The sequence below is a fragment of the Argopecten irradians genome, chromosome 13, assembly GCF_041381155.1.
Source record: "Argopecten irradians isolate NY chromosome 13, Ai_NY, whole genome shotgun sequence".
Lineage (NCBI taxonomy): Eukaryota > Metazoa > Mollusca > Bivalvia > Pectinida > Pectinidae > Argopecten > Argopecten irradians.
The window spans coordinates 17518008-17590096 of record NC_091146.1 but is presented as its reverse complement, the minus strand read 5'-3'; the positions used below and the strand labels follow the sequence as shown (position 1 = coordinate 17590096).

The window sequence follows — 72089 nt, the reverse complement described above, 5'->3', positions numbered from 1 at the left end:
GCGGTCCAAAGAACTGTAAAAATAAACTGTTAAAATGTGTTGTTGGATCGGACTGACGTCACACCTACAATTCGTGACGTCAATACATTGGTTTGAGACCATGGGTATAAAAAAATAGTTATCAACTAGGTTTACGGGCAATAGATGATTTGTTGGACCGAACCTCAAACAAACTGTTGCCCACGGCCTTCGGCAACAGCTTGTCTTTGGGTCCAACAAATCATTTGTTGCCCTCAAACCAAATCAACAACTGTATATTGCTATTAACAAAAGACATAAACATATGCAGACTTGCAGCTATAAAATCTTTACTCCTGTGTAAATATTTTAAGCAATTATTTTGACTATCTGGTCCTAATAGTGCATCAAAAACGACTGACAACGATTTATTCTTGTAAAAAGGAAATCACAGAGACTACAAATATTAAATATATACTCGGGTTATGATAAAATTTGCTGAAAATAGGGTTATGATAAAATTTGCTGAAAATAGAGAATGGCTACACCTTTACTTGAGAACATGTAACGAGGTCAATTTCACAATAGTGCGATCAAATGACATAAACTATTCAAATCTTCCTTTCAGTTGGATTTCAGATCAAATTGATCTGGTATTAACTAAATTCCTCACTTGTAACTTCTGTCACTAGCGAATCGCCAGTTGTCAATCAAAATGCACGTGACCTTTGTTTTATTGTGAATGCTACGATGTTTGCTCTGACCTTGAATGGGTACACATACGTGAGTTTATGAGCACGAGGCATGGCTTTGTTACACCTGGCGGACGGTCAATTTATATCATTGTTAAACTGAAATAAAACTAAAACATATTTTTTGCAAAATTTAGCATTTTTGCTCTTTTCAGATAAAACAGACTTGGATAAAATGAAGGCATTTTATATTCTTTATATCAATATATTCTCTAGTTCTGGTCAGTGGGATCTTCCAGTACTACAGTGTCTGTGTGTGAATTATGTGACACATTGAATAATGTGCAGTTTTCAGTTGCTCTGAGGTACGAGTTTGACTATCAACCTGTCACTGCACCTGTCCGGAAGTGATGTGTGTATTATACTAAGGACAGCTGGATAATTAACTGGTCTCGCTTCGCCTTGGCTTATGCACATTTTTATCATTAATGATCAAATCGAACGTTATCGAGACCTTGGTGTCTGTCTCATTGGATCCTAACGAGGCACGTGATATCTGACACGTTTATCATATCTTGTCAATCAGGGTAATATCATGGATCTCAGTACTACTCCCAATCTAACACATACTTTACGTGATTTTTAAATAACCTTTATTCATTTTACATCAATTTCGAAACAGGTCTTATAATTTATACACATCAGCTTTCTATGGCCCAATTATAAGCGCGCAATGGGTCTTACTTTGTCTGGAAACTCTCACTTGATCATTGAACATTTTATGTCCGAGCTTGAGATCGAAACATGGGCTTATTTGTAATGCGAATAAATTAACCACTACACCATCCGGCCACGTGACATATCTTTAGAAAATTTGATATCATGTGTTGTTTTATCAACATGCTAATGAGTTGTAAATAATTGTGGGAATCCAATATTAGGGTTTCAATCTCTTCCCTTAAATGTTATCTCGTTCATATCAGACAGATTGTAAATGTTTAAATACTCAATAATTACAGATGCTACACCGGTGATAAATGATGTTTTTTTCTCTATCAAAAACGAAAGTAGAGGAATAACTACTTTTCTCAGTTACAAACCCTACTTACTTTACACCATTACCATCATTGAAAAAGTTTGAACTTTTATTTTTTTCAAGATAAGGATATTGTCTAGATACATGGATAGGGGCATTTCAGCTAACATTTTATGGCTGTGTGGAGTAGGAGTCGGTACTATTATCAACCGTGAGCGTGGCCCTCTCTTGGATGGGTGACAGCTCCGTCGGTTCAGGCCCCGGCCTCGGCGCTTTACATTTGGTGTCTGGAGACAGGCCCGGCATCCTGTGGGACACCCAAGGACAACACGAGAAACAAAATGTTCCTGGTACTGGATGGGTTCTAGTCAATAGGCGATAAAATCATAACAACAGTAGGAATTGTTGTGTGAGGTGAGGTTGTCAGGTTGAGCCCAAGAAAGCTTCCTGAATCTTGTCGTTCAAGCAGGGAGGGGGGGGGGGGGGGGTACTGTGACGATGTACGGATATGGATATGGGCGATATTCATCCGCACAGCCTCACAACTAGCTGATTGAATATTCGGGGTACTATGTAGCATAGTCTTGGATGGGTGACCTCTCCGTTGTTTTGGCCTCGCTCTCAGCACGTTGCAGTATTGGAATAATTATTTGAGTCACGGAAAAAAATCACGACACTATGCCCTGTATGAACGAAATACTGATTGCAAATTTACTAAAAGAAAAATAAATTATCTTCTATGTATTTTCTGCTAATTAGACACATATACACTGATTAAAACTTCAGTTATCATTGAAATAAGAGGTATCGTTTATGTTCTGTTGACGGTTGAGCATCTTACATCTTCAAAGAATTTTCCCCATGAATGAAAAAATGTTGTTAGAAGATGGGAAAATGATTCATACTTTCAATTCATAAACTAAATAACCATTCCAAATCACTATGACAATGATAAATTACACATGGATGCAAACAGCGATAGGGTATCATAACAAAATTCATCGCAACGTCATCAGAATTACAGAACACGGAATTCATCGCAACGTCATCAGAATTACAGAACACGGAAACAGCATTTAGCAAGAACAAATTAAAGGCTTGACGTGGTAGGAAGGGAGAATACTGGTGATGTTAGCGTGGTTAGAAACATAGAAAATATCTTTAAGCATTTTTGTCTCTAAAGAAGAAGTGAAACTTAGTTTTATAATAGTTCATGTTTACTGGAGATGAAGTGTATATAAGATACGTAGATAGGTACGTTGACTTTTGTCACTTTCCCATTAACATATGATAATATGATATTCGGAAATTGAAATAAAAATCATTAAAATATTGTTTGCTAATGGTTAAAACTATTCTTGTAATTGGAATGATGGACATGACAAATTTACATTTCTATACAAAATAATGTAATATTTTCAAAAGGAGTAAACTTAGATAATGTAAATTAATAGAGTAAAACTTAGTGACCATAGTAATTTTATAAAGAATATTGCAAAAACTGCCTACCTCTCCCACATGGCGACATTGTATGAAGTAAACGAGACTCAAAATCACAATAGAAATTAAAACAAAGTTCCTCATCCTGTGCTGTTTGAGTCTTCGCCACACAAAGTGGTGTTGTCAGCAGCAATGTCCCTTATAGTGTGTTGATCTTTGTCGGGTGTGGTCCACCTTAATAAAATCGATTGATAAAATGTCCTGAAAATCCGTCCACTGCATATATTTCTGCTTCTGAAAAGTCCAGATTCCAGTTTGGGTAAAATGTCCTGTTCGTGCATCAAATTGCCAACCGTTCACTGGGAGAGAATCACCAAAACGTACCCTGTCCGGTTATTATCAAGTGAAAATTAGATGCTACTGCAAGCGTCTTAGTCTAAAAAATGTTAACGCATAGGCACTCAGTGAGGCCCTTGTAGATTGATATTTTATGTGAGTGTAGGCCTGTTTGAGTAATGAGGGATTATACCTCTCGGTGTGGTGATCAGGTATGGGACACATATGTCCGATTTGTCTTTATGATCTCTGTGACAGAAGTACAATGACGTGGTGTTCAGAAACATGACAGAATTACTAGCTATTTATCGTCGGTACTGATCATTATTCGCTGTACGGAACTAAAGCTTACGAAATTACTGCTTGACCTAAAAGGGTCAATAGACAAGCTATGTCATTAGGGAATGTTTTATGCAAGATCGCTTTTAAAACAGTTATGTGTCTCAGAATTGTGTTTCATTTAGATCCAATTATCTGGTTTGAGGTTCCTATGGCCGTTTTATTATTTAAAAAAAGCTTGGACCAACTAATTATTTGTATTTACCTTTCAAGCATACAAAGTATTTATTTGGTATTAAGGCCTATGAGTTGAATGATATTTAGACCATCTTGACATTTTGTTGTTGAAGTTCATTTTATATAAGCGAGAATGTGTAATATATTATAAACTTCTGAAGTTAAAAATAAATAACGTCTGTCATTGTGTTTCTCTCAGCATTATTTGTGTAAATATCCAACCTTTGTTCAATGTATAGTGACATTTGAGATGGTAAGATATAGCTTTATTTATAACCGACATATCTTGACTATATAGCTATAGCTATGTTAATTGTAAACTGGTTTCGTATTTCTATAATTTGGATGCATTTACATGCTTTGCAAGAATGTTTATTAAAATCTTTTGATGTTTATCCTGTTTTTACATTTTATTGGAAACATTATTGTTAATTTTCAAAAATGATAAATGAAACACTAAAAAGAATGTTAATTCATATAACAGTGTCTATGCATTGGAATGTTACCTTATGCGTTATTGTGTATATTGTGTACATTCCTCCGATCTATTTATAGCTATTGTATTGTTTACACTGAGGTGTTTGTTGTTGTGTGGTATATATTTACTATGCACTTTTCGGTTGACTGATTACTTCCAGGACATTTAACATTACAATGGTCTCATCATAACATAATATGAGATGCGTTTTTCATATCCTAAATCCACCAACGCGAATAATTCAGGTTATTTTAAGGGGTATTCATAAGTTCAATAGCCTTCTATGACGGGTGTAAATTATGTCTACAAGGAAATAACTAAATCATGTTTTGTAACGAACATTTTCATTGGTTGAAACACATTACGTCATTAACCGATCATGGAAAAAAATATGTCGCCAATTATAACGACGCTTCTGATTCTCTAGAGCCAGAATAATCAGAATGGTTTTTAGGTTTCGAAATAATATCAACCTAAATTGTTTTATAACAAGAAAGGTACTCTTAGTGTTTACTTAAATAGCAATGAGATATACGACGATAAGCATTCTGTACACAGTGTTTAAATTCAATGATATTTCGTTTTCCAGCGTTACATCTTGAAAGTATTTTTGATGAGAAAGATAAAATAATTCCACTTGTTCTTTGTACATGTGTTGATAAAACACCCAGACATTACTTGTACATTTTATATTATATATATAATACTTTTTTAATGTTTTGAGATAGGTGATTGCATTGCCATACTCCAAGTGCAACAAAATAACGATATTTAATATATTGATAAGGATTTCATTTATTATTGGATTAGGAGATAGTTACATATAATTAGTTAAACATCGCCTCCGGAATGCAGATAAAACAGTGTTGGATTAGGATTAACTTTCTACTGAAACGTTTTGGTCTTTAAATCTTGACAATATAATTTATAGAAATGAAATAACTTCCTATTAGCACTCATTTTAATGTCGACCTTTGCATTGCGCTGTGTTTGAATTTCTGTATGTTTTGGGAGACTTAAGATATTCGTGTTGTATCTCTTAGTTGGACTCTTGCCTTTTCTATAGTCTATTTCACAGAAGCATGCAGTGAAATACCGAACAAAACACCGAACCACTCGTCCCACTCCCACAAAGCAGAAACTAGTCTACCACTTCAGTTCCCGGTAATAGTAGAGAGGCATAGGGAAAAAAATCATGCATTGTTTGATACAAGCATGAAATTTCATTAAATTTGGCATGTGAGTAGCCTTGATTATCAAAACAATATTTAAAAATGTACCTACTTCCAATTTTTTTCAAGATGGCCTCCATTTTGTGGGTAAATTTAACAAAGTAATGAAATAGAATGTCACACATTAGTAATATTTATTAGTAATAAAACTAAAAAAATAACTTTAAAAATAAAATTGGGGGCCATCGCAGATCGCCCTTACTTCCGGTTCTTTCCAGATGGCCGCCATTTTTGTAAAATAATAGACTGAACGTTTTGATAACAACATAAAACATGACGTGTGAGTATCCAAGATATTCAACATAAGATTTAAACCGGGAGCCATTGAAAAAAATCCTACTTCCGGTAATTCAAAGGTAGCAGCCTTATTAATACTTAAACAGTACAGTAGTCATTACAAAAACACATATTTTTTGTGTATTACGGTACTTTCATAAAAATCATATGTATAGTTTCTATCAGAGACACAACTTACATATATGGGTAAAATATATTCATTATTTTATTCTATTTCCGGTATTTTCAAAATGGCGTCTATGTGAAAGTCGAAAATGGATACCAGAAAATGTTGAAGTGTTGATATGATTATATTATTTGAATTTTTATTCGCATTTTTTTCAAACATCAATAGTAAATTACATATAATTGAGAACAAAGAATAGATTAATAGATAACTGACATCCATTTCCGGTCGCTTCCTTACAGCACTTGGTGGTAATATCGAAAGGTCAGAGTACATTATAATATGCAAAATGTGTTTCATTGAAGAGGTTGGACAGAACTTAAACAACTTTGAAGGAGTGTGATGGTTATTAAGCAAACTTTCGTGTTCAATATTAGTTATTGTGTGAGCACAGTTCACGTCGTTTTCTCCGAAAAAGTATTATGTAACGCTCGCAAACACTTGACATCACAACCAATACCTACCCAAAAGGACATATAATTCTGTTATAGAATAGAAACCAAAATCTAACAATGAAAATAACAACAATTTTTATATAACAGAAGTGTTTTTAGTAGCTTAATTATTTTTGGTCAAGCTATGTGTGTGGTTTCATAGTGCTTTATGTATAGTCCTTCCTTGTTAAACTAAGTCAGTTAGACACTAAGTTTTGCTTCAGTGTAGATCATGGTGTAAATACAGTTTGTTATTAATTATTCATATTGCAAAACCGCAAGTGAGGGTTTTTTTGGGGTTTTTTTTAAATTAAAGATATTTTTTGATATATTTACTTCTTTCAATACCATTTTAACATGTAGCTTCATGACAAATTGCGAATGATGTTTGTCATATATGTGTACAATATGTTTCAAATTCCCATCGAAACATCAATCATCTTTTAAAACAATATCCCCAATAACAATATATTTACATTTAGTTTCACTTTCATGACACTTTTACTGACCATGATAGCAGCCATATTACAAAATACCGGAAGTAGGTAATTTTTTCAATGGCTCTCGCTTCACAACTTATTTTGATTGTCTTTAGCTACTTTCATACCAATTTTTTATTCTATTACCAAAAACTGCAGTTTGCTATTTCATACCTTCTCCGATTATTGTCTACGAGAATACCAGCTTGTTTTCGCTTTGAAAATGAAAGCTATTTTGAATAATACCGGAAGTAGGTACTATTTTCAGTGGCTCCCGGCTTTTATCTTATTTTGATGGTCTTGACTACTCACATGCCATTTCTTGTGCTTTTATTTTTAAAATTGCAATCTGTTTTTTTCATAACTTCTTGTGTTACTTACGAAATGCTAGCTAGTTCTGCCTACGAAAATGAATGAATAATACCGGAAGTAGATATTTTTTTGTGATTAAATCTTATTTTGATTGTCCTGGCTACTCACATGTCAATTTTTATGTTTGTTTTTTTTGTCCAAACGTGCAGCGTGTTATTTCGTTATTTCTCTTTCTAAGTTTCGCATAAAAAAATAGCGGCCATCTTGAAATATACCGGAAATTGATACCCTTTTCAATGGCTTCCTGTTAAATTCCTATTTTTGGTTGTCTTAGCTAATCACATGCCAAGTTTCATGCTTTTATCAAACGATGCAGCTTGTTTTTTACATTAGTTTTCTTAGTTTCACCACGAAAATGCGACCATCTTGGAAAAAAAAGGAAGTAGGGACTTTTTTTGCGATGACTCCCGCCTTGATTCTTTTAAGTATTGCCATAACTACTAGCATTGCATACCAAGTTTTGTGCTTGTATCATAAAAATGTACGATTTTCCCATATTTTGGCTATATGCCGCTTTACTATAAACATTCGGCATAAAAAAGGGTTGGTGTTATTGGTTTCATAGAAAAAAAAAACATAAAGGATGAATTTCTACATATTTTGTACTGAATTTGAGTTTTCCATGTATTATCTCATGTTTGGTATTTTTGTACAAATTGTGGGATTTTTAATACCATCTTTGTAACGTATCTTCTATAACCGTTAACTTTAAAACTACTTTATGTTCTCGCATATTTTATTTCCTGTCGTAATTTCAACATGCCATGTATTCGCTAAGAGATCAATGCACAATCAAGAAATATCAATCTAAAATATGTTTACATTTTGCAATTACGTTTCATACATTTCTAAACACGTGGAAATAAAATGTTTGCAGTATATATTCCATACCAGATAGGCATACTGTATTGTTTCACTTATCTGTAGCTAATAATGTTTAACTTAACTTATACCTTTCTATACAGTTCTAAATTAATAAAGTTCATGGAAATAATGAATAGATCGAATAAAGTCTAACTTCATGAATGACCGAGCAAATAATATATGCCTGTTTCCAGATCTGGTGGATATTAGATCGAACATTGTTAGTCCAGAGTGTAGCTTGGTATAGTGATAAGACTTCTGGATTTTTAAACCAGGTTTGGCCTCCTCCTGTTGCAATTTTAACAAGCTTGGGATCTCCTTTGTAGAGCACTGGGTGTATCTTAGATGGATCATGAAGGATATACGAAATTGTAAGCTGTTTTGAGAAAAGAGGGAGAAGTATAGCAAAAATGGACTTGATCGATAATAGGTTTGCAAATTATGTACTTGAATTTTGTTGAACAAAATTATTTCTGGAAAACAGGTAATACTATTGTGCGGAGGAAGCGCGTGTTACCTTTCCTGTAACAAAAGTAAAACCTAGCGAAGAAGGTAAACAATTAGGGCGTGTTACTTAGATTATTGGGTATATGTGTCAGTCAGATATTTATATAAGTGTTAGCATGTCACATATACATTTGTACAAGTGTATGGAAAGGGAGCAAACTCCTGTTGTCATTCATTCAGTTTCTATATCTTAATACAAACATGAAGACATGGTTATTTTCCTCTTGATAGAGCAGTTATTAGCAATAATTCTTTAAATAACAAAAAAGACAAAGAAAAAATACCGTCAGTAGAAATTTCAAAAACTGCTTCTCGATTATATAACATAGATTTGAATTATCTGTAGTAATATTTTCAGTTTTACATTTCAGAGAAATAAAAAAAAAACCAGTACGTCACTTTGAATTATTTCTTATCAAATGCTTTATGTTAGTGAAATGAATAATTCAGTGCATAATACAAGTACATATTATATAATGTCTACTGTACCCCGGTGCTTAGAATAAAATAAGTAAAAAACAATGACTGGGCTATTTATATTACCGGGGCCGCGGTGGCCGAGTGGTTACGATGTTCTAACATTTTTACCACTAGACCTCCACCTTTAGGATGCGGGTTTAAATCCAAAGTTGGACAGTTGCCAGGTACTGACCGCTGGTCGATGTTTTTTTCCGGTTACTACGGCTTTCCTCCATCAACAAACCTAGCACGTCTGTACATGACTTTTAATAGGACGTCAAATAATAAAAACAAAAATATATGTATTGATATTTAAGGAATGATTTTTATTGCTTATTGTTTACTGGTGTGTAAACTGCATTTATGTACAGATACTTTAAATGACGCGTTAGCGCGTCATATTGTAAATATCCGTACAGAAAAAAATGCAGTTTACACACCAGTAAACAACAAACAATAAAAACCATTCCTTATATTTACATTTCGACCGACCATCTCATTAAAATTAAGTGTTCTAATAAAGTTAAACTTTGTTTTTTCATTGTTATACGATTGTTGGAACAGCTGGTCAATTGATGGAATCCCGTTGGAACAGCTGGTCAATTGATGGAATCCCGGAACAGCTGGCTTCAATTTGGCGAGATATGTTGTCAAATTCAGATAGCATTCAAAATATAGTTCCACATTAACTTTATTTATTTTCATCCCATTTGCTGATATATATTCTAAGATTTACATTACATTCATACATGCAATATATTGAAATTTTTTTCATACAGATGCAATAGGCCTAATCGGATGCGCATTCACTCTACTTGCGGAAGTCAGTGTTCAGGTGTATGTATTCTTGAGCGGCAACCACTGCGTTTAAGCAAGTGTAAACGATTTCGCAGTTGGTAAGGTTATATAGCAATGAGAAAACGGAAATGTAAATATAACCTGATAATTCACAGAGATATAGAAGGTTTAGATACTGATAATGATTATTATCTAATATAAATAACTAAACGATGTACTATTTAGGCATTCATTTTCTTACTTTTACTTATGTTTACATTAAAACAAAGTCGAATGTGACGTATTGATATGTTATTAGTCCATATTTGTGTTGGGACTGTGATTGTTCAAGTATGGCGTCCTGATACTATAAATGCAGTTTGTTCAGTCTATGCAAAAATAACCTCAAATTTCTAATCAATATGTAATGTAACGTAATATACATGAATTTAATATATAAGATTACATGTAAATAAGGAGAAATGATGTTAAATTTGTTTACCCATTCAATAATGGAAAACATCAATATTTCAAAATCGTGCCTGTTAAAATGAAGACATTAAACTTTCAAAGACAAAAGAAAAAAATTCTTTCAATTTTTTCCCAGTTAAACATAATTTCACACAACCCTAAATTAAGCAGATTTGATACAATGTGTATTTCTGTAAGAGTTAACTCCCTTTCAAAAACGTATGGTAAACGTTGGGCGATTTTCAATATATGGAAATTAGCGGCACCAATATCATTCAACATTTTTTTTTATATAAGTTTAATTATACGGTTGGTTGGGATGGTGGGATGTCTAACTATATTTATTAGAAAACTCCAGCTTGTCTCTGAACACCATGGAAAGACTTCTCAAATTTTCAGTGCACGGTGAATGAAATGTCTGGAGTTTTTACATTTCCTAATATCGGATATCTCCAGCTTAGCTCGATACAGCCGTGGTACAGAAGTGCTGGTCAGATACATCTGTAACACCCTGGAAAGACTTCTCAGGTTTTCACTGCACGGTCAATTAAATGTCAGGATTTTTTTTACATATTCCTATTATCCTATTATCAAATATATATATATTTAATTAAGTGTTTATCAATTTATTAAAGGTAGACACTAGAACATTTGAAGGCATCACTAACCAAGACTTATTTGACAATATGTATGGTATATATAAGGTGTATTCATTTGGTTGCAAATATTTCTCTGAGACTGCCTGCAAATATTTCGCTGACTGATATTAATATTGCATTCGAACAATATATAGTTCTGCTATAAGATCGATGTACAGCATTGGTTTGCCTTTCGATTCCGTTTTCAATACCTGAATTAGCGTTACTCGTCTTGTGTACGGCGTAATCGATGGAAATAAGATCGATTACGGATTATAGCAGGGTAGATATATGTAGTCTATGCAAGTTGGATTTGTAAAATGATTTTTTTTAATTAAAAACAGAATGATTTGAATCCGGAGCTATCCGAATACCAGCCTGATGTTTTGTAACAATTCACAATTGTCTACGTTCCCAAAGAGACCAGTTCTTGTGAGGATGTAAAATAAGATATACATCCTAACCATGTAAAATTAGACAGCAATTCCGGATGAGAGTTAATTATTGAATTTTTATTCTATATCTCGTAGGATTTATCAGTAGAAATAAGAGAAATGTCACTCTGAAACGTTTTGATATGCTGTCTTAATTATCAGTAACGTCTAGTGCCGACAAATTGTAATACGTAACAGTAAGTCACTTACAAATTAGTTTCTTAACGGATAAAAATGAAATAAGGTATTCACGTTCTTAACACATCTATGACATAATATAATATATTAAATCCCCGGAAGATTTATATTAATATATTGAGGTGTTTTTTTAGATAAATCAAAGATGATTTTATAACTTTCATTTTTCGAAAAAAAAAAAAAAAAAAAAAAAAAAACGGGTGTACGTCATCTTGTAAAAGGATCTATTGCGCGTCAAAAGCTACAGAGTAACTATGTTGATGTCATCCATATTTACGTACATGTGTACTGTATGGTTTATATTGAAATCTAAATGAATAGGGAGTAATCTATTTCATGGTAAGATTTACTTGAACAGATACCCACAGACACTTTTAAGATGTACATTTTTTGCTGTTATAATTAATTTTCTTTTAGTTTTTATTACTATACATTCGTTTCGAAAAATTGTTTATCTATTCCTTCTTACTTAATGTACACGACGTATTCTCCAATAAAATTATTATATTCAGACAATTGGAGATTACTTATTTCTGCTTAAAGATGCTACACCGCTGACGAATGGTATTTTTCCCATCAAAAACAGAAGCAGACGAAATAATATATTTCTCTTCAGTTACGAAAGTTATTTACTTTACACCATTACCACCATTGTACTATGTCTATATGTCCTTATATGAATAACGTACTAAATGCGCACAACACCAAAAGAAAAATATAAACTATTTTTATATTATTATTTGGTTTTAATTAGACATGTACACTATCAAACATCGATTTTTTGTTAAAATGATGAGTATCCTGTATGCTCTGTTGGCGGTGGAAAATCTTTAAGTAATCCACACATTGTTGTGAAGTGATAATGAATTACGTAATTTAATTGGAAAATGGGTACATTGGGGTGGGTTTTTTTTAAATAAAAAAAAAATTACTCAATTGTATTATACAATCGAAGACAAACGAAGACATCGATGTTTGGTTTCGTTTTTAGTTTTTTATACAATTTTAATCATGATTGCCATGAAATAAGTTTCCATATCAAATTATTTTAATATCTACCATCTTTTCCAAAAAACAATAACACATATTACATGTTTTTATCACCAATTTATTTCTTCAGAAAATCAGATAGTATGTTAGCGTTTAAATCAGTGTATGTCTAATATATAAGAGACATAGTAAAGTGAATTATTAAGTTATCTAAGGGAAGTAACTCCAATGTCATTCTAGATACAGTATGATTAAGAAATTCACCTTGATATATCATTACAAAAATAGCGCTGTAATACCTGTGTACCTTAATGTTAGTTAAGTCTGCCATTGACTTTGCTAGTTGCTGATTAGTGGCAACAATTAACTGAAATTATTACGTAACTTTCTGTGTAAGCATGTTATTTTGATATTTTTTCCATGAAAATTACATGTGGATGCTGCTAACTGTGGCGTATATCTAGGTGTGGAATAGTAATTTGTAGTATATTGTGCTCTAGAGCGGTTATATTAAACTGTACAAATACAGATTTCTTAATTTTCCATGACAACAGTGTTTTTTTAAATAGTAACTAAATATGCTTCACCGTCGACAGTGCATAAGATACAGATGTATATTCATCATTTGAACAATAATTTATGTTTGTGCAATCAGTATTTCATTCCATATAGGGCATAGTGTTACTGATTTGTTTTTGTGACGCAATTTATTATTTTCGATATTTCTACTTGAAGCAAAATCACACGCTCAAACTTTTCAATGGTGATAATGGTGGAACTATTGTCACTGAACAAACGCGAATTTGTTAAATTCTGTTTTGAAAGGGAAGTTACCACTTGTCATCAGTTTAGATAGAGAATTAGGTAGTATATCATTTATATCTATATGTTTATAGGCAGTTCGGAAACAGTCAAATAATTGACCCTCGGCAGCAGGGAAGGCTGAGTGCAATGTACGGTTGCCCAGAACTGCCTTGCTGCTGATATCCAATGATAATTACCCATATCCCTTTACATTTACAGTGGCTGTCTAGAACATGAGATAGATAAGTTTAAATGTTGATTATTAATAACATTTGTGTGTTAGCCTATTTCATTTGTATATCCAAGATTTATTCACCGTATTTCTTCCATCACTGCATATATTTATTTAATTTTGATAAATTCACATAATCTGCCTCATATTAAGTGTTCAATTCGTGTGATATTTTTTGTCGGGTTATTCGAAATATTCATTAATTCTGACAGAAAATCAGTTATATGAAATAATTAATCAGCAAGGTGATAGTAGGATTAAGGATGTCATAGATAAAGACTACCGCTGCTTAACTTCTACAACACACATTGGCTGTAAAATTCTTGGAAATGCCTGTTGTAGTTAAAGGGACAATTCAGTCTAAGAGTTCATTAAATCTTGCACCAAAACACAGAAAATAAATTATGGTTGCAAATTACATCAATTAAATAGACCGATCATTAAATAGCAGCAAATTTAGTTTCCTTATAGAAACAAGTTATCGATTACCATATTTGCATACGTATGGTACATTATCATGTCTGCAGTTCCAACGCTATGTAGTCATGTTATCAATCTTATTCTGCACTCCTCTGCATGCTGATAGTTGAATACGAATGTCGTCTGCATTTGAAATAGTGTATCCATGTTATAAGTTTCAGTCATTTCAAATTACAGAGTTGCCTCCTTTGCAAGTGGGAATCCATTGTGACCTCATGGTTTTTTGTGAACGAAGCTGTCGTTATTTTCTCTGAAAGGTATGATGTTATACTTGCAATTATGTGTCTTCATAATCAATACTTATCCCAAGGTCAAATAACTCTGTAGTATGCAAATACAAATTCGGTTCGTGCTTTTTAGTAAGGTAAATTCTCATTCGCAGCAAACAGTATTATTTCAAAAGTTGCATGGATTATGAAATTTGAGCTATTACCTTTATGAAGTAACATGCTATAAAAGTTATTGGGATACACATATCTTTCTCAGAATTATTTCAAATCCGCAACAAATGAAGAAATAGTAATTGGTCATTGATGACATATTTTGCAAAGAAAGAAAGTTAATTTAGACCCTGTGGCTATGACATTATTTATTTTTTTGTTATTTTTTGTTATTTTGTTAGTTACACAAATATCTAAATGGATTATATGAACATGATCAGATCAACATTTTATATCAAATAAATCAAATTAATGTGTGGTTCATGTCACTTTCTTTACCGTTATCAATATAGTGTTTGATATGTAGAAAATGAAACAAAAACGAAAAAAAAAACATATTTTCTACAGTCAAAGAAACATGGTGAATTGAATTTTCTCTTATCTATTGAAATTCCTTACCTGGTTTTAAAATTCAACAATGCATTGATTGATTATTGTGTGTCAAAATGATGGATAGTATTATTAACAAAAATTTTGATGAATCGATTTATATTAAAAAATGACATGCAAATCAGTTTTAGCATACTTCAAACCGAATGCTAGATTTGATATTTTATGCTATACTCATAAAATAATATAATATAATTTCATGAACAAAGAGTTGAATGTCTAAAATATTTGTTTGAAAATGGAAGTATTGTTAGTTTAAAGGACCACTAACTTTTCGAAACAAGCATTTAAAGGTAGGTTTCGCCCAATATAAAATAAACACTACGAAATTGAAACCTATCCTGTATACAGATATTATCTTCAGATGATTTTTTATGCATACAGCGAATAAACAAACGGAAACGTGCAGTGGCAGTCTTGCCACAGCATGTTAAGTAAAACAAATAACAACAACAAATCAAAGTGCGATGGACTGTTTATCCATATGATATAATCTAAAACACTTCATGTTACTTACATACGCTCGCTAGCTTAGTACATCAAACATATATCTAGTTAGTCTGCCGCAGTATGTGCGCTGGCATATGTGTTGAAATTTAACTTTCCACGCGCAACATGAGTTCAAACAGAATTCGGACAAGTTCCACTTGAGATTTGGCTTCTGTTTCTTCTATTGTTACATGCCATTAATTAATTTCATTCCCAAGAGATATTATAGGGTGCTACCGATTCCATTCTAATTTCCTCCTCTTTGTTGCCGATTCAGATACATTTTTTTCTCTCACGCTTTCGTTCAGCTATTTTTTTTACTTTTAATGCGTAACAATGAGCATGTGCGAAACTTCGACGACACAATCTATCGCAACTTTATTTGCATACTATTCTGTCTGGCTGACAATCGTAATAAATCAAGGATTTCCTTCAATTTTGTATTCAAAACACATTTATTCAATCTCGTACACATAAAGAAATTAAATTTAGGTATCTTTAATATGTTTTTTCATCTTTTCTCCCGTTTATCGGATTTTACCAAAAAATATATATATATATTTGGTTGGGCGAAATCTACCTTTAATATTTCTTAAAACTATCGATGACCTACGATGAGGTTACAACACCAAAAAATGCAAGATTTTCAGCGCAATCTATGTTAACAGTAAAAATTTATTTCGCTGTTTTGCCGTCTTCTGGCGCAATGATAGTCATCCAGCCAAAAACGCGGTGGTAATTAACACGACGCCTCAAGAAAAATAACATTTCTTTTGCTTTAATTTGTTTGTTCAGGAAATGATGATAGGTGTAGTATTAACGGTATAATAAAAACTTTTATGACACTATCAAATTATCATTCTCGTTTTACATTCAAATTTAAATAAACAATATAAAGCCGTCTCGGAAATACCGTGGGACTTCAAGCGTTAGCTTAATCTCCATTTAATTGATCGTTCATTAGCCACATGGCATATTCTTATTTGACTGTGTTTTGCTTAATAAAAAAAATATTACTGTGTTTTGCTAAATAAAAATATTAATGCATGGTCTAGATAAACCTAAATTTCGAGACATTTTGAATATTTTAGGTGTTTTAAGTTAGCCATACCTTGCATTACACGATCTACCCAAGCATACATTGAACTCTATAGGCATACTGCATTATGATTGCATTTAATATTAATAATAAATAGCTACATTATTCTACTCCATATATCATGAAACAGGTATTGCTTTGTTTAAAAGTCATCTCTGCAACATAGATCAACATTGTTCATTTTCATCAATCACAAACGTTATACATACTGTACCTCTATTAGAATACATAGACACTATAAAACATACCGATGTGACTTGCACTGCCGACATTACAACGTGTTAGTTGGGACACTAAACTTGTTTGTAGCAAACATAACATGCGCTAACACCAGTGTATCACAGAAGTCATGGGTCACCCCCCCCCCCCCCTTCTCCTTTCTCCCCGTCACCACCTTCAGACACACAATTACATCTCTGCCATCGAAAGTTATTTGTCCACAATATATAAATTACATTTATACATTAGATGTAAAATAAAGTAGATATCAATTTTTTAGCTATTTTCATTTCAAGTAATTACCTATTATTTCATCTATTTGATTTCTTTATTGACCCAGAAATAATTCTAAAAAAAAACAATTATCGAACATCAATGTTTTTAAAGCAAGCATTAAGATTTCACATCCCCAAAAAAAAATACAACAAATGAATCAGGCTGTGGAAAAGGCAAATTGAAAATAATTATGAGGTATCATATCTTTGATAATTTGAGCAAATTGTGCAATTATTTTACTCATTTTCAGTAAATTGCCCTTTAACCCCAATGATTAGTTCATATTGTTTAATTTATTGATACGTTGTAGTGTTGGTCTATGTAATAGATACTACTCTTTAGGAAATATAGATTGTGTTGTTAGTGATATAGTTACATATCAAGCCTATGGAAAAACGTCATTTAACTTTTTTATTTCAGAGCTACCGGTTTATAAAGTAAAATGATATTTCTTGGTTAATTTCGGTTGATAGGCTATTTGTTATGATATATCATATGGATTGTTCTAGAGACATGTATGCATTAATCATAATTACCTTTTTTGTCAGTGTTCGCCGCATTTTGTTCAACTGTATTATATATAAATGTTTCATGAGTAGATTAATGGAAAAAATACACATTCCTGTAGAGTAACCCGACTAAGAATCAAACCCGGGTCTCTGGCGGGAAAAGCTGAGTGACAGAGACCATATTTAAAACTATATAATGTATAGTTCCTAATATTCGCGGGGTTTTAATTTCGCTAAATTCGCGGATCCATTCTATTTTGCGAAATTTAATACCCCGCGAAAATGTATAATAATCGTGATTTCACATATTGTAGTCTGTCTTAATATTTACCTTTAAAAAGGCTATAAAGATAATGCGCGAAAATAAACCACCGTGATTTTCATTTTCAAACAGTAAATCGCGCAATTTTACACCTGCAAAAAATTATCATCTATACTTTTGGTTTGGTTCTAGTAATTCAACGTCCAATTAACAGTCAGGGTCATGTAAGGACGTGACAAGTTTGCTGGTGGAGGAAAGCCGGAGTACCCGGAGAAAAACCACCGACCAGTATATACAAATTACACCGACCAGTATATACAAATTACACCGACCTTTCACACCTTACTCTTTACACATGTACATTCTAAATAAACATAATTGAAATTAAACACATATAGTAACACTAAGAATACCTTACCGTAGTGTCTAGCATATGTCATACATCAACTATTTGACTAGATAATGAAGTCAACAATGCCTTCTCAACTGGTAATTACATGTCATCGTATTCAATCATAACATCGGCAAGCTGACAATGCGTTTTCATAATTTCATTTACATTTTTTTAGAAATTGTTACCCTTAAGTTGACGGTACAATTCCCCGTGTGTCTCATTATAAAGCATTTTAAGTGTTAATATCCTCAAGCTAGCTGTGCATTCCATCTACAGTATCAGCAAATTGAAATACGTCATTATATCAGTAAGCTAACGTTTATCTGTCCCTCTAGTGTGCCAAAGTTTAAGTTTTATGGTTAAGACGCTAAGCTGACAGAACTTTGTCCTTCCCACGCGATGTTTCACATTTGGAGCTGTATGTTTATATACCGTTAAGCTAACAGTGCGTGACTCTGTTCCGGCACACGTCATGACATGAGTTATATGATGAGAGAGAGCGTCTATCACTGTACATCTGCTATGTTGTCATTCCCATTCAGTAGGTATGGACGGATATAAGTTCTTCCTCTTCTACGTTTTCTTGATAGGTAAGTGTTCATCTGCTGCATTTCCTGTAAAAATCAATACAAAAACTGTTTTTTTATTTAATGGTGACTGAAATACTACAAAATATATAAAGTTTATTATTTCTTAATCTGGATTTCTTGATAGGTAAGTTGTTCTTTTCGGATACATTACTACTAACAAAAATACGTTAATTATGACAAAAATACTACAAACATATTGTTAAGTAAAGAATTATATTAATTTTTTAACAAAAACACTGAGGTTTAGGATTCCGAATATGTACCGGTCAGCTAGGAAACAAAATTACTGTTCTTGGTCGTCAGAAATGAAATTTGGTCAACCTCAGAATCAAGACCACCTCACTATTAAGACTAATTTTACGCAGGCCGCTGGCTGGACTTGATAGAGAGGTTTAACTGTAGTTTTTTTTCTGTATCTCAAGTCGTCCGTGTGATTTATTATTCCTGACACACCAACTACAATGCATAATATCATCAATATACTTTCATGATTATTAATTCAGTATAGACAGTCGTGTTCAAAGTGATGACTTTGTATACGTTTGTATGTGTAAAGAAATTGTTGAGTTTTTTACACGACTAAAAACTTGTTTTATGAAAATTAACACAAATTGGCCAGATTATCAAAGTTAATGGACAAGTCACTAACAATCAATATCAAATGATACAAATGTAGTAGTACAGATTGATCAACGAATTTGATAAAGAAAATACTGAACTCTGGGGGGAAATAAAAATGCGAGTATTGCTTAATTCAGGATGCGTCGTGTAAAATCTTTGATGCATAATCTGAGATCACTAACATATGTAAAATATGATAAAAAAAATAATTAAACTTCATCCGGAGAGTTTTTGAGAGACGTTTGTTCGTTACCTAGAATGTTTATCTAATGTTTACGGCCATAACCATGAAGACTTTTTAATTCTCATAAAATTCTTCGAATTATAGTAATTATTTCTAAAGTACTGTTAACATATCATCATCAAAATCCTTTTCTGAACGATGACGTCATGATTAGTTCATTAACGGTCAAAGCATTTAGGACGCATAATTTCCCAGAAAATTCTTAGAATTATGGGAATTATTTCAATGTGCTACTAACATCATCACGCAAATCTTTTTCGGAACGATGACGTCATGATTAGTTCATGAACCGTCATAGGCAATTAAGACTCTTTAGTCCCAGTAGACTTTTAGAATTATCGTAGTTATTTGAAAAGTACTATTAACATACCATGTAAATCTTTCTCTAAAAGATGACGTCATGATTTGATGTATCATTCATGTTTTAGTCAAAGACAAACTTGATGATACATATATAATTACATAATTAATTACTTTATTTAATTACATTAATAAATATAAGATTTACGCGAGAAAGGTCAGTAGAAGAGGGCGTTAACGCCTCTAGGAATGTAAAGGGTCAAAGGTTATGTAGTATTACATTTTGTATTAACATGATGTACGTAGGTATGACATCTAATGAGCAGTTTTGATTTTATAAGTATTAGTTTTATAGTTTGTGTATTAAAATGAACTTATTCTTGTTATAAGTAATTAATTTTTATATAAACATGAACTTAGTGTTGTTATTTAAGTAATAAATTGCGTATTAACATGAACTTGATGTTGTTATAAGACTTACAACATTTAAAAGCATAATGCTTAAACGACATCCGCGTAACTTAGATTATGTTTTAACAAAAATCTGGTTATGCACTTTCCTCCATCATAAAACTTTGGTCTGTGGTGATCCCTGTAAGTAATGGTTTGTGTATAAACATACACTTAGGTATTACATCTATTGGACAGTTTTGATGTTGCTGTACCTAATTAACGTGTCACGCCCCTCGTAAATCATTAACAACAAACAATGCTGCGGCCTTGACCTTATCACAACATGCTGTCCCGCGGAAATCTATTTTTACATTGGTCAGCGAAGCAAGACAAAACCAAATTAGTATGCACTTAGTATTTCACAAGCCTTCTTTTCCAAGAAGCATGTATCCCATGGATATACATTTAACAGGCAACATAATTAAGGAATAAACATGTTCAATGTTCAATTTTTTTTTGTTTTTGTTTTTATTATTATTATTTGTCTTTTTATTCTAAATAAAAATCTTTTTAAGTAATCCTTTTACCATCTTATCAAACTTTGAATACCGCAGTCAGAGTAATCCGTTCAGAATAAGTAGGTACATTTTTGTACATGTATATTAATGACCTTTTCAATACTAACCACTTAACATAGGCGGACGTTGAGATAGGTAAATACAAGCGTGAGGTTGCACAAAGTTCGAGTCAGTTGTTGACTAATACATGTACCTAGACTTGGTTACATGTCTCTAGAATGTTAAGTAATCACTCAAATTCTGCATGATAATCTTTGTCATGGTGAATGGTCTGATCGTAGTTTTAAACACAGGGGAGATAATCTTGTAAAGGAACTCCGTTTAGAAAATCGTATCGACAACTAAGGGTGTACTAAGCATGCTATAATAGATGTGTTTACAGTTACTGAGCGTGTTGGCCTTTTTTAACCAATTCATCCATAAACACATATTTGAAAGGTGGAACAGTTCATTATAAATTGTCAGGGGTTAATGGGTTGAAATGATTTACACAGATTAGTGATTCACATAGATTAGTGATTCACATAGATTAGTTATTTACACAGATTAGTGATTTACACAGATTAGTGATTCACACAGATTAGTGATTTACACAGATTAGTGATTCACACAGATTAGTGATTCACATAGATTAGTGATTCACACAGATTAGTGATTCACACAGATTAGTGATTCACACAGATTAGTGATTCACATAGATTAGTGATTCACATAGATTAGTTATTTACACAGATTAGTGATTCACACAGATTAGTGATTCACACAGATTAGTGATTCACACAGATTAGTGATTCACACAGATTAGTGATTCACACAGATTAGTGATTTACACAGATTAGTGATTCACACAGATTAGTGATTCACACAGATTAGTGATTCACACAGATTAGTGATTCACATAGATTAGTGATTCACACAGATTAGTGATTTACACAGATTAGTGATTCACAAAGTTTAGTCAGGGTCGTAGGAAGCGGGATGGGGGATGGGCAGGAGTGGGGGAGGGGGGAGACAACTGCCCAGGACTGAGGGGGGGGGGGCAAACATGTCTTTTAGCCCCCACCCCATTTTCGCCAACTGAATAATGTAAAATTCACATTTGAAAGAAAAAAGGGTCCTTCTGCACATTTTTCGTATTTCATTTTAGAAAATTTTCCGCTGCGCGACGCTTTTCCTAAAACTTTCAAGCACGTAATATTCAAACCTTTAATAATAAAAAAGCCAATACACATAAAATAGACTAAAAATATCCATCAAGGGATTCTTCTATTTCAAAAAAGTCTATTAAAAGATTAATTTGTTTATATGTCTTAGCAAGACAAGGAAATCATTATCATTTCGAGTTACCCAACAATGTGCCGATGGTGTGAAGCCGGTATGTTCAGATCGAGCAGGGATGCATAATGATATGACGACATTCACGCCGATGAAATTGAAAAATAGTTACTTCAAAGCTTATAATTAATTTTCCAGGCTACTTTATAAAATGAAATACGTTAACATGTACGATTCCATTGATTTTTTCCAAGAGATTATTTTTTTGCAAATCAATACGCAACGTCAATGTTTTTATTGTGACGTCACGATAACGTCGGGTTTCCATGCCATTTTCGGATTTGATTTTTTTTCATCGTTGAATGAAAAAAAATGAGTAGGCCAATCAGAAAGCCAGAGACAAAGAAATTAATTATTTCTAAATGCATGTAACTTCAAATCGAAAAATTACCATATTAAGAACGCTTTTAAATCATCAAAATACATTGTAAAACTCATCTCAGCCATTCTAAATCGCAAAAAAAAAAAAAAAAAAAAAAAAAAAAAATTCTCGGGGATGACCTCCAGACCCCCGAAACACGGAATTATGGCGCCTCCGGCGCTCGCAAATTTATCAAAATACTCCCATAACACGCACCACGCACTTCATAATCGCAACACACCTTACGTATGAGAAGCAGTCCTTACATACCCTGGTTGTTAATAGGGCGTTAATTAATCAAACAAACCAAAAATTAAATAAATGATTACGTTCACTTGCCGGATTTATTTAAGCTTTCATTAACTTCCAAAGGTTTAAATACATATGTACTTGTAACATGTAACATGATTTTGTATGCATATATGTTTGCTGTTATCATACTAAAACGTTTTCACGTCAAAATTATTTCGCTAAAATATCATCCGTTTAGTTGAATTTTCGTTTATGTTTAGCGTTCATATAGCGGTTCTTACGGACACGCGGATTCGGCATCCCGCAATCCTGTTAACACTAATCTACATACTGAAGTTAAACATATACAGTTAAGAAATGATTTCGCAATACACGAAATAAAATCAAAACGCAATAGCTATGGGTTAAAAAGAACATGTATTCAGATATCTAAGCTAATGAATTATGTCAATTTTTGACCATTGTCAACAGCGATCTACACGTATCCTCCCACTCATAACCATCATTACATGTACAGCATGTGATGGTTATGATTCATATTGATTCATTGCTCCCGTTGTAAATATATCAAACCACAATAAAACCGGAAAGACATGAATCAGAAGTATGTAAATACTGTTAGAAACAAATAACATAAAATAAATCAATTTCCGGTCTTCTAAAAAAATAGTCTCAACATTTTTGATATACGAGTTGTAGCCATCAGCGATTTACGTTTATATATCTACTCGTGGTCATTTAAATAACACAGATATTAAAGACGTGATTCAAATTTTATCAATTGATCCGGCTTTAAAGGTACCATACCACAAAAGGTTATGTTTTTATTGATACAGGGAAATCGTGATTGAGCTGACGATACACCGTATTGTAAACACTCTACAGAGGAGAATAAATTACCTATTAATTATTTTCAAAAAAAAAAGAAAAAGAAATAATTTTCGACATTTTGATGAACGAGACGAAGGCTTTTACAACTAAAGGTGTGGTTTAGATCGCGGACATTACGTAATAATGTGAACGTGCGATTGACAGTGGTTACCGGGGCACAAGGAAGAATATAATAGCAGATACTGTTTTCAGATATCGGCTGTACGAAAAATTTGCAGTTTGAAATAATTTGTGATTGCCAGTAAGCTAACAGTAAATCGTGGTATAGATATGTAACATGTAAACTTTATCGACTCCCGTGTGTAAGACAGCAAAACATTCTTAAAACTAATTAACAAAATAGCTTCATCTTTACATATTAGTTTCTGAGTTATTGACATGTTTCTGGTGTTTTCAAACTCCTGCTTCTTAGTATAATTTTCTTTTCTAATTGTCAAATCAATCATACCAATATTTAATGCATCGCATATAGACACACTCTCGGATATATCTACATTGAAATTTGTTATGTTCCAAATGCTACTGACTTTATAGTATATAATATATGTTTTTGACGTTAGTATCGGGCCATCACTATTTTTTAAATTCCAGATACATGTAGAACTGAATGGTATTATGTACATACGTCGCCACACTATCAGCTATTAACACCCTTAAAACACAAACAGTCTTCAAACATATTTTCCTGCAATGGGATATGCATATAATTGAGCCGAATTAACTTTGATCGCTACGTCGAGAAACTTCGTCGCGCGCTGGTTAACTTAATTTATTAAGTAACTAATACGTATTTTCTTGTCTTTCACTATGTAATTGAAACTGAACCTCATATAAAAACGTAGTCTGTATGTTTTATTTTTAAAAACATTCTTTAACTTATTATGTAAGCTATAGAAATGATTTTATGCGCTATTTTTAGAATCTTTACTATGGTAGTGACCTTAAGTGGCGTTGATTAACACGCCTACACGTAAATTTCCAATCAGGCTTCGTGACACTCGCGCATTTAGAACAGATACTTATAGTTTTAACTTATGGCTTTGGTTATGTCATAAACAAGAGTCGAGGAGTTTATATCAATGACAGTAGAACTATTGTAATTAAAGTCAAAATTAGCATTTAACGACCTAGTGACGTTCTCAATTAATCATATTGAATTAAAGACTTAATTTGAATAAATATACTACATGAATTTTATAGTTTGTATTATCATACTTTTATCATAAAAAGTAATAAATGGGTCCAAAACGAGAGTGAATTAAATTCATTTCCTTTACTTTTACGACCATAACTGATCGGATACTAGTAACGGAAATATTAAAAATAAATCGATTGCATAAATGCTTGTGATTCATGAGATATAGTAATATATAGTGTCCCAAAGCATTGCCAAACTACGATTTTATCCATTTTTGTAGCAATTTAGAGATATATTTCGATTTATCATCATAGAACAAAAAACAAAAAAACAAAAACAAAAACAAAAAAAAACAAAAAAAACCTTTAAGTTTATATTTCGATTTACTTCCGTCTTACAAGGTACCGCTTTTCAATTATTCATATAAAAGTCATACGGCTGCTTTTACGTTCATTCTTCTCACTAATTGTGAAGGTGGATTTTATCGTCTATAACCAAGTCTATGTACCATACACGCAGCAATGTTTTATTCTCGAATAGTACAAACAAGCAAACCTTACATAATACTCAGGATAAACTGAACTTAACAGTACTTTCGGGTAATATTAAAACATCGTGCTAATTAAATCGACACAAAGAATGACCCCTGAACAAAACAAATAAAGTTTATTTTGTAGATATTTCAAAGCATATAAATTCGGTAATGAATCTATAACTGCAAACACCTTTCTAAAATGATGTTAGAAAAAGTTCCGTAAGTATGTATTTCAACATGTTTCTAATATAAAAGCATAAGAATGTTCATTTAGATAATATAGAGACAGATTTCGCAATGCTATTTTTAATGTACCAGTTGACACAAGATTTCTTGAGAGCACCATCTGTAGGTGTGACCACTGATGGTACTTATCATGTTTTAAACATATCTGTACAACACGATTCTCATTAATATGTGCCTTAATTGTGTAACTCATATCTGTTGATTGCGAAATGCCAGGTCAAATGCTATGGATGATTGTTCTTAGATGGACAGTTTTTCATTCCGAGGGGAGTTTTGAAATTCTAAGACTTAATCAATTGATACATTAAATTACACGGATGCACAGATTTAAACGCACAGAATCGACAATATTTTGAAATTTAATAATTTAAATCTTTGGTGGGTTTTTTATTACAAAAAAGAATTCTAAGTAACTGTAGATTGTTAAAACCTATATTGTATATTTTTCCAAGGTGTTGATATGTTGCATTTTTTAGTCTATTTGAATACTCTATAGATTGATACAATGTGGTGATATATTGTACTTTCAGTCTCTTTGAATACTCTAAAGGTTGATACAATGTGGTGATATGTTGTACTTTCAGTCTCTTTAAATACTCTATAGATTTTTCCAAGGTGTTGATATGTTGCATTTTTTAGTCTCTTTGAATACTCTATAGATTGATACAATGTGGTGATATATTGTACTTTCAGTCTCTTTGAATACTCTAAAGATTGATACAATGTGGTGATATATTGTACTTTAAGTCTCTTTGAATACTCTAAAGGTTGATACAATGTGGTGATATATTGTACTTTAAGTCTCTTTGAATACTCTAAAGGTTGATACAATGTGGTGATATGTTGTACTTTAAGTCTCTTTGAATACTCTAAAGGTTGATACAATGTGGTGATATAATTGTACTTTAAGTCTCTTTGAATACTCTAAAGGTTGATACAATGTGGTGATATATTGTACTTTAAGTCTCTTTGAATACTCTAAAGGTTGATACAATGTGGTGATATGTTGTACTTTAAGTCTCTTTGAATACTCTAAAGGTTGATACAATGTGGTGATATGTTGTACTTTAAGTCTCTTTGAATACTCTAAAGGTTGATACAATGTGGTGATATGTTGTACTTTAAGTCTCTTTGAATACTCTAAAGGTTGATACAATGTGGTGATATATTGTACTTTAAGTCTCTTTGAATACTCTAAAGGTTGATACAATGTGGTGATATATTGTACTTTAAGTCTCTTTGAATACTCTAAAGGTTGATACAATGTGGTGATATATTGTACTTTAAGTCTCTTTGAATACTCTAAAGGTTGATACAATGTGGTGATATGTTGTACTTTAAGTCTCTTTGAATACTCTAAAGGTTGATACAATGTGGTGATATGTTGTACTTTAAGTCTCTTTGAATACTCTAAAGGTTGATACAATGTGGTGATATGTTGTACTTTAAGTCTCTTTGAATACTCTAAAGGTTGATACAATGTGGTGATATGTTGTACTTTAAGTCTCTTTGAATACTCTAAAGGTTGATACAATGTGGTGATATATTGTACTTTAAGTCTCTTTGAATACTCTAAAGGTTGATACAATGTGGTGATATATTGTACTTTAAGTCTCTTTGAATACTCTAAAGGTTGATACAATGTGGTGATATGTTGTACTTTAAGTCTCTTTGAATACTCTAAAGGTTGATACAATGTGGTGATATGTTGTACTTTAAGTCTCTTTGAATACTCTAAAGGTTGATACAATGTGGTGATATATTGTACTTATAGCCTCTTTGAATACTCTAAAGGTTGATACAATGTGGTGATATGTTGTACTTTAAGTCTCTTTGAATACTCTAAAGGTTGATACAATGTGGTGATATGTTGTACTTTAAGTCTCTTTGAATACTCTAAAGGTTGATACAATGTGGTGATATGTTGTACTTTAAGTCTCTTTGAATACTCTAAAGGTTGATACAATGTGGTGATATATTGTACTTTAAGTCTCTTTGAATACTCTAAAGGTTGATACAATGTGGTTGATATATTGTACTTTAAGTCTCTTTGAATACTCTAAAGGTTGATACAATGTGGTGATATGTTGTACTTTAAGTCTCTTTGAATACTCTAAAGGTTGATACAATGTGGTGATATATTGTACTTATAGCCTCTTTGAATACTCTAAAGGTTGATACAATGTGGTTGATATATTGTACTTTAAGTCTCTTTGAATACTCTAAAGGTTGATACAATGTGGTGATATATTGTACTTTAAGTCTCTTTGAATACTCTAAAGGTTGATACAATGTGGTGATATTTGTACTTTAGTCTCTTTGAATACTCTAAAGGTTGATACAATGTGGTGATATATTTGTACTTTAAGTCTCTTTGAATACTCTAAAGGTTGATACAATGTGGTGATATATTGTACTTATAGCCTCTTTGAATACTCTAAAGGTTGATACAATGTGGTGATATGTTGTACTTTAAGTCTCTTTGAATACTCTAAAGGTTGATTGATACAATGTGGTGATATATTGTACTTTAAGTCTCTTTGAATACTCTAAAGGTTGATACAATGTGGTGATATATTGTACTTTATAGCCTCTTTGAATACTCTAAAGGTTGATACAATGTGGTGATATATTTGTACTTTAAGTCTCTTTGAATACTCTAAAGGTTGATACAATGTGGTGATATATTGTACTTTAAGTCTCTTTGAATACTCTAAAGGTTGATACAATGTGGTGATATATTGTACTTTAAGTCTCTTTGAATACTCTAAAGGTTGATACAATGTGGTGATATGTTGTACTTTAAGTCTCTTTGAATACTCTAAAGGTTGATACAATGTGGTGATATATTGTACTTTAAGTCTCTTTGAATACTCTAAAGGTTGATACAATGTGGTGATATATTGTACTTTAAGTCTCTTTGAATACTCTAAAGGTTGATACAATGTGGTGATATATTGTACTTATAGCCTCTTTGAATACTCTAAAGGTTGATACAATGTGGTGATATATTGTACTTTAAGTCTCTTTGAATACTCTAAAGATTGATACAATGTGGTGATATATTGTACTTTAAGTCTCTTTGAATACTCTAAAAATCGATACAATGTGGTGATATATTGTACTTATAGCCTCTTTGAATACTCTAAAGGTTGATACAATGTGGTGATATGTTGTACTTTAAGTCTCTTTGAATACTCTAAAGGTTGATACAATGTGGTGATATGTTGTACTTTAAGTCTCTTTGAATACTCTAAAGGTTGATACAATGTGGTGATATATTGTACTTATAGTCTCTTTGAATACTCTAAAGGTTGATACAATGTGGTGATATATTGTACTTATAGCCTCTTTGAATACTCTAAAGGTTGATACAATGTGGTGATATATTGTACTTTAAGTCTCTTTGAATACTCTAAAGGTTGATACAATGTGGTGATATATTGTACTTATAGCCTCTTTGAATACTCTAAAGGTTGATACAATGTGGTGATATATTGTACTTTATAGCCTCTTTGAATACTCTAAAGGTTGATACAATGTGGTGATATATATTGTACTTTAAGTCTCTTTGAATACTCTAAAGGTTGATACAATGTGGTGATATGTTGTACTTTAAGTCTCTTTGAATACTCTAAAGGTTGATACAATGTGGTGATATATTGTACTTATAGCCTCTTTGAATACTCTAAAGGTTGATACAATGTGGTGATATATTGTACTTTAAGTCTCTTTGAATACTCTAAAGGTTGATACAATGTGGTGATATATTGTACTTATAGCCTCTTTGAATACTCTAAAGGTTGATACAATGTGGTGATATGTTGTACTTTAAGTCTCTTTGAATACTCTAAAGGTTGATACAATGTGGTGATATATTGTACTTATAGCCTCTTTGAATACTCTAAAGGTTGATACAATGTGGTGATATATTGTACTTATAGCCTCTTTGAATACTATCAAGGTTGATACAATGTGGTGATATGTTGTACTTTAAGTCTCTTTGAATACTCTAAAGGTTGATACAATGTGGTGATATATTGTACTTTAAGTCTCTTTGAATACTCTAAAGGTTGATACAATGTGGTGATATGTTGTACTTTAAGTCTCTTTGAATACTCTAAAGGTTGATACAATGTGGTGATATATTGTACTTTAAGTCTCTTTGAATACTCTAAAGGTTGATACAATGTGGTGATATGTTGTACTTTAAGTCTCTTTGAATACTCTAAAGGTTGATACAATGTGGTGATATATTGTACTTTAAGTCTCTTTGAATACTCTAAAGGTTGATACAATGTGGTGATATATTGTACTTTAAGTCTCTTTGAATACTCTAAAGGTTGATACAATGTGGTGATATGTTGTACTTTAAGTCTCTTTGAATACTCTAAAGATTAATACAATGTGGTGATATGTTGTACTTTAAGTCTCTTTGAATACTCTAAAGGTTGATACAATGTGGTGATATGTTGTACTTTAAGTCTCTTTGAATACTCTAAAGGTTGATACAATGTGGTGATATGTTGTACTTTAAGTCTCTTTGAATACTCTAAAGGTTGATACAATGTGGTGATATGTTGTACTTTAAGTCTCTTTGAATACTCTAAAGGTTGATACAATGTGGTGATATATTGTACTTTAAGTCTCTTTGAATACTCTAAAGGTTGATACAATGTGGTGATATATTGTACTTATAGCCTCTTTGAATACTCTAAAGGTTGATACAATGTGGTGATATGTTGTACTTTAAGTCTCTTTGAATACTCTAAAGGTTGATACAATGTGGTGATATATGTTGTACTTTAAGTCTCTTTGAATACTCTAAAGGTTGATACAATGTGGTGATATATTGTACTTATAGCCTCTTTGAATACTCTAAAGGTTGATACAATGTGGTGATATGTTGTACTTTAAGTCTCTTTGAATACTCTAAAGGTTGATACAATGTGGTGATATGTTGTACTTTAAGTCTCTTTGAATACTCTAAAGGTTGATACAATGTGGTGATATATTGTACTTTAAGTCTCTTTGAATACTCTAAAGGTTGATACAATGTGGTGATATGTTGTACTTTAAGTCTCTTTGAATACTCTAAAGGTTGATACAATGTGGTGATATATTGTACTTATAGCCTCTTTGAATACTCTAAAGGTTGATACAATGTGGTGATATGTTGTACTTTAAGTCTCTTTGAATACTCTAAAGGTTGATACAATGTGGTGATATATTGTACTTATAGCCTCTTTGAATACTCTAAAGGTTGATACAATGTGGTGATATATTGTACTTATAGCCTCTTTGAATACTCTAAAGGTTGATACAATGTGGTGATATGTTGTACTTTAAGTCTCTTTGAATACTCTAAAGGTTGATACAATGTGGTGATATGTTGTACTTTCAGTCTCTTTGAATACTCTAAAGGTTGATACAATGTGGTGATATATTGTACTTATAGCCTCTTTGAATACTCTAAAGATCGATACAATGTGATGATATATTGTATTATAGTCTGTTTCAGAAAACTCTAAAGGTTGATACAATGTGGTGATTATTCTAAAGGTTGATACAAAGTAAGATTAAAACACGAATGTGTATGGTTGTTAAGAAAACCATTCATTTACTGTTAACGTATACTTGTAAGCGGTAATATTGTTTTTCATGTAAGACATTATGCGATGAGATATGATTGCCCTAACCGTTACCCTAACTGTTTATACAGCCGTTTTGCAGCTTACACTAAATCTCCCTTTTCATAAAAATCAAGATCGCTCTTTCCATTAACATCAAGATCGCCCTTTTCACTAACATCAAGATCGTACTTTTGACTAATATCAAGATCGCCTTTTACACTAACATCATTATCGTACTTTTGACTAATATCAAGACCGCCTTTTACACTAACATCATTATCGTACTTTTGACTAATATCAAGATCGCCTTTTACACTAACATCATTATCGTACTTTTGACTAATATCAAGATCGCCTTTTACACTAACATCATTATCGTACTTTTGACTTATATCAAGATCGCCTTTTACACTAACATCAAAATCGCCTTTTTCACTAACATCAAAATTGCCTTTCACACTAACATCAAAATCGCCTTTTACACTAACATCAATATCGCCTTTTACACTAACATCAAAATCGCCTTTTACACTAACATCAAAATCGCCTTTTACACTAACATCAAAATCGCTTTTTACACTAACATCAAAATCGCCTTTTACACTAACATCAAAATCGCTTTTTACACTAACATCAAAATCGCCTTTTACACTAACATCAATATCGCCTTTTACACTAACATCAATATCGCTTTTTACACTAACATCAATATCGCCTTTTACACTAACATCAATATCGCCTTTTACACTAACATCAAAATCGCCTTTTACACTAACATCAATATCGCCTTTTACACTAACATCAATATCGCCTTTTACACTAACATCAATATCGCCTTTTACACTAACATCAAGATCCCCCTTTTTACTAACATTGAAATCTCCGTTTTCACTTACATCAAGATGGTTTTTGCACTAACATTAAGATCGCCCTTTTCACTAGCATTAAGATCGCCCTTTTCAACATTGTTCTGATATTAAAATAAATGAATGTTCTTTTAAATAAAATAGAGACAGATTTCGCAATGCTATTATTGTGTACCAGTTGACACAAGATTTTTTTAGAGCGCCATCTGTAGGTGTGTCCACTGATGGTACTAATTATGTTATAAACATATCTGTACAACACGATTCTCATTAATATGTGCCTTAATTTTGTAACTTATATCTGCTGATTGCGAAATGCCAGATCAAATATAATAGTTGATTGTGCTTAGATGGACAGTTTTACATTCCAAAAGGAGTGTTGAAATTCTAAGACCGGATCATAAATTAAATCACACGGATTCATAGATTTAAGCGAACAAAATCGACAACATTTCGAAAAAATACATAATTTAAATCTTTGGTGTTTTGATATCACAAAATAAGAATTCTAAGAAAATGTAGATTGTTAAAACATATATTGGACATTTAGCCAAATTGTTGATATATTGCACTTTTAGTCTGTTTGAATATTCTAAAGGTTGATACTATGTTCAATTAAAAGACGAATGTGTATGGTTGTTAAGAAAACAATTCATATACTATTAACGTACACTTGTAAGCAGTAATATTATTTTTTATGACAGACATTATGCGATAAGATATGTTTGCCGCAACTGTTTATACAGCCGTTTTACAGCTTACTTAAAATCTCCCTTTTCATAAACAGCAAGATCGCCTTTTACACCAACATCAATATCACCATTTGTACTTACATCAAAATCTCCATTATCACTAACATAGAGATCGCCCTTTTCACTAACATTGAAATCTCCGTTTTCACTTACATCAAGAGATGGTTTTTGCACTAACATTAAGATCGCCCTTTTCACTAGCATTAAGATCGCCCTTTTCAACATTGTTCTGATATTAAAATAAATGAATGTTCTTTTAAATAAAATAGAGACAGATTTCGCAATGCTATTATTGTGTACCAGTTGACACAAGATTTTTTTAGAGCGCCATCTGTAGGTGTGTCCACTGATGGTACTAATTATGTTATAAACATATCTGTACAACACGATTCTCATTAATATGTGCCTTAATTTTGTAACTTATATCTGCTGATTGCGAAATGCCAGATCAAATATAATAGTTGATTGTGCTTAGATGGACAGTTTTAATTTACATTCCAAGAGGAGTGTTGAAAATCTACGACCGGATCATAAATTAAATCACACGGATTCACAGATTTAAACGAACAAAATCGACAACATTTCGAAAAAATACATAATTTAAATCTTTGGTGTTTTGATATCACAAAATAAGAATTCTAAGAAAATGTAGATTGTTAAAACATATATTGGACATTTAGCCAAATTGTTGATATATTGCACTTTTAGTCTGTTTGAATATTCTAAAGGTTGATACTATGTTCAATTAAAAGACGAATGTGTATGGTTGTTAAGAAAACAATTCATATACTATTAACGTACACTTGTAAGCAGTAATATTATTTTTTATGACAGACATTATGCGATAAGATATGTTTGCCGCAACTGTTTATACAGCCGTTTTACAGCTTACTTAAATCTCCCTTTTCATAAACATTAAGATCGCCCTTTCCACTAACATCAAGGTCGTCCTTTTCACTAACACTTAAGATCGCCCTTTTACACTCAATATCTCCATTTGTACTAACACCAAGATCGCCGTTTGCACTAACATCAAGATCGCCTTTTGCACTAACATCAAGATCGCCGTTTGCACTAACATCAAGATCGCCTTTTGCACTAACATCAAGATCGCCGTTTGCACTAACATCAAGATCGCCGTTTGCACTAACATCAAGATCGCCGTTTGCACTAACATCAAGATCGCCGTTTGCACTAACATCAAGATCGCCGTTTGCACTAACATCATCAAGATCGCCTTTTGCACTAACATCAAGATCGCCTTTTGCACTAACATCAAGCTATCCTATTGCACTAACATCAAGATCGTCCTTTTGCACTAACATCAAGATCGCCTTTTGCACTAACATCAAGATCGCCGTTTGCACTAACATCAAGATCGCCGTTTGCACTAACATCAAGATCGCCTTTGCACTAACATCAAGATCGCCGTTTGCACTAACATCAAGATCGCCGTTTTGCACTAACATCAAGATCGCTTTTGCACTTAATATCAAGATCGCCGTTTGCACTAACATCAAGATCGCCGTTTGCACTAACATCAAGATCGCCGTTTGCACTAACATCAAGATCGCCGTTTGCACTAACATCAAGATCGCCGTTTGCACTAACATCAAGATCGCCGTTTGCACTAACATCAAGATCGCCTTTTGCACTAACATCAAGATCGCCTTTTGCACTAACATCAAGATCGCCTTTGCACTAAATCAAGATCGCCGTTTGCACTAACATCAAGATCGCCGTTTGCACTAACATAACATCAAGATCGCCTTTTGCACTAACATCAAGATCGCCGTTTGCACTAACATCAAGATCGCCTTTTGCACTAACATCAAGATCGCCGTTTGCACTAACATCAAGATCGCCGTTTGCACTAACATCAAGATCGCCGTTTGCATTAACATCATTAAGATCGCCTTTAGTGTTAAATTGAGTTCGCTTAAGAAAATTTCTATACTTGAAGTATTTACAAAAGCATCGTATTTCATGACAGTATTAAACCAGCATACTACTCAAGGAACAAAGAAATATGATCTTTGTAGCCAACCAAGGACAAATTTTATTGATCTGGGACATTAAAAACGGTAGAAAAGTGATTTTATTGAGCAGATGTTCTGATGATAGAGAGTTAGTTTCAAAAACCGGTTTCACTTAGCACGTTATTATTTTAGATTTTCTTAATACGATAAATTGCTGTCATTTATACCGAACACATGACCCACATATTTATATATAGAGAGAGGAATACATTATCATATAATGTGTTAATAAAGCTACATATTAAATAAGACACTGCGTTAACGGAGGGGAATCACCTATATTAACCCTGATAGCATTTCATTCATTTTTTCTAAGACGACTGGCCCATTTTTCCTAGTCTGTTAAATATGTTGCCAGTAAAGCTAGGTATATCTTTTACACTTCCTGATTGATTTTGATGTCCTTATGAATTGTCGATGATCGCGATTGTTGTCTTGATACATGTAGTTATTATTTTTCAGTAGAATATATTATTTTATCGTTAACAAACAAATATGTTAGGATTGCATCTTGCTTTGGCGATTCCATGGCTTAATGAATTGAATTGCTCTTGAAACAAATTGAATGAACTGCGAATCAGCTTATGATGAATACGAAGTTAATGAGCAAATGCAATCGGATTTATCAAGTAGCTTTAATGCGTCCAAAGTAGATATAAATTGAAATGTTATACAATGATTTGGTTTGATTTGATTAGTTTAACGTCCTATTAACAGCCAGGGTCATTTAATACCCGGAGAAAAACCACCGCCCAGCGGTCAGTACCTGGCAACTGCCTCACATGGGATTCGAACTCGCGACCCAGAGGTGGAGGGAATGTGGTAATATGTCGGTACATCTTAACCACTCGGCCACCGCGGCTACAAAAACACTTACAAAATTAAAGTGATACATAAACGATTGCCTTCAACCGCTAATGTAAAAGTATTAAAACCATTCTATATAATTTTGTTTTGATATCATATATGCTATCGTGCATTAAACTGCGTGAAGTAATAGTAAGAAAAAAATCAGTAAACCAATTAAGTAATATGATATGAAAAATATTACATATTAGGTTCTCTTGGGTAGTTGAAGATATAATTATTTGAAAAAAAAGAAATTTCTTATTGCCTTACAGCATGCATGACTATGTTAAAGTATAAAATAAAGGCTCACAAATAATCATTGTTAAACTCTTAACCAACATTCATTCGCGTGCGATCTACTTTCGCTAATTTTGCATTTCAAGGAAATTAGCGAATTAATATCTACATCATCTTTAAAATTTTTAAATCCGCGAATATTAATTTTCGCGAATTTCTTTTGAAACGGAAAATGCGAGATTTGATTGCCGCAAAAGAAAGTCGATTTACAGTAATACTATCAACAATCTGCCTTCCATGTGGCTTTTGCGTCTAACAAGACATCTTATAACATATTTGATATTTTAAAGTTTGTAGTAGAATGCGAGGCAATCCAATGTACAAAAGTATTAAAATTAACCATTTGATTTAAAGTGTTATGAAAAAAACCCGAAAAAACAAACCACAGGAAAAATCAAAACTCTCATTTAATCTGACACAATCACTCCATATTTTTTGTGATATATGACAGTTGAAAGTTGTGCATGGTTATTAAATCTGTATAATATATTGCTTACAAAGTATTATAATAATATAAGGTATCCGTATGTGATTTGAAATACGTTTCTTTATACCATTGACTTTTAAGGTTGAATAAAAAACCTGGGTTATTTCGTTCAAACATATTTGCATATATGAATATTCAAATTTTATGAGCATTGACACTTCCAATATAATGATACATGTAAAGTTCTACATAGTAGGACAAAATATGACAGTCCGTTCGACATTTGATTGTAAATCTTTCCCATATACAACTACATGTCAGCGATGGAAGATGAAGGGCTAAGTATACCCCCATTAAGTAATATTTTGAATTATACTAGAATGGTGATGTACAATGTGTAATATCAGATACAGTTTCAGCGATTTTCTTTGAAATTTTATTCTTTGTCTTCGGAAAAGAGGGACCAACGGAGGACTTAAAAAGAATTATATTAAGCTGTTATTTTTAAAGCCTCACTATACGTAACTGTTAACAAAAAGTCAAGTTAGATTCAACCCCATATTGTAAGTATTTGTAGATATAGTGATAATGAAGTTATATCAAAGAATATTTATAAAGATTTATTAAGATACTTGTAAACATGCGTTCATATTGAACTGGTTGCCAGAAGTTACTATTATTACCGAACGGAAGTCGGAAAGTTCATGACCAGCTCTCAGAAGAGTTCGGATAGACGTTACGTATTTACGGTAGTCACTTCACGTTCTCGACAACGACGGCTTGTTTGACTGAATAAGACCTACCAAAACAAAAAGAAAACAGAAAAACGGATATTGGGTCTTAAATGTAACTTTTATGTTATTGTTGACGCGACAAGTTACATGGCAATTAAACACGAGATATTGAAAATGCTTTTTTTCAATAAACATAAAATTAACAATATTTTCCTTTCAAAGAAGGCCTCTCACACCAATTTCCATATTTAAATAGATTAATCTTGCACTAAAACCTTCACCACTTTCACGTTATTTACATATATATTAACACATTACTTTGTTATATACACAAACAACCGAGGCAAGTATTATTGAGCTGTATTTTCTTATTTTTTTTTCAAAAACTACATTTCTTTCGCAGCTACTAAATTTCGTAATTTCCATTACAAAGCATTGTGGATATTAAGTTTCGCGGATTTGAAATTGAATGGAAATACCATTGAATTCAGTTGTGTGAGAATTATGGAGTATAGTACTGTAAACCAACTTTATTTCGTGGCTATCAAAATCCGCGATTACCATTTCAAACCAAGTTTACGAAGATCAACATTCGCAGATTTGAAAATTTGAATGTAAATTCTTATTAATATAAATGGTGTAGAGAAACTTTAGCGCGTTCACTTAGTTCGCGCGAAAATAAAGGTAAACATTAGCGAAATGTCCTATATACTGCTTGATGGATGTCGCGGAAATATATTGACAGTGTGTTAGTGTACAGTACACATGTTAAAGAAGGTCAGGGTTTTAGGATAGTTTATTCAGGCTAGCGATATGACCTTATCATATAAAACAGCCTGAAAATCCTGAAATTTTACATATTATGCGAAACTGATATCACGTTTTTGAGTTGATTGACAAATACAATGGAACTTGGTTGATACGAACTTAAATAGTTCGACAACCCGGCTAAAAACGAAGTACTTTACTGGTCCCAGCCGAATTCCCTCTTTACCTTTGTTTACATAACTCGGAAAATTTGAATTTACGAAGTATTTTATTTCCCGAATGACAAAAATCATACATAAAATGTTCGTATGAATTATGTGCCATTGTAATATTTGACATGCATATACAATAGGATTGGGAACAAATTTTCCCACTTACATGAACCCCCACTGCCTGGGTTTATACCATATTTTACTTCAGTAATTTGTTGGATTTTTTCATGCACCTATTGCCCTGGTGTTAGTGTGATATGAATGTTAGTTTGCTCGAAGGTACAATATTTCCAAAGCAATTGGGATTTTCAGAATTTGTATAAATTTCCGTTTTACGCTTCGTCCGTCATTTTTGTACAATCGGGAAGAAAGATGACTCCGGATCCTAGAACGAATACAAATACCCGGTCTACTATACATTTCGACCGGGTACGAATTGGTCCCTATGTGTTGTAGTTGAGCACTGTCTCCGAAAATCACTCGGGCATAGTTTTCTATACTTGTTTGTAGGTTTCCAATTATCTTATGTGCATACATTCATTAACATATTATTTTTGTCCAAAACAAACATAACTACTATTCTTAATACATGTATCTACCGTACCGCTCACAAGACGTCAAATTCACAATTTGTTGACTTGCCGTATAAATTCCCTTCAAAAGGACCTTCATATGAATTATGTAAAAGAATGATGCCTCGATGAGAATGTGATATTTTATGTGGTTCAGTTTTATTGACTAGTAGGTAAGCGATATCAAAAACAAGCACGATAAACTGCAAACAAACATTTTATAATGGTATGCATAATCATTACTTTGCTCCATTAGCAGTAGTAGACACCAATGTTAGCACTAAAGACGATACCATTTTCTGTCTAAAAGTCTTTTGAGCTACAATATTGTAGCTATCCGGATCCTGCTTATAGATTGGCTTTCACTATGGGGGCACGTACCCCAGGAAAAAACGAGATTTATTTCACCCGAGGGAAATACGATGTTTTATTTTCCCCCAAGAGAAATACGAGACTAATTTCCTCCGAAGAAAATACGAGATTTATTTCCCTCGAGGAAAATACGAAGTTTATTTCCCTTGGGGGAAATGCGAAATTTATTTCCCCAGAGGGAAATACGATGCCTTATTCCCCTGTATTATGATATATTTCAGATTATCGCACACACTGTTATAAATATGAGATACAATCATATAACGTTATCACCTTTTTAACTAATGTCTTAAGAGAGCAACCAACTAAATAATTTTACATAGACCACAGTGTTAAACTTTGTTAAAGTTTTGTGCTGTATTATTAAAACAAAGGAATATTAGTTAGGTATTGTTTTCTATAATCAAAGTCTAGGTTCTCATATAACACAAGATAGAAAAAAAGTTTGGGTCCTTCTGCTGAAACTCCAACCAGGGTAGCTTTATTGAAATCAGGCGCATTTTGCACTAAAATATCCGGAAATTCTAATGTTTTTACCTATTCATTAGCAAAATTGATATTTTGAACCTAAATCTCAATATGAATTTCCAAATTGATATTATGGTTATCTAGGAATAATTACCTGTCAGAAAACATTTTTACTTTTGAAATTCATAATTAGCCAGCCAATCATCGGCCGGGTTAAAATTCTATCCTGGGCTCAATCTTGTATACACAAGGGCCATTTCGAAGGTCTTTTTTATTTAGTTGGTTGATCCCTTAACAGTTTGTTGATAATTGTAAGTAACTTTTTAGATAACCATTTTTGTTTGTATATTCTAGGGTGTAGGGCTGCTGTTATTCCAGACCCAGTCAGCAGTGTAGCTATTCGTCCGTCAGGAGATGCAAACACGGCGAGCAACACACAAATTGAAAACCCAGAGGAAATAAAAATAGCGGCAAAACCTGACAATGCAGCCGAAAATGCGAACACAGCGCAGTCGTCTACAAGTGAAAACTTGTCGCCAAAATCAGCATCCGCTAATGCTCCACCCAGTCTGTCAGGAAAGCAGACCGAACAAAGTGTTATAACTGCAGACAAACAAGTCACTTCGGTGTCGAAGGTGAAGACAGCTTCTCAGGCGGCTCAACGAAAGAGAAAAACAAAGAGAATCCTAAAAAAATTGTCTATGCAAAGTATGGACAAATTGAGGAAGCTAGTGCTGTCGAAATCATTAAAAAGTAAATCCTTGCGTAGGTTGGCGCTCATGACATACGTGCAAAAAGCAAATAAGGAAGGAATGACATCTGACTCGATATACGGTAAAACAAGATTACAACAATTTCAAATGGATAAGCTCATGAAACTGTCAGCGGATGCAGTAAAGAAACTCGTTTTAAACGAAGTGAAAGTCTCCGACAGAACGCGTGAAAATGCTCTGAAAGTCTACCTCAAAATGAACCTTCCTTCGCGTTCAGAAGAAAAGGTCAAAGCTATAACTGTAGAAACTCCGAAGAAGAAAGCAATGAATACTCCACCACCGGGTGTAAAGAAGGGATCAAATGTCATCCCATGGTCCAAAGCAAACGAAGAATCCAAGTTTCCAGTGCAGACACATATTAAGCCAGTAGATATATCAAAATTAATGCCAGATTCAACACCTCCAGAAATTATAGAGACAAACTTAAAACCAGAAATAAGCAAACCAGACCAGGGTGTGAGAACGGGAGAAAATGTCAAAACTGTAACAGCACAAATTTCAAAGGAGAAAGTAGCAATTACCTTACCCCAGGGAGTAAAGAAAGGATCGAATGTCATGTCGTGGTCAAAAGAAAACGAAAACTCCGAATTCCCAGTGCAGACACATGCCAAAGCGCTAGATATATCAAAAATAATGCCCGATTCAACAGCTCCAGAAAGTATAGATACAAACGTAAAACCAGACATAAGCAAACAAGACCGGGATGTGAACACGGGAGAAAAGGTAAAAACTGTTACAGTACAAACCCTAATGAAGAAAGTAGCAAATACCCCACCCCAGGGAGTAAAGAAGGGATCAAATGTCATGCAGTGGTCAAAAGAAAACGAAAACTCCAAATTTCCAGAGCAGACACATACTAAACCAGAAGATATATCAAAATTAATGCCCGATTCAACACCTCCAGAAACTATAGATGCAAAGGTAAAACCAGAAATAAGAAAACCAGGCCAGGTTGTGAAAACGGGAGAAAATGCCAAAACTGCAACAGCACAAATTCCAAAGAAAGTAGCAAATACTATACCCCAGGGAGTAAAGAAAGGATCGAATGTCATGCAGTGGTCAAAAGAAAACGAAAACTCAGATTTCCCAGTGCAGACTCATGCGAGACAGGAATTATCAGAATTAATGTCTGATTCTAAACCTAAAGTTGTTGAGGACATAAAACCAGAGATAGAAAAACCAGAAGCGGGTGTTAAAAGTGGAGACAATGTGCCACAATGGTCACCGGAAACCGAAAATGCCCTTTTGCAAACACATGCAAGACAAGAATTGAACCCTGTGCCATCGTCAGAAGTTGTAAAGGGAACTAACATTAAACCGGAAATGAGCAAACCGGATAGCAGTGTTAAAATCGCAGACAATGTTCCAGAGTTGTCGCCGGAAACCGAAAACAGCATTATGCAAACCCATGCAAGACAACCGTCGTTAGAAGAATTGAACCCTGTGCCATCGTCAAAAGTTGTAAAGGGAACTAACATTACACCGGAAATAAGCAAACCGGATAGCAGTGTTAAAATCGCAGACAATGTGTCAGAGTTGTCGCCGGAAACCGAAAACATCATTATGCAAACCCATGAAAGACAACCGTCGTTAGAAGAATTGAACCCTGTGCCATCGTCAGAAGTTGTAAAGGGAACTAACATTACACCGGAAATAAGCAAACCGGATAGCAGTGTTAAAATCGCAGACAATGTTCCAGAGTTGTCGCCGGAAACCGAAAACATCATTATGCAAACCCATGAAAGACAACCGTCGTTAGAAGAATTGAACCCTGTGCCATCGTCAAAAGTTGTAAAGGGAACTATCATTAAACCGGAAATAAGCAAACCCGATAGCAGTGTTAAAATTGCAGATAATGTACCAGAGTTGTCGCCGGAAACCGAAAATGCCCTTGTGCAAACTCATACTAATGCTGAGCCAAATATTCCCATGATGCATTCCGAGACGCCATTGAGCACATTAACTCAACAAATTGTTAAAGAAGGCTTAAGATCTATTAGAGAGCCTAAAACAAAACCACCTCAAAGTGACAAAACAATGACTGAAAATAATGCAGAATTGTCATTTTCGTCTCCCGTTGGTCAGCAACAAATATCGGCATCAGATACAGAAGCTGGAACGACACATGAAAAAACAAATCCGACGGAAATGGTTTCTTCTTTCAAAAAGACTTCCCAAGTCGTTTCTATGGGGAAACCGGATCCACCAAGAACGGCACCGGAAGGGAGTATCTTATCTGACAAGGACATTTCAGCCCTCGTCTCCTCGTTTTTCTAGTAAAGTGAATTATTTTCTTGCATATGTGTTCACCTTAAAGTGGTGTGCTTTATATATGCACCGTAGTCTTTGCTTCTGGTGGTTGACAAAGCTGTGAATACTTCACGACAGTTTATTTTACACACATACATGATAAAGCATAATTTCTATTCTTCCAAATCTGAGTTTTTCTTCCAAAACAAACACTTTCCCTGTTCAAAACCTCTTTTTGAACATTGTTTGCTGTACAGTTGCTTGCTGGGGTTTAATCTCATTATATTTTCGGTCAAATATTAAACGTGAACTTAAATAAAATCGTAATTATATAGAATGGAAAATTAAAAATAATAAGAAAAATACATCGCATATCGTATTACAGTCGAATTAAAATCTAAAGGATGTCGAGAAACGTTCTCCCGGGAAATCAATCAACTGTGCATTAGAATGAATTCAGATATAACTGTGCTTCAATTACACTTAGTTATAAATGCCGTAAGTTTTATACTCACGAATCAAAGAGAGTTTATTTACGACCACAAATTACCAACATTTTCAGAATTATAATACTAACAATATATAGGTTTAAATTTTACAAGGTATATGTACAAGTAAGAGCTGAAAATGATTTTGGCAGTAATGCCAACACTCGTGATCTTGTCATCAACATTGTAGCGAAATGAGCACATACGAGCAGCCAATAGTGGTCTACATTTCCTTTTCATTTTTACAGTGTTATTAGTATTTGTAAAGTGATGTGTGTATGTGTTCATTTAAACATACATCAGGCATAAAAAACAATAATTTTACAATGCATAATCTCTATGCTATAACTAATGTTTGTAAGACAACACAAGATTGTCAGATTTTCAGAGATTAATTGATCAAAACTGATGGTTTTCAATAGATTACTGAAAAAAAATAGCTTGTCAAACTTTCCGCCCAGTTATGGCACAAATCATACACCAAAGTTCTCTATTTCAACGTTCAAATATATTCATTCGTATTTAAATGTATTAGTATAATGGCAAATACATTAAATCAGGTGTCCTTACCAACGACCGTTCAGTTACAATATACACTCTATACAGTTACTCACCAAACATATGAATTCGCATTCAATCTTTCTCCCTAAATTACGAGAAAATTAAGTGGTTTGTAGTGTCCCAAGCTTTTCATTTTACTAACGTAGTATTATTTTGTCAAAATCTAATTAATGCATACTTGCACATGGATAGGTTTTAAGCTATTGAATTGTTCTTGCTTTGTGCACAGGTGCTACACTGCTGACGAATTATAATTGTATCAATGAAGACCTGACCAGACGATTTAGTAGTTTTATTCAGTAACAACATTTACATACGTTGATATAAAGTGTGAGTTTATTTGTTATTTTATTACAGATTGCACGGTACTATGCCCTACGTATTGCGCAACCAAAACAAATTGTTTTTTTCTGAAATCTTGTGGTATTAGGCATACCTATACACGATTAAATATCAAATGTTGCCTAAATGATAAATACAGTTTAGGATCTATTGGCGGTGGAGCAAATTAAAGCGAATGTTCATTAGATTTTGATGATATTACTACTACAGATCTATAGTTTTTTTGTTAATATTTCACGACAGCCAATGCTACATCGCCAACGATGTGTAAACTAATAGCTTTGGTATTGCAATCAATGGAGTTTGGGTTTATTATTGTAACTTTCTATAAACAGAAAGGGTCATGTAAGGACGTGACAGGTTTGTTGGTGGAGAAAAGCCGGAGTATCTGGACAAAAACAACCCGATAGCGGTCAGTACCTGACAACTGCCGTATGTGGGATACGAACTTGCGACCCAGAGGAGGAGGTCTTGTGGTATAATGTCGAAACATCGTAACCACTTGGCCACCGCGGCCACCGCAATCAATTTCAGTAATAGTGTTATGACATAATATTTAAAACAGACAATTTGGCTTCAAGCTTTATACTTTAACGGTAAACGATCATGACGATGATTTCATACTTTTTGAAAAATGAATGCATCATCTACATTAACTGTATAGTGTAGGGAAATCATGCTTGGTTTTATTTTGCCAACTGGACACATCATGTTCCCCATTTCTAAATATATCTATTGACGATGTAGCAAAATGTTGTTAGATTCAATTTTACTCTGAGACATGAATTGTCATCATAACCTTGACCTTGGGACATAATGGCAAACAAATTTTGTATGATGAAAATGTTACTTTCATATAAATTCTAGAACTTTAATCAATTAGTGACAAGCGTTCCATGAACCCAGCTTCACAAGCATCTCTTAACTCTAAAGAATTCCTTAACATCAAATCCTCCATAGTAAAGAATTTCAGAAATCAATTAAAACGGGTTTTTTTAAGTTACGGAGCCTTTCCTAAAGTCTGTAATGTTTTCCTGTGGGAAGGTTGAAGTTAAGGAATACTAGTAAAACTGGGCTCAGAAGAGTTAGCACTATCTGATTAATGGAGAACATCCGCCATACGAATCATTATCAGATTAAAAATGTGTACACCGCGTTGGAATCATATGCTAGATGTGAATGGTGTAGCTGATAGCAACCATAGCTTCTCAAATGACTGGGAATTACAAAATGTCTTCAAAAAGGAACAGGCTAGACATTGAAACTACCAGATTTTTGACAAAGCAGCTTTGTATGATTTTTGTCGATGGTAAAATAGCAAAGCTTAGATCCCAACAAGAATCTTGTTTATCCAAACTTTTATTGACGTGGCATTGTTGACATTGCCAAATTTCTCCAGATCTTTACAAACACCTTGCTGCAGACAAAAGTTGACTGCTAGATATTAAAAAAGCATTTTAGACAAAATTTGAATTATGTTTGTCATTCCAACATTTGACTGGCATGACATTATTAAAACAGTCTTCCCTACATCTGACACCGATATGTATAATTCTCTAATGAAATACTAGTAACTTAGGCAAATGTACCAAATATACTCCAACGTTTGCCGACTAATATGGCTTATAAATGTCATTTGGATTTATGTAATATTTCGGTAGAGCTTAACTTCCGACGATCCTGAAGTAAGAAACCAACAACTGACAAACCGTTGTAAATGTGACGTGGTATTTATGGTTAGATTCAATTTCAATTTTCAAATACGTTGACAAACAGATTTTATATTTCACTATGACTGCACACTAGGCAAATCCAGGCTTAGCCTACCCATACATCCATCTATGCTCAGATGTTGATAAATGTGGGTGGGGGCATGTTGAACATTATGAGGCATCCTAAAATTGCGAAAAAAATATCTGAGACAAAGATCACCGATTGCTTTAGTGGAGAATTTTTAGTCTTGCACGGCAGTTCCACAGCAAAGATCACCTCACCAGCTCATGAGCACGTTACTGTGACGCATCTCATCATCACCTACACACAGACACGTCATTGATATGATCTAATACACCAAGTCATTATTCCTGCACACAGAAGCGTCACTGTGTTGTCTATGCACTTCAGGGAAATATTTCTGCACATTTACAACTGATTTTAATAATCATTTGCCATTTATCATCTCTGGGATTAAACGTATTTATATTCGTTTCTCGAACAGCGATCCAGAGCACCAGATACTGGATATTCAGCAACCGGTTGTCATACCAGCAGCTGAAGTGCATTCTGGGATAACAGCATACCAAGAACCTCAGTTTGCCGCCGTGTCAGATACGAATCAGCAGGCCTTTATCGGTGAACCAAAGCCGGTCGTGAGCGTGCAATCTGGAGCGCGTTCTGATAACTTCTTAAGCATTTTGGATGTACCCGATGAAGGAGTTCAGTCAGTTCAATCGTATTATAGTAATGTTCCCAGCTCTTTAAGTGTTGCCAAAGAAGAACCTGCTCTTTACGAGAGGTCAAGCGGAAAAAAGAACTCAAATCAGAATATGGCCGATATCACGCCGATGGTGCAAATTCCTGAAAAAAATTCTGATATAATTCCACAAAATTCGGATTCCGATATGAGTATAGCGTCATTTAAACCAAGATCGGCATCAAAAGCTGCGAAGGAGCAAACATCGGGTGTCATCAGAGTGGAAAACAGTAAACTAAAGCAACAAGGCATGACGCCGTGGGGAGCGGGGAATACCATCACGGAAATACGAACGATTACGGAAATACCTGAAGACATACCACCGGAAGTCAATAATGTACAAAATGGCGAGCTGGATTTGATAAATTCTCTCGCTGAAACTCAGCGTTTACTTGGGCAAATAAATACAATAAGTACTTTATTGCGGACGCTGCAATCATCTGCGTTCCACACGTTACCTAACACCATAAGTGATTCAAGACAGTCACAAGAAGTTCTACAACAGAGTTCGCCAAGTTCTGGTGTGACTGACCAGGACATTGCTAGTGTTGTGTCTTCGTTTTTCAGGTAGTGTTGTCTGTGCTTGCTTTTTCACTTGAGGCGGGATAATGTGAACCGACATAGTTTTTGCGAGCATTTTAAGTTCATGCATATTTCGAGAGGAGATTCTACATTGCGGAAATCAATCACCTCGAGAATGTTTCCAATATGTGTACATCATTGTGAAAAAAACAATCACCAGGCTTGATAAGTGAAATTAAGCCGTAGCAAATATATGTTAGTTTATAATATTGCCTTCTTTTTTTTCGTTTTCGTCCAAGGATGAATCAAGAGCAGACTTCTATAACAACGTGATAGTGTCTTCATACTTATCTCCATGTGGTATTAGGATGCCATAATGAATATGAATTAAAAAGTGTGAATTCATTAGAAGAATTTCTGTTCAACGAAAGCTTATGTAACCAGTCGATAGTTATGTAACAGCCTGGAACGCTTTGGGAAATGAATACATGGAAGAAAACCGAAAATTATATTATGGTGCAAAAATAGAAAAAGGAGTAGATCATGAACATTCCATGAAACAGTTTTTCTACCTTTAAGCTACTCTGAGTAAAACTGAAAACTTCGAGACATGTATCATGCATATTCAAATCGACATTGAATTAACACAAATAAGCATGTTAGTTACTTGGTAGAGTAAACATACCTTTGTGAGCAATTGTTTGATTACACATTTGATGATTTCTGATGTCACGTCAATATCTACCTTAGCAACTCGATGGATTTTGGCCTGTATTGCACTGTCTAAGTTAAAATGCACAAACTGGTGATTCATCAGAACGACAAAGAAAGATGACGTGAAGATTTCTATGGATATCGGGCCGAATCAACAGCGTTTTAGAGTGGATACCAAGGATAATGTACTGTGTTGTCACTAAGATAAATCTAGTAAAATGGCCGCTTGTGCAACAGGAGACAACTCATGTTGGTCATCTGAGCGCTTTATTCAAAAGGAATGTCTCCAGGAACATTATAATGACTATGCTTATTTACAAAACATATTGCAATCTTTAAAAGTGAACAGTCGGGCAAGGATGGCTAAAGTCGGTAAAAATGGTGTGAATGTATCCAGTATAATTTCGTATGAAATGGAAAAATAAAATCTCTCGTCAAAACTGTCTGCGTACGAAGAAATTAATTTAAAGTATGAAAATTTTAAAACGTCCTCCCGGCTCACTACGTCCGTGGTTACATTTCCACGCAGCCTCGCTTTCAATGCTTTCAACTTTTCTTTACTTTAATGGTCAGAACTGGGAAACTAGCAGAACTTGGCCGTCATATTAATATGTGAGAACTTTTGGAAGACCAATGAACGCTTTTAGACTGGTTTTCTTTGCCCGACTATTCACTTTAAAGAGAAATTGTCTACACAATTTCAAATAACACGACAATAAAGGTTAAATATGTACCATGATAGAGGAGATTTAATTCTTAATTGTCATTTGAGATTAACTTTAGAACAATGAGAAAGTTTGTGTAGTTTACGTAAATATAAATGATGGTGAAAATGATATATATTCATATATAATCTTAGATGTTATCACATTATCATTGCAGTTTTGGTAATAATCACAGAACTTTTTGTCTGAATCAGGAATGGGTCTAAGTGGCACAATTTCGACACGAAAAAACACCACATTAGGCAGGGACATTTCTGGAATAAACTGTATAGTTTTGTCTTAAAATATATCTAAAATTGGAAGCGCTTTCAACGGGGAATAGGCCCACAGAAACCCCATGAAAACCGGAGATAAAATAAAACCACGGAAAGGTTTATTCTGTTAGACCCATTATGCTGTTAATATCATGAAATTGGTATACAGAATAATCGGCTATTTTTTGCGGGCCAAAAATTTCGCAACTCTGACTTAAAACATTTTAGTCAACCCCTTGAGTATCGAGAATGACTTTCGCGATGTGGAGAGTATATTTTATTTATTTGTTATAGATCGTGTAGCAGATGAAATTTTCGGGATCGTACCAAGGTTACAAGAAAAAGTGAAAATATGATTCCCACCAAAAATACTAACTCTATGGGATCTGTTGTGAAATAGATTTCATTATGAAAACATATATGAATACACGATTAGTTTCGCGTAATCGATTTTGATATTTTTTCCTATATCATATCAAAATTGTTTCTATTTTTCTTATTTGTCTAATTTATTAAATTTACATTGATGTTTAATTCAAGGTTTATGTTATGGTTGGGAAGCCATAGAGCGGCATTCCCAGGACGATGTAAAAATTTGATCACACCTTGTGTCGGAAAACAGAAGGATGATGTGTTTTTGAACACGATGTTTTAATCTTTAAATAGATATGTACATACATTGTATATATATTTACAGGATTTGTATTATCCCATTATGACTCTTTTTATAATGACTGATTTAATTTTTTGGTATACAAAAATACTTGTGTGGCTGATTTGCCAATGCCAATTAATTTTGAACTTGATTATTCTTAATAAGTTTTAAAATTACGTTCATGTGTTGAACATGACTCTTCCTTAGCTGAAAATATGTCTGCCTCTTCTCTTTGTAGTTTTAAGAAACTACATGTATTTTATACAATAATATCTTCATTATATTATCATCTACTTGAAGATGAAATGATATATAAACTTTTTGGAAGCGATTTCAAATTCAGATTACGGCAGAAAGGTTTAGAAGATTTCTCTACAATAACTTATCTGTAAGGTTGTGATTATAGTTATTTATTTATCAAGTATTTGAATCTCATTAAATTACAATTGTGTGACCGCACAACGTACTAAAAAGTGCCTGCGGTTCGTAACGATCGGTCAATCAAATTTACGAAATCATTTTATAAACGGACCGTGCTGATGAGTGTAATTTACTTGTACTGTCATTTTAGTGATATCTAAATCTAATACTTAATTTCTGTTTAAACATATGTTTCTACAAATGTTATATTTCATCATAGTATTTCAAATACATTTTGATCGATATATATTTAAATTTGATTTATTCATTGTATTATCATTTTGGACGATCTTTCTCTGTATTATATATAAGCATGAAATATATATTGAAATAAGATTGTGTACATTAATTAGATTATAACTAAAAACTGATGACATGTACATTTAAATAAAGTGGAGTGTCATATATAATTCGTGTTGTCAAGGCACATTTTAATCAGGTACATACACATACATGTACAAATAAAACGCAATATTTTATCATATATTACAATCAATCAATCAATGTTTTATTTTAGTGTCACGCATCGTAAAAATATACAGCCATTGATAAAATAAATGTACTTCTCCCGCAGGCCGCCGTCCAGGTGGCAATGAATAACAAACACATACAGACTGTCCACAACGCACCGTGCGATGCCTTTGAATCTATGACAATGTTTTAGATTAACAATCGAATTATCAAAAAGTTAAGGGCTATAGGACTTGACTATGTCAGTTGTATACAGGTATATGCAGAATACCTGAAATGAGACTTTTAACTTAAGAATTCCAATTATTAGTACACACCATGTGTCTAAAATCAAGTAAAGAACACAATGGTGTTGTCAAAAAATAAATATATGTTCCAATTTAATTTTAAACTTAATTATAATCAAATTCCAGAATTGTACGAAATTCTAAGACACCACTATATGTTATGGTCTAAAATGTCTAATAACTATCCTGTCATCTCTTCAATCTATGCGTATTTACTTTTAGAATTTAATAATAACACCATATACTAAAATAACAGACCTAAAAATGAGCCGAATATCTGTCAAAAATGGCTTCACGAGACAGACATGTTGTTTCCATAAGAATAGTTCGTATGAGGCCATTTAGGGTACATTGCGTGAAGAGATTATAACAAATAACAATATTCCTACTTCCTAAATTAGTAGCGATTATGGTATTAATATATTTATTGGGTTAATATATTGTGAAACACGAAAATACTGCTCCCTACATTTTCAACACACAATCATAACCTGTGGTACACCCTTGGAAATGTCAACAACGCACCTGTCACAATTCTGTCATGTTGACGACGAGCTGAACATTTTCTGCTGAATGTTGGGAAATATGGCTTGCGATTGTTTGCTTAATCTATGCATGACAAGCATATACTTATAAGTCAATTGTCATGTTACATTATGTCTCGCCATTTAAATCCGTTAGACCGAAAAATACAATTTGTAAAAATTTTAAAACCGAAAGTACGTAAACCGGAAATGGTTGCCCAATATGTCATCGCAAAAATAAGATTATGTTTTATCGGTAAACTCAGATCGGGTTGACATTTGATGCTAAAAAAATGTTAAGTATAAATAGATTAAACACTGACAAATAAACATATTGCTGTGATTAGTCGTTTCACTGGCTATTTCCCTTCGAAGACTTAGCCGTGGCTAAGTATTTAAATGACATAAACGGCAAATGGCGAGAAGAAAGTGAAAGTAAAAAGCATGCCGACGACAGAAACGTAATTGTGGATGCGGCATGTGTTGATAGCAAGGTATTTACGTTATTTGTTATCGGGAAAACGTCATCATTTGATTTGGCAAAGGATTTGTTCCAAATTGGCATGGTTTCTGTTGTATTAGGTTTTTACTTCCAGCCACGTGTTCCGTCCCACATTGCTTGTTTATACGCACGGCAGATGTGTCCAAAAATCAAACTAAAACTCGGTAAATACATGTAACCACAATAACACTGAACATGTATGGAAGTGGTTTTGTTTACAAATATGCATTATTATGATGAATTTCAAACAGTTCTTAACACCGACAAAAGTTAGAATTTCGTTGTCACAAAGTTATTTTTTTCATAAATGTCGAGTTTCAACGTTTATGTATGTGTTTTAAACAAAGTGAGGAAAATGTTAGAACATTCCGTGCAGTTAATAGCTTGTTTGACAAAACACGTTTCACAACCTCCAAAATGGCGATAGTGTCGTCCAATAGCCCTTAATATAACCAATATACAATCTTGGTATCCATACTTCCACAATTGTATAATTTACTAAAATCTAAAACCCGACTGTCCTCGCCCGGTGCGCTGCCTGAACTGCCTTACCTGACCTACCCAGGTAGCATGCACGTGCATTACACCGCCACCTAGCGGACAACCCGCGGGAGAAAGTTATTTCACACTAATTCATTTCACTCAAACGTGTGAAACATTATAAGTAATTTTTGATGGCCAGCCGATATCGGCATATAACATGTACGTACAATGTAGCTGTATGTACATGTGTATTATAGGCTACCCAATGTAATTAGTACAAAAGTTTGTTACATGCACTGATAATATACATGTACTGTACATTTTATGTTGGGATACATATGGAACGCCATAGCTGTCTCATATGGTTCAAAAATACTATATGAATTTGTGTTCTCATTTTATATTGTATGGTTTTATCATTATATGATTTGATCTTATCAATATATGGTATCATTTTATCTATATTTGATTTGATTTGACCAATATATCATTTGCTTCTATCACTATTTTATTTTCATTTGTCATGGTATTATTGTCTTTTATCAGTATATCAATCGATGTTATCACTATTTGATTTGGTAACACATATATTTGATTTACATCTACCATTATTTTTATTTGTGTTATTATTGTATTATTTTCATTTATCGTTATATTATTTGAATTCATCTTTATTTGAAGTATAACCATATAATGAAAAGTACAACCATATAATGGAAAAGTATAACCATACAATGGAAAAGTATAACCATATAATGGAAAAGTATAACCATACAATGGAAAAGTATACACCATATAATGGAAAAGTATCACCATACAATGAAAAAGTATAACCATACAATGGAAAAGTATAACCATATAATGGAAAAGTATAACCATATAAAGTATCTATGGAATAAAATAATGATGTTTGGGAATAATGTAAAGTAGAATCATACAATGATAAAATCAAATCAAATAAAGATGTGAATAAAATAAAATAAAGATGAAATCAAATAATATAACGATAAATGAAAAGAATACAATGATAACACCAAATAAAACAATGATAGATGTAAATCAAATATATGGTGTCACCAAATCAAATAATGGTGAAATCGATTGATATAATGATACAAGACAATAATACTATGACAAATGAAAATAAAACAATAGTAAAAACAAATGATACATTGATCATATCAAATCAAATATAGATAAAATGATACCATATATTGATAAGATCAAATCATATAATGATAAAACCATATAATATAAAGAAAACATAAATTCATATAGTATATTTGAATCATACGAGACAGCTATGGCGTTTCCATAGTTACAGGTATACACTGTACCTGCTTACGCGTAAATGACTTGTGTACTGTACATTATAGGCACACAGGCCCAGGGCTGTCGTTATGGTCATCACTAGGCCCATTTTCTCCCTCTCTACCCAATCCCATCACCTAAAAAAGTGATTCCTTTTTTTCAGGAGAGGGAGAGGGCTTATCAACAATTAGTTTTATACTACAATGTACATATATACATGAACATTTTGTACATGTACAGTGTATGTGAAATTGAAGATAATGTATACATATTGCTTTGAATCTTTTTTTTTTATTTTTTTAGGAGAGGGAGGGGGGCTTATTAATAATTGAATTTATACTACAGTGTACATATACATATATGTACATTTTGTGTACATGTATATATGTGTATTTCAAAGATGCTTCGAAATAAAACCCATTGGGCGTCCTTATACCCATCCCCACCCCAAACCTACATGTACCTACAACACTATTTATGTATATAACTAGCTATTGTACAAATGTACATTGTACGTATGTCTGCCCTCTGGCCATGAATTGTTTTACCTTCAATTTAACTAACATCCTGGCTCAGGTATACATGCTAGTCCAACAGATGCATGTAGTATAGAAAAGGATGAATTCATGAATTTAATTCAATTTTTTTTTATTCCTTGAACTTTACGGTTCATCAGAAAAAGTACATAAATATTTACAGTCCAACAAAACTTAATATACAATCACATAGATATATATTTAATATTTAACACACAGACACACATACATAGTACAGATACACCCAACACGTGCACGACCGCTACGCTAGTGTAGAGGGTGTTTATTCTTTTTCTTTTTTTTTTTGTTACGGCCAAAACTATAAATTTTCCTAAATTAGATAATCTTTATTATTTCTTGTTTCCAGAAAGTGATGATTTTGACCATGCTAGGTTTATTATGATAATATATTTTTTTTTAATTAAAACGGTTTCTAATATCTGAGTAATTATTGCAATGAGTTATGAGATGGTACTCGTTTTGAATGTCATCATCACAACATATACATTTGAGAATGTGTCTGTCTAAATTTCTATATCTACCGGTTTCTAATTTAATTTATGAAAAGATAATCTTCTTTTTGCAATTTATTTGACATGTTGTCGAGCAATAGGTATAGCTAAATATTGTTTCAAACAAAATTCACCATAAATATACTTGTATAAAGAACACTTAGGTGACGAATTTGATAAATTCTAAACAATATTGTTGAACATTATCAATGGAACTAATTCATATACCACGTGATACCCGATAACGTTTGTGCGGGACTAGTATCTCCAGTGGTGATGGATCGTTACTCTGTGTAATCTTCCCGCTGAAATGACGTTATCCCGCGATGTCATTCCATCACCAATAGTCCCACACAAACGTTATCGGGTATCACGTGGTACGTGAATGAGTCCCATTATTAGAATTTTAATTATATTCAATACTCCACTCTCATTAAATGAGTCAATATGAACAGCATTCCATAATTATCCTAGCCCTAACCTAAATAATTCATTTCTGATATTTTCCAACCACTCACTCCCACCCACCCCCCACCTATCATATCCGTATAACATGCTTTTAAAACACAGTTGTCTGTAGACTTGATTTTCAACCAGTATTTAAAAAACTATATGTGGAGGAAGTCTACCAAGTTCATGATATCTCATAACGTTAAGAGTACTTTTCTTAACACCTAAAATTCTCTTACAAAAAAAACTTCAATGTAATTTTTCAACTCCAGGTGCTTTGTGGAATCCCCATACTTCCGATCCTAAATTTATGAATGAACGTACGTAAAACAAGATATTAAGATAATATACAGTGTACTATATATACTAGTACATGTACATTAATAATGTATGTCTACCGCCCAGACCGCACATCGTGCGCACACCGCACAGACTGCACATTGTGCATACATCGTGCCCACATCGTGCCCACATCGTCCGCACACCTCACATCGTGTAACGTTGTGCGGTCACACAACTGTATAAACTTATTCAATGTAACATGACAAAGATTTAATTACAACTATACGTGTTAAAAAACGATTACAAATTGTTTTGCATTTTTTTTATCATAATTTAATTTTATATAATATTATGTCTTTATTTATATAAACGCTGTTATAAATGTTATTGTAATATTCAGTTTGGAGGAAATAAGACTATTACGTGTATTAATATAGTGTTACCCTATATGGCCACTTGTACAATGTATATGCTAACGAATAAATAATACAATAATAACTGATGTTAATTGAGGAACACAAACTGGAGCAGTTTCACAAGACACTTCAGTAGTTTCACATGACACTTAAGCAGATTCACATGACACTTGAGTAGTTTCACATGACACTTGAGCAGTCTCACACACCACACTTGAGCAGTTTCACACCACACTTGAGCAGTTTCACACCACACACTTGAGCAGTTTCACACCACACTTGAGCAGATTAACACACTGACAGATTAAACATTATGATTTAAACTCAACACTAAGCATAATGTACATGCACTTAAAGTGAATAGTCGGGCAAAGACTAAACCAGTTTAAATGTGTTCATTGGCCTTCCAAAAGCTCTCACATATTAATACGACGGTCAAGTTCTGCTTAGTTTCCCAGTTCTGACCATTAAAGTAAAGAGAAGTTGAAAGCATTGAAAGCGAGGCTGCGTGGGAAATGTAACCACGGACATAGTAAGCCGGGAGGACGTTTTTAGAATTTCCATACTTTAATTAATTTCTTCGTGCGCAGACAGATTTTGACGAGAGATTTTATTTTTTCCATTTCATAAGAAATTATACTGGATACATTTCACACCACATTGAGAGTTTACACCACACTTGACAGTTTCACTTTCACTTGAGCAGTTTCACACCACACTCGAGCAGATTAACATGACACTTGTAATGATTTAAATTCAACACTAAGCATAATGTACATGCACTTAACACATACATCTATATTTAGCATGATTGGTAATACTGTGTGATTTCTTTGTCGGTCGAGAAGCCTGACTTATGGATTTTGTAATTCCATGTTGTCACATGAATGACAATTTATTTCCTAATATAATATTTTCAAATTTAAAGACACCAGATAGATGTTAATCATGTCAATGGATGTGTGATTTAGTACACACTGTATACCCCTGTGGCTTAAAAAGCGTACAGGTCAATGAACTGTACGACATTAAAAATCTTAATACGGTATAATAAATGGTGATGACAAGCTAGTTCTAAATTATTTTTCCCATGTTAGTTTTTTTTTCTCAATTTTACATATATATATAAAGATATAAATCATAAACTTGGAAAATTGTTAGTGAATGTATTGAAAAAATTATTTTGAATACCTTTATTGTACGAGTAAATTGATATAAAACTGAATCTGAAACATACTGCGGGTTTTAAAGGTCATCCTGTCTAGGGATTAGGCTTCAAGTTAACTAGGTGTTATCACTTGTAGTCTGTTCTTTTCTTTGAAGTTTTCCTTTTACAAGATACAAGAATTCTAATTTAACGTGGCATATTGAGTAACGAAACAACATGAGATCTGTAGAGTCTTTATTGCGACAAACAAAGTAATAAATCAAATAAATAACATAATAAATTATATACAATGTCGCATGTAGAAAGGTAAAGCAAACATGTGTAACAAGACAATGTCTAAAGAAAAAACAAATGGAACTAAAATAAAGCAGCACGTATAATGACTATGAGAATCACAGAAAAGTAATTAAAAATAGGTTAAATTTAAGGTTAATAATGAATACTAGTATACCACACATTTATTACTAAACAGGCCCCGATTTCTCGAAACAAACTTAAGTCCAAAACTGACTTAAGTCATAAGTTTTTCATATAAGTTACATAAGGAGAAAAACTTAAGTTTTGACTTATGTCTGCACTTTTGTTTCGAGAAATCGAGGCCTGACATAAAACACTAAGAGAGTGTATTGTACATTATGCTAATATACCAAAGTGTAAAATTTGACAGATTATACAGTTATACAATCTGATTAAAATACAGATCCTTATTATCACTACGTTTGATGTGAGGATCTGACAATATCCCATTAGGGGTCACATCAGGATGACCTTTGGAAATGGCCAATCAAATTGCCAGAATCTTGACTGGGGGCGAACTAGTTTGAAAAAGCTGTCTGAATTATTTTCGTGTACGTAGTCATCTCGCCCAAAGTGCACAACAATGCTCAATGTGTATGCTTTCTAGGACGAAATAGCGTTAACAATTGACGTAGAAATGTGTAAAAACATATATTTGATCTGGAGTACACGTGGTTAAAGGTCATCCTAACGTGACCCCATATGGGATGTTGTCAGATCCTATATTGAACGGAGTGGTTATAATGATCTGTAATTCAATCAGATTGTACACTTACTGTATATAGTGTGAACTAAAAGGGATAGACTTCAGGAGTCCCTCAAGGAACATGTTTGGGCCCAATTCTGTTTCTCATATACATTAACGATTTCCATTAATACATGCAGTACAGCACACTAAGATTATTCGCAGACGACAGTATTATATACAAAACAATAAACAACAAAGACGACACAATAAAACTACAGAAAGATCTGGACGCAGCAGCACAATGGGAAACAGACTGGCTAATGAAATTTCACCCAGATAAATGCAACATAATCAGTGTTACACCAAAACACAACAAAATACATCACAACTACACACTCCACAATCATACACTCGAGCAAGTAAACTCAAGCAAATATCTAGGACGACTAACACTACAAAAAAAACCTAAAATGGGACATGCACATAAATAATATCACCGCAAATGCAAACAGATTACTAGGGTTTTTAAAGCGCAACTTAAAAATTAATTCACCACATATAAAAGCACACGCATACAAAGCACTAGTTCGACCCAAACTGGAATACTGCTCCTCCGTATGGGATCCCCACAACACACACCAAATTCAACAGATAGAAAAAACACAACGCAGAGCAGCAAGATATGTTCACAACAAATATCACAACACCAGTTCAGTTACAAACATGATACATCAACTTAACTGGCCAACATTACAGACACGACGGCTACACACAAGATTGATACTTTTCTACAAAATAATACACAATATACCAGACCATACTCATACCAGTAGACCACAGAACCAGACACTCCAATCCACACTGCTTCAGACAAATCTCTGCTACAAAGGACACATACAAATATTCATTTTTCCCACAAACAATAACACAATGGAATCTCCTCCCTGTAGCAGCAGTACAGTGCACTACACTCGAGGACTTCAAGGCACATATTTCCAACGTAGCCCTTGAAGCCCTCACACATTAGTTCTGCACACACCTTTTATCTATATACTAAAAAAAAAATCACAAATCTATTCCTTTCACACCCTTGCACCCCTACAGGTCCCCAGGACATAATCGTCATACTTTGACGGCGTCCCGTAAACAGAAGAAGAAGAGAAGAAGAAGAAGAAGAAGAAGACTATTTAGTCAGTTTTATGTAAAGATTGAAGCTATAGAAAGTTTTGTGAAATTCTGAATTTGCATATTACAGAGTTATCTAACCTTGTGGGTAGGTATTGATTGTGACGTCTTGTGTTTGCGTGCGAAACGTCATACATTTCGGAGAAAACGACGTGAAATGCGCTCACAAAATAATGACGTAACAATTCATACATACCCACAACTCTGTGATATACTTAATTAGAGGAATGAATATAATATCTTATCTTGTTCCCTACTCCTCATAAACATACATTTATATGGTGTTAAACTACAAGAAATCAAGATCTATTTCCAATCTAATTAAAATCATCTGTTCGTGACTTGTTGTTACCTCATCTGTAGTTCTAACTCATTCACCCCGAAATATTTTAGAAAAGCTTAAAGATGCTCCAACGCTAACAAATAGTATTTTTTTTCACTATTAAAAACTGGAGCAAACGATTAGGTACTTTTCTTCAGTTACAAAAGTTAGCTACTTTACACCATTACCACCATATTGAATATTTTGAGCTTCTAATTTTACTTTAAGTTAAAAATATAAAAAAATAATTAATTGCATTCCGCAAAAAATTACGTGTCACTATATCCTATATGAAATGAAATTCTGACTGCGCATGCACCAAAAGCAAAATAAATTATTTTATATATTTTTTGTGTTAATTAGACATATACATACACCATTAAACACCAATTATTGTTCAAATAATGAAGGTCATTTATGCTCTGTCTGCGTAACGTTGGAGCATCTTTAAAAGTATCACATTTTTTCAAATCGAATTGGAGTTATTGCCCTTTGTTCACTCCGTGGTGACAGCGGTTCACGGTGTCAGACATCTCTTATACCCCAGGGGTTACTGTCACTGTCGTTCAATGTCAGTGATAGTAACTCCTGGAAAATCAGTGTTGAATCTAAGATTGATGCGGCACGAAGTTTCAAGCATCAAATCAATATACATTTTGTACTTCTTAAAGTTACATTTACTGAGATATATATATCCAATATGCACGACGTTTCTATTGGTTGTAATTGTACATACACGCATCAAATATAACTTTATTTGTCACTGATGATTTGCTTTTGGTTATTCTATGATTCAACCCGCAGAAGAAAAGACGATTTTTTTTATTCAAATTGAAATCTTTAGTCACTTCATACAATCTTCTTTCAGACATTTCCTCGATGGTGCCATTCAGCTAATTTTAATATTCTGTAATTGACAGTAAATATATCAACATAAATTATATGTATAGTAAAGTAATTTGATCTTGTAATAGTCATTCAATTTGGAGTAAATAAAGGCAATCATTGATAATACTAAGATCATTGGCTTAAAACAATTTTTTAATTATTTCTTTTTAAAATGCAAAACAATAATACAATATATATGTGCATGCATATTCAATAGCATGTATAAATATAAATACAAAAACCACATCATATGATTTTAAATATTTTATAGATCAAATTAAATTGAATTTTCCATTTATGGTAAATTATACAAAACTGTCTGTAATTAATTGCAATGGCTGTAATTACACTTTGTAATAAAACTATACACTGCATATCTTAATTTAAGTTAATGTCATTCAAAGAACGTACATAATGTACAATTAATCCAAAAATAAACTTGAAGATGTTCAAGCTTCCGTCTGCATCGATAAACCGTTGATGACATATCAGGAAGATTTAGGTAATATCCATATATACAATGAGCCAATTTCTAACACATGTATAAATTTGTAGATAAAGCTAATGTAATGGAATTGTGTTTATGATAAGTGAATGTATTGTGTGATGTTTCGATGACCATCAAAATTATATTCTCAGGTAAGCTCCAAGGCCCGTAATGGGAATAACAAATCGCCTTTCGTTCGTTCTATATAATATAACACAGTATCACTTATATACTTAGCAGTGCCGAAATCGATATCGAGGATGCTACATATTTGTGTGTGCTGCCTGGTCATTTGTCTGATGAATGTGATACTAGTACTAAATAATCGTCGAAACATCAAATATAAAATAGCATTTCATAGAACATGAAAAATACATACAAAATGAAGAAAATATTTAGAAATACCTACGTAGGTAGGGTTTCATAGACACTTTGAAACGATTTGATGTACACTTAGATAGCGAAACGAAGAATGTTCCTGTTCTGTTGTGGTAAATACACTAAAGTGCTTATATTCATGCATATGTATGCACATGTACAAAATGTCTTCATTACTTATGAAGACCTGTTTTATAATAAGATTATTACACGTGCGATTATTACTGCAATATGGAAGAAATCTAAGAATGTTATTGTTATTTTTTTTCTCCATTTGGATCGAGGGGAGATAACTCGTCTATTTTTGTGATTCATTTATACATTGTTCATATTCCGTCCGAACAAAATGTTGTTTTCGAACTAAAGGGAAGTAACTCGCCTTGCACTGTTGGATTATCATAATTCCATTTATGATGAAACATGGATTGGTTTGCGTGATATTTCCCACTAGAATGGTATAAGTGGTTATCTATTGGCCGAATTCCTAGTTTCTTAGCAACCATACCTAGATACGAATCATCGATACTGACCGGTTCGACGTATGGAATGGCCAGCTGGAATTTTAAAGCTGACACGTGAGACATCAAGAAGGCGCCTCCGGCCAAATATGGCGGCCAGAAATCATACGGGTACTCGTCCACAGAAATATACCACTTAGACGTATTATCACGATACGGTTCACCACACGGAATCAGCAATCCCATATACAGATTATCGATTATATGTCGAGGTTGGTCCGATATATCGTCGATATGTTTGATAAACCTATCGGTATCAACCAGAACATCGTCGTCGATGAAGAGAAGATAACTCGCCGTCGGACAAAACTCCATTGCCCAGTTGTATCCCATAATAGTCTTATATGTGTTGTTCCTGTAAGAATCCCGAAAATTCTCCTGTACGATATCCCGGAATTTCCTCGCCTCGTAATCGATGAAAACCTGCACTTCCTCCTCCGTTGATGCTATAAGAAATACAATTTGAATACGTTTACCGTTCAAGAATTCCGCTCCCCAAGTTTTCCTGATCTTTCTTCTCCAATCTCGATTCTCCGCCGCGGATTTTACCAGAATGAGTACTTTATGGTCCATGCCTTTATCAAATTTACATTTCCGTGCTTTAAATACGTAATTGAAAAGTCTAGGGTTAATAGGCTCAATATCAGAATAGTTTGTTAAATCATTACCTTGTATCGTGTCTTCAACCAAGGATTTGATGTCAAAAGACATTGGATAGTCACTTATCTCCGTATAATACGTCTTTGAGCTGAAAATAGTTGAAACAGGAGTTGCAATCGTGGTCACAGGAGCGGTTGTAAGTACCGGAATATTACGTGAACTTTGCACACCCACGTGAAGCATGTTGTCGATTGAGATCAATAAGATATAGATAACAAGGAGATAGACCAATGAGAAATAAACTCCCACAATTCCTAGCCTCCGATAAACACACCGGAAGTGCTTCCCAAGTCGCATGCGTATGGTTGAGGAAGAGGAGCATGTCATCGTCATAGAGTCATTAACACGCATTTCTCCCTCTGAAACGAATGTGTGCAACATCTATCAGCGGTTCAGTCAATTCCAAGGTTTCTGTTCATTTTGCAGCTGTGCCACCACTTTCAATTTCGTTAATGAAATCCGTTTCATATTAGTATCTGCAGCGGACCTACCGCATAGTTATTCTTAACAGAAAGTTGACGTCAATATTGTCCATCTGCTGAAAGTTGTTAATCTATAAAAGAATGTCTTTTGCTTTCAATCTGATGACGGCATTGCTTGGCACTATTGATAGGGAAAATGCTTTCATTCCGACACCATTTTTTTATCTCGTATGCATTTGGCATCGGAGAATTTTACCTTCCTCAGGTTGCCAAATTCTCGTATTAACATAAAACGCTGTCAATGATTGTATAATGTCGAATCTTCAATAGTAGTTCCTAGATATTGAATGTTAACACCTTAAGTTAATATCATATTGCGTAAATTTTCAATATAAATCCTCATTGCTTCATTCACAACTATGCATTACCCCAGACATTTCAATATACATGTATAAAGATTTGTTCTACATGTGTGGACTTAATTTGAACAGCTGACCAGGTATGAGGTTACGAGATATAAACCTGAACAGCCAATGTTCGACTTTATAGATAAGGGGTCGATTTGTAGACCACGTGTATTGTTATTCAAGATTGCACGATGTTACGTATACAGTGACAATTAAATAGAATAAAATTTGTCCAACGTGTATAGTGTGTACTAAATACCGGACACAAAGCCTGGGACTTCAAGGCACGGGGTGTGGACAGGTTGTGTTAAATGATCCTACCGGATATTAGCTTAATGCACACACCAGTACAATAAAGTTACATATCTTTATTACGGTATTAATGGAGACAATTAACAATTAGTCCGGCAGCGTCAGAATAAGTGCTCTCTAACTGTTTTCCATTGATTGGTTTCATGTATATGCAAAATTATGTAACAATATCGTGGTTAAGACGTTTACATTTGATTTAAAAACAAATAATTTACATGTTGATTAAATTATATTCTTTTATTTCTCAGCTTTATCCAGGTAGGGAAGTAAAATTTATATGTGTATCCGTGATACTCCTCCATGGTGTCAAGGGGTTACTATCACTATCGTGACATCTATGGGGATATAATAACAGTGATTGTAACCCCTTGATAACAATACTGTATCATAGATGGTACATAAGGATGTTTGTTTGTTCTTCCCTCCCGGTGAATGTTTTATGTAACCTTTCTGTCATCAGTTAGATGTGTCACCTTAAAGCTGACAATGCAAGTTAAAAACATGCAGTTGAAATTTTAAAAAAAATATATTAACGAAATATTTTTTTTTTCAAAAATTGTTTCTGAGACATCCCCTAGTTATGACAGTGTGGTATCTAAGGAAGTGGCAGCCATTTTTCTTTTGCTCTGCTTAGTAACCTTCACTGGCCAACCCCCTATATAAAGCACGGGACACTTGACACACGTGTATCATTCTAAACATATCTTGTCTCAGATACACATGCCCCGATATTGCAAATAACAATGTCAAATTGAAAATAAACACTGCACTCACCTGACAATATTTCATTGAAGTAATAGATGGATGTGTTGTCAGCTATATCCCAACATATGTCCAATACGAACTAATAAAACACTTCAATATACACTAAGTTTTACACGTACATGAACAACGACACGTGTGTGTCCTTGATAGTTGTCGCTCGTTCGGATCAGGTACGTAGTCACGTGTATATGGTCAGTTGAGTGCGTCGGGTACGATGATATACGTGGAGATATGTGGACGGATTATTTTTGGATTTCTATTCACTTGCGTTGGAATTTTATTTTGAGAAACATCTAAATGACAACTTCGAGGAGTTGACATGTTTTCTTGCTAAAAAAGTCCCATATAGTTTTACAGGTGAGGGTTTTGTTTACCTATTTGTAGGTGACATAACCTGTGGACTGCTAGGTGTATAGGTACATGAATGAGCGCACGTGTGTCGATTCACGCGCTTTATATAGGGGTCGGTGAGTCGTCGGAATGTAAAACAAAAATGGCTGTCCTCAACCGGGGAATGTCTCATAAACGATTCTTGGAAAAACGAGTATACTTATTTTTAAAAAAATCATGTTAATAATTTTAACTTGCATTGTCAGCTTTAAACAAATCAGTGACCTGGCAGCAAAAGTACACACAGCTGTATAAACGGTGGACGAATAGTCTTCCAAATGAAAGTCGAAGATCGGTGATCTGTGTCGATTTCGGTACTGTTGTGATGTACAATACGATGATATAGCACTGTAATGGGACGAAATGACTCAATATTATTACGAGGTCTGTGAGAATGTATCTTGATTTAGTACTGACCCTTTAATAAAATTTATGGTGAATCCGAATTTATTCTTTTAACTTTAGCTGGACTCTTCGTAGGCTATAGTCTACATGGTTACAGTCATTTTAATTGGTTTGATATAGGACTACTTTCGTATATTCTTAAATTACACAATATTTATAAACACGTGAAGGACATATGATCACCCGCAGCACGTGACTGTAAGTCACAAGACTTATATTATGTCTTTATTGAACATTTGGAAAAAATCCTTTTGTTGAATGAATACAGATCCTAAAAAGCAGATAAAAGTTCACGTATGTACATTTGTATTTAAAGGCACGCCCTTCATGTTTGTCAATGAGAGATTAATTAATAAGTACATTTAAGTTACATGTATTATCAAAATATCACTTGTCGGTCACTGTAAGGACTTGTGTATATAAAATCGTTCAAGGGCCAGATCATGATTACAGTTAAAACGAATAATATTAATCCTATCCTATCCCAACCGTTCTTGATCATCTGTTAGAAGTCTTCTGTCCGTCATTCACAGCTACGTCATCGCAGCTAGACTCCAGTATGACCCTTTGTTATAGTGAGTGGAAACAAAAAAACGAACATTTATGAAATAGATCATGTACTCACTAAACGTTGGGGATTGATACCACTTTCTATTGCTTTATACATACTAGTTCTAAGTATGTCCAAAATGTATGAAGAAATACACAGGGACCTGGCACGAAACTTTAACTAACTGATGGTATCAAGGGTATGAACTCGAAGATAGAGAAAAACTGACATAATTTTTAAGCATTTTTTTAATACGCGGGCTCTATACACTAGTGACGCATATATTATCCTAAAGAGAAATACTTTATCTTCTCAATGAGTGTTTGATGAACAAAATTGGCAATATATTGTGTAGTTCACTAATTTTAACCACCACCGCGTACCGCTATTAATTTTTTTTCGGAACCCTTCTCGATGTTTTCAACCAGCGCAACAGTACATAATTTGCATTATGTATTCTAGAACGAATATACGTACCTACTATACTTTCCGGTCGGGTATGAAATTGTCCCTATATATGTGTCGTAGTGGAGCACTGCATATGCCTTAGAAAATCACTTGGGCACAGTTTTCTATACTTTGTTGTAGGTTTCCAATTATTTTAAACATATACATGCATTTATATATTATTTTTGTCCAAAAGAATTATAAAGACCATCCTTAATATCTACTAAGACGTCAAATTCATTATTTGTAGACTTGCCGTATAGTTTTCCTTTGAAAAGACTATAATATTTATATGTGAACAAATTATGTCTCGCTGTGATTTTGATATTTTATAAGGTTCAGTTTTATTACCTATGCTAGTGGGTAAGTGATATCAATCAAGTAAGATAAAATGCATACAGACGGTTTAATAATGGTTTGCACAAGCATTTCTTTGCTCAATTAGCAGTAATAGGCACCAATTGTAGTTCTAAAGACGACACCATTATCGGTCTAGAAGTCTTTTGAGCTACAATATTGCAGCTAAATGTATTCACGATACAATGTATGTAAAATCAAGAAACGTTCCGAAGAAAAAATGGACATGGCGGTTCGGGGTAAATAACCTGTGAACTACGGAAAGGAAGATAACTCTATGATGCACAACTACGAAAGGGTAGATAACTCTATTATGTTAAAATATACAACGATGCAAAAGTAGATAGCTTTGTGATATACAACGACACAAGGGTAGATAACTTGACTACCCTGACAAGTGCTCGAACTCTCTTTTTTTTTGCTTCCGAATTTCTAAAATCGATCGTTACCGTACTCCATGCTCTATCACAACTATGGGGTGTATTGGACCTTTCTTACCTCCGATTACGAGTGCTCTTTCGCAAGGGCAATAATTCTTTAAGAGCATACGACTTTTTGAAAAAAATCTTATCACTGATGATCGCATTTGGAAAGAGACTTTTCCTGAAAGGTTGGATTTAAAAAGATATATATATCTGCATATAATTATAGTAAAACATGTTAGTTTAAAGGAATTTAATGATTCCTATTTGCAGATGTTCCATCCAAGAAAAAAAATAAAAAATCTGAATATTGGTAAAAAAAAGACATTCAGTCAATTTCAGGATATTTGGGAAAAAAAGATTTTTAAAATGTTATTAATTAATGTCAGTAAAAAATCAATAAAAAAAATCATTGAAAGTTTGCTAAAATACGTATTAATTGAACAAATAAATAAAAAATATTATAAAATATTTATAAAATTCCAATTTGCATTGCCATACTTTTCAGTATGCATGATTAAAAAGTAATATAAACAACAGAAGCCGGCTCTTGACAATATGTTTTTATTGGTAGGTGGGGTAATCATGCCTAGAAAGCAAAAACTAAATCTTGAAGAAGATTGGGAAAGGGCTAGTGGCTTTTTGAAAGAAGGGTATTCCCTTAGATTCATCTGGGTATTCCCTTAGATTCATCTCTAGTGACCAATATCCCTTTGTCAACCCTACATGACCATTTCCGTGGAAAATACACTGGAAACCAAACCTCATTTGGTCCTAAGAAAACTTTGAGTGACGAGGATGAAACAGTCTTGATAAACTACGTGCTTTTCATGGCGAATTCCGGTTATCCGTTAGACAGGAAATCATTGAAAACATTTGTAATTGAAACTGTATCGCGTAAAGAATCAGCATTATACATTGACAAAGTTCAGGGTCCATCTGACAAATTGATCTCAAATTTCATCAAACGTCACCCTGAAATAACTCTTAGGAAGGCACATCATCTTGAATGTTGCTGTTCTTCACTTCGCCAAAGCCATATTAACGAGTACTTTGATCTATTGGAGAAAGAACTGTCACGAATCTGGTTTTTCTGGAAGACTTTCATCTTCAAAGAAGGTTCTAGTACAAAGGGTACGTGGCATGTATATCAGACTCAAGTGATAGTTGGGGGGTTATGTCACTTTATTAAATGCTATATCTGCGGCAGGTTCAACATCGCCAGCCATGCTGATTTTATCTGTGGCAATTTATAATTATCGAGGGAGCATTAAAATTGGAATCCCAGATTCATGGATCATGACAAGTACTGAGAGTGGATTCATCACGAACGAGCTCCTCTTGGAGTGGACGAAGGAATTTTTTGTTCCCTTTCTTAGAAAGACACGACCTGTCCTTCTGATCTTAGACATCCATGTGTCGCACTGGCCACTACCTCTTATTGAATTGGCCTGACAAAATAATATCAATCTCCTAGTTTTTCCGTCACATTCTTCCCATCTTTTGCAGCCAATGGATGTTGTCTATTTCCACAATCTAAAACAGAAAATTGCAGATTTATCTGTGGGGCTTGGATACATCGATAGTTAAACCCTTCCCAGAAATCTGTTTCCTCAAATACTTCACCCGGCCTTGCACAAAGTCCTTCCAAATTCTGTGGCGTCTTTTTTTTCTGTTGCTGGAATACATCCATTTTGTTGGAATGCAAACTAAGGAAATCCCTGTTACAGGAAATGATGATCCAACGCGGTCCACACAAGCTACTGATAATAAGCCTACAACATCAACCATATGTGTATCATGAGGGAGGGACAAGGAAAATAAACGTGTTAAGCTTAGCATCGTTCCAAAAAAGCTCGCCAATATTTTCTTTGAGTCTGTTGAAAAGAAAAAAAAATGTACTAAAACGCAAAAACAAACAAAACTCCTCCTACCTGTCATCTGACAACACACACACCAATGACAAAAAAAAAAGAAATCAATCATCAAATTACACAATCTGAGGAAAGTGCACCTTTGCCAAAGAAAAAACGTGGAAGATCGTGTACAAAACACTCGTCTAAAGATATGAGGAAGACCGCTAAATCAAGGCGGCAACCTCGTGAAGTGATGGTGGTGTGCGATATTTGTACGGCTGACCTGGAAAAGCTTGGGGTGGCATGTGACAATTGTGAGCGATGGTATCATTATGACTGTTTGCCCTCAAACTTAAAAAAGGAGGTAGACCTAAATCACATTGCTGATGACTACAAGTGGCTGTGTAACAGTTGTAGACAGGAGGAGTAGATCCGACAAACTAACCAGACATTGTGTGTTTAACGCGTTCTTTTGTCAATATGAAATGCGCAATCCAGAGTCTCGTTTTCAAACGAAAGTACATACAAAACAATCTTTATCTCTTGTGTCGTTAATTAGTGTGTTGTTATTTTTTGTGGGTTTTAGCAGAAGAAATTTAAATCTCATAAGAAACGTGAAAATTATAGTTTAAAAAAAATATACGCACATTTTATGTGGGTGTTCGAGCACTGGTTCACACTTACGCAATTTCAGCCATTTTACCGATGTCACGTGATCGTCTGCAAAAAAAAACAACAAAACCTTCACATTGTTAAAAATAAATGGATATATCAGTAGTAAGTATGTCCTGATTTTCCTTATGATAAAATATGATTTTAGCTATTGTTTTGGTAAAATCTACAAAAAAAGATGTTCTTTGTTCGAGCACTGGTAAGGGGATTCTATAAGATATACTGTACAAATATGCAATAGCAAGGGTACTTTATATAGAGATTGTGTATACTGTGCGAAATACTTTAGTTAAGATAACGGTGTCGGGATATGGATCAGAGTTACAAGTAAAACGAATCTTTCGATTTTAGCTTTTATCTGGGCATTGTTATGTATTGTATGAAAACTTATACTCGCAACCCAGTTGTTGAGCTCTGACGTCGACAGAACATTAATGTATGTTATAATTAATGTAGCCACGTGGCCGTATTTATAACAAGGATATCTACATGCTTACACTTTATCTTGTCCTTTTGTATCCACGTGTACTTACAATAATTTAGAACGGAGTGTGTATACATGTATTATCGACAGATAACTGATTAATAGAATTAATTAACCGGAATCATGTCTGTAAACTAAGCGAGGAGTGTCCCATGATCAACTGTGGCGATTTTTATTTATGCCCTTCCACACATATCAAGAACAACTCAACAACTAAAGGAAATTAAAATAGCCACCCCCAAAAGGGCGACATTTAAATTTATTGTTCATCATCTACCAGGTGGATCAAAACAAGAAATAACGATTAGCAATGCTAAATAGGCGCAACCGTACAATAATAGCAAGTAAAAATCACTGCAACTGAACTTTTTTCTCCAAATTATGCTAGCCTAAGATGGGTAGACCAAAACACTGCCACATTTTCTATTTAAATAAATCACGTTACATGTATATTATATCATCGATGCAATTATGTTAATGTCCTCATAAGGATAAAGCTTTTGAAAATGCATTTACTACGATATGTTAAAAGTGAAATTAAAACTTATTTATAGTTACGTTCAGTGAAATCAACATAGAGGCTTAATGAACTATTAAACTGATAACTTATTAAATTAGAACACTTATCAAGCAGAGCACATATTCATCCGACGGAATAAATATCTGACCGTTACAAGTGTATCACTCCTTAACTATTACCGACGCGGAAATTAATAATACTTTGGGAGGCTGCGGTATATCCATTTTGTGTCTCATTGTGATAGCGAATCTCATTCCTTTTTGTGTTATATCTATTAAAAATTATAAATGTATGCAAGTTAATCCTGGAATACATTTGTATTTTTTAAAGTTACGCATTAGATATTTTGATTTAACTGATGTGAAATTATTTTCTTTATCCTAGTGTACAATTATTAATTGTGACTATTTCGTTGCATTTTGTTTTATTTACGAGTGTAATGTTTTTGGGAACTGATATGAATGTGTTGTCTTAAATCTGGAACAGTCCCAGATAGTCTGTCCTCTTTTTTCTTCAAAATAAATATGTAGATCGAGGTCTGATTTAATACAATGAAGTATCACATCACACGTATAGCCAAATGTGACCGATTACTATCGGGTCAGTTAAAATAGTGGGGGTCTTATAGACTTAAAATTAATAAAGGTCTATGTCATCGTATGCCAAGTCAAATCAAATGTGAATTGTTCCTAGCAACGTCCAATTATCAACTGTAACTATTTCAGGGTAGCACATTCTTGATGTCCCAGGGGATACTATCACTGTCGTTGATATAATGGCAGTGATAGTAACTCCTGGACTATCGAGGATGAGGGTAGCATAGCGCCCCGTAGTTTGGCGTTTCGCCGAATTTTCTGATGCCGTTTTCTACATGTAACTAATTTATTGCCAAAACAATACAGTAAAACCTGCCTTAACGACTACCTGAAATAATCATAAACGGCCACCTGTCTTATACGGCCAGTGTGTCGGCCCTCCCAATGTAAAACACTAGAACTCTAATATAACGGTCCTATTCGGTCAGTGGCAACTGGAATTGTGTCCCATATCGACTCCTGGACTATCTCATAGCAAAACTGAAGGTTCTGTCTGTCACAACCGATATACAGTTAATTTGGTCATTTGATGTTCACTGTACATCAAAATAATTTAATAACAGTATATTGTAATTGACTTTTTGAATTGGAAGTTGGACGATCTTCCAAATTAAGAGAGTTTCTGCTGGTATGTGATTGATCAGTTGTCTTTCCTAAACTGCTTTCAGTTTTACTATGAGATAGTCCAGTTGTGGATATAACAACAGTGATTTCATATAACACTTGGATTATCGATGATGCGTTGTCATTGATAGAAAATGTATCATTAAAAATGAATATATATGTATGGTTGAAATAATGCAATTGAAACAGTGTGGAATATATATACATTTAGAATGTACGCATGCCAGTCAAACAATTTTGAGTTCTCGTGTACTTGTGGTATCTGTAGACTGGAACGAACTCATTGTAGGCTGAAGGTTCAAAATGTAGACCTGCATTTGTTAGGAACACGACATCGTATTGGTTGTTTAACTACGTGTATTGTTCTTAAAATAACTTGGATCTTTTCATATGCAATTACATGTACTAAACCATGACTGATAATGTGTATTGTAAATGACCAGATCAGTCAATTATTTACAAAATGATTCTAATTTA

General features: G+C 33.6%; 3 protein-coding genes across 3 annotated transcripts in view; 1 reads left to right on the top strand and 2 right to left on the bottom strand.

The window, feature by feature from the left end:
• Nucleotides 1–3654, bottom strand: part of LOC138306033 (mucin-17-like) — a 6892-nt gene extending 3238 nt beyond the window's left edge. Inside the window, exon 1 of the mRNA XM_069246364.1 lies at nt 3196–3654. Coding sequence (XP_069102465.1) covers nt 3196–3270 — 75 coding nt within the window. The 5' untranslated portion in view covers nt 3271–3654. The remainder of the gene's footprint in view (nt 1–3195) is intronic.
• A 15170-nt stretch (nt 3655–18824) lies between these two features.
• LOC138305939 (uncharacterized) lies at nt 18825–44313 on the top strand. Its single transcript, XM_069246243.1, has 2 exons — nt 18825–18958; nt 40196–44313. Exons 1-2 carry the CDS (start codon nt 18916–18918, stop codon nt 42889–42891), a joined length of 2739 nt encoding a protein of 912 aa, XP_069102344.1. The 5' UTR covers nt 18825–18915; the 3' UTR covers nt 42892–44313.
• A 15579-nt stretch (nt 44314–59892) lies between these two features.
• LOC138306217 (beta-1,3-galactosyltransferase 1-like) lies at nt 59893–63319 on the bottom strand. Its single transcript, XM_069246618.1, has one exon. It carries the CDS (start codon nt 62762–62764, stop codon nt 61532–61534), a length of 1233 nt encoding a protein of 410 aa, XP_069102719.1. The 5' UTR covers nt 62765–63319; the 3' UTR covers nt 59893–61531.
• Between the last annotated feature and the right edge of the window lie 8770 nt (nt 63320–72089).

Excerpts from the sequence above, each read along its gene's own strand:
- LOC138306217 (XM_069246618.1), bottom strand. The coding sequence starts at position 62,764 with ATGTTGCACACATTCGTTTCAGAGGGAGAAATGCGTGTTAATGACTCT.
- LOC138305939 (XM_069246243.1), top strand. The coding sequence starts at position 18,916 with ATGGACGGATATAAGTTCTTCCTCTTCTACGTTTTCTTGATAG. Across the intron at positions 18,959-40,195 it reads CTTCTACGTTTTCTTGATAG|GGTGTAGGGCTGCTGTTATT; the intron begins GTAAGTGTTCAT and ends TGTATATTCTAG.